Source organism: Lactuca sativa, chromosome 6, assembly GCF_002870075.4.
Source record: "Lactuca sativa cultivar Salinas chromosome 6, Lsat_Salinas_v11, whole genome shotgun sequence".
In the NCBI taxonomy this organism is placed as follows: Eukaryota; Viridiplantae; Streptophyta; class Magnoliopsida; order Asterales; family Asteraceae; genus Lactuca; species Lactuca sativa.
In genome coordinates, this window is record NC_056628.2 from 63,903,370 (window position 1) to 63,975,458 (window position 72,089).

At 34.7% G+C, this 72,089-nt stretch overlaps 4 protein-coding genes and 1 long non-coding RNA gene across 9 annotated transcripts in view; 3 read left to right on the plus strand and 2 right to left on the minus strand.

Annotated features, from left to right (window-relative positions):
- The first annotated feature begins 20,160 nt into the window (after positions 1 to 20,160).
- Positions 20,161 to 20,676, plus strand: LOC111897702 (transcription factor PCF1). Its single transcript, XM_023893650.1, has one exon. The coding sequence runs from the start codon at positions 20,161 to 20,163 to the stop codon at positions 20,674 to 20,676; it is 516 nt and encodes a 171-aa protein (XP_023749418.1).
- An 8,802-nt stretch (positions 20,677 to 29,478) lies between these two features.
- On the minus strand, positions 29,479 to 37,404 carry LOC111897803 (ABC transporter G family member 28). Of its 2 annotated transcripts, XM_023893747.2 has the most exons (14): positions 37,172 to 37,404; positions 36,729 to 36,805; positions 36,287 to 36,571; positions 36,113 to 36,176; positions 35,888 to 36,034; positions 35,448 to 35,482; positions 35,273 to 35,346; positions 34,360 to 35,195; positions 33,176 to 33,472; positions 32,629 to 33,090; positions 31,729 to 31,877; positions 31,112 to 31,401; positions 30,889 to 31,025; positions 29,479 to 30,033 (listed from the first exon to the last, which is right to left on the minus strand). In XM_023893747.2, exons 1-14 carry the CDS (start codon positions 37,402 to 37,404, stop codon positions 29,877 to 29,879), a joined length of 3,243 nt encoding a protein of 1,080 aa, XP_023749515.1. In that variant the 3' UTR covers positions 29,479 to 29,876. The 2 variants fall into 2 exon arrangements, with proteins under 2 accessions (XP_023749515.1, XP_042751701.1); XM_042895767.2 differs by lacking the exon at positions 29,479 to 30,033 and having other exon boundaries at positions 30,076 to 31,025.
- LOC122194707 (uncharacterized) lies at positions 36,297 to 37,798 on the plus strand. Its single transcript, XR_006184256.1, has 2 exons — positions 36,297 to 36,421; positions 37,187 to 37,798. It is a non-coding gene; the product is annotated as an uncharacterized LOC122194707 (long non-coding RNA).
- A 17,574-nt stretch (positions 37,799 to 55,372) lies between these two features.
- LOC111897749 (lysM domain receptor-like kinase 3) overlaps positions 55,373 to 72,089 on the minus strand; it is a 17,753-nt gene continuing 1,036 nt past the window's right edge. Inside the window, exons 1-2 of one of the 4 annotated variants that reach the window (XM_042895769.2) lie at positions 71,623 to 72,089; positions 55,373 to 55,835 (exon numbers count right to left, since the gene is read on the minus strand). The exon at positions 71,623 to 72,089 is cut by the window's right edge and continues 1,036 nt beyond it. In XM_042895769.2, coding sequence (XP_042751703.1) covers positions 71,627 to 72,089 — 463 coding nt within the window. In that variant the 3' untranslated portion in view covers positions 55,373 to 55,835; positions 71,623 to 71,626. Of the gene's footprint in view, positions 55,836 to 61,689; positions 66,826 to 69,280; positions 69,417 to 71,622 lie in introns of those variants that run through there. The other 3 variants (XM_042895770.2, XM_023893699.3, XM_042895768.2) reach the window with 3 other exon arrangements.
- Positions 69,324 to 71,420, plus strand: LOC111897750 (uncharacterized). Its single transcript, XM_023893700.3, has 5 exons — positions 69,324 to 69,461; positions 69,546 to 69,693; positions 69,790 to 70,277; positions 70,355 to 70,411; positions 71,187 to 71,420. Exons 1-5 carry the CDS (start codon positions 69,324 to 69,326, stop codon positions 71,304 to 71,306), a joined length of 951 nt encoding a protein of 316 aa, XP_023749468.1. The 3' UTR covers positions 71,307 to 71,420.

Genomic DNA, 72,089 nt, shown 5'->3' on the forward strand with positions numbered 1-72,089 from the left:
GTCTTACTCGGTTTGGTATTGCTCAAAATGGGCAATTCACCTTTCTTGGAATTCTCCATGCCGAAACATTTCAACACCTTGTCCAAGTAGGTACTTTGACTAAGTCCTATTAGTCTTTTACTCCTATTTCTTAATATCCTTATCCTTAGAATGTAAGCAGCTTCTCCGAGGTCCTTCATAGCGAAACACTTTCCAAGCCAAGACTTAACCTCCTGCAAGGATGGAATTTCATTTCCTATGAGAAGTATGTCATCTACATACAACACCAAAAAGCTAACTACACTCCCACTAGCCTTGACATACACACATGACTCATCCTCGCTTCTCAAAAATCCAAACTCTTTGACTTTCTCATTGAAACAAAGATTCCATCTGCGAGATGCTTGTTTCAATCAATAAATGGATTTCTCAAGCTTACACACTCTATTAGGGTACTTCGCATCAACAAAACCCTTTGGCTGACTCATGTAAACATCTTCAGCCAACTTTCCATTTAGGAAAGTGGTTTTGACATCCATTTGCCATTTTTCATAATCATGAAATGCAACTATGGCTAGCATAACCCTTATAGATTTAATCTTTGCTACAAGTGAGAAGGTCTCATCATAGTCAACTCCATGAGTTTGAGTAAAGCCCTTCGCAACCAATTGCGCCTTATATGTGTGTACTTTCCCATCCATGTCGGTCTTCTTCTTGAAGATCCATTTGCACCCAACCGTCTTACGAACTGGTACATTGTCAACCAAGCTCCAAATTTAATTGTCATACATGGACTGAATCTTGTTGTCAATCGCCTCTTTCCATTTTCCAGACTCGAGGCCTACCATGGCTTCCTTGTAGTTGTTAGGTTCAACCAAATTTATCAGTGTACTATCACTGATAAATGTATCACCATCTGTAGTAATATGGAAACCATAAAACTCAGGTGCCATTCTAACTCTACTGGAATGTATCAGAGGTAAGGACTCGTCAACTGGTTCAACAGGAGTTTCATCCTCGAGTTGAGCGCTAGTGTTGGAGGTTCCTTCATCACTTAACTCTTGAAGCTCTTCAAGCTCAATTTGCATCTCACTGTCCTCTTGGCATATGAGTTCTCTCTCTTGCAAAACCCCTCTCATCGCAACGAATACAACATTGTCACTCGGTCTATAGAAGAGATATCCAAAGGATTTTTATGGATAGCCGATGAAAATACAATGCTCACTACGAGGTTCAAGCTTGTCGTGAGTCTCTTGTCTTACAAAAGTCTCGCAACCCCAAACCTTGATGTGTGCAAACGAGGGAACCTTCCCTATCCACATTTCGCGAGGTGTTTTGGTAACCTTCTTAGTTAGGACTAGATTATGGATATGGGCGTTAATCTTTAAGCCATACCCCCAAAATGAGATAGGTAACGAAGCTCGACTCATCATGGAACGAACCATGTCCAACAAGGTTCGATTGCGCCTCTCAGCCACTCCATTAAGTTGTGGTGTTCTAGGTGGCGTCAATTGTGAAACAATTCCACATTCCTTAAGATAGTCGTGGAACTCGATACTAAGATACTCTCCACCTCGAATGGATCAGAGCATCTTTATCTTCCTGCCCAGCTGATTCTCCAATTCTTGTTTAAACTCTTTGAACCTTTCAAAGGTTTCTAATTTATGCTTGATTAAGTAGATATACCCATATCTGCTGTAATCATCGATAAAAGTCACATAGAAGCAGTTAGCATCCCTTGTGGCGGATCTGAAGGTTCCACACACATCGGTGTGTATGAGATCCAACAAACCCTCACCTCTTTCACAAGTACCAGTTAAGGGTGACTTGGTCATCTTTCCAAGCAGACAAGATTTGCATGTGTCATCTGACTTTAATTCAAATGACTCCAACACTCTATCCTTTTGGAGTTGGGCTATGCGCTTCTTGTTGACATGTCCAAGACAACAATGCCACAAGCATGCCTTGTCCAAACCTTTAGACGAATCAATATGCAATACATTATTTCCTAAGTTGTCTACAACCATCACAGTTTCATATACACCATTACAAGGAAATTCTTCAAAACAAAATTTACCATTATAAAAAGCATTAATAGAACAAATTTCATTATTAAATGAAAATCTAAAACCTTGTTTATACAAACCATGAAAGCAAATAATGTTTCTCGCCATATTGGATGAGTAGCAAAAATTATTCAAATCTAATTCTAACCCACTACTAAGCAATAAAGAATAAATTCCAATCTTGGCGACACGCGATACTTTCCTATTCGCCATGATCAAGTTCATCTTCCTATGCTCCACATCCATACTTCTTTTTAGTCCCTGCAAATCATAACAAATGTGAAAACCACATCCTGTATCAAGGACCCAAGAATTAGCATGTGATGAGTTATTAGATAGAATAGTGTAAATATCTACATGGGTGGGCTTTATCTTCCCATCCTTGATGTCCTGCACGTATTTGGGGCAGCTTCGCTTCCAGTGCCCTTTTTCATGACAGTAGAAGCACTCTGCTACTTTTGGGTTGGAAGAGGGAGTAGCAAAACCACCTTTGGTCCCACTAGAAGAGGATAAATCATGGGAATTTACCTTGTGGCTCTTAGAATGAGCCTTCCTCTTATTCCCTTTCCCATCTCCAATCGCCAGGAATAGGGCAGTAGCAGTAGGAGTAGGAACAACACATTTGCCTTTCAAACTACTTTTAGCAGTTCTGAATAGGCCTTGAAGCTTGGTTAGGGTGACCTCCTCCTTGTTCAAATGATAAGTCATTCTAAATTGATCATAACAAGGAAGTAAAGAGTGTAAGATAATGTCAATGGCCAATTCTTCATCGAAGTTGACATTCAAATTCAGCAAGCGGTCCACAAACCTTTGCATCTTTTGCAAGTGGACCGTGATGGACTCTCCATCCTTCATTTTTGTTGTTATCATGGAGGAAATGATTTCATACCTTTCCCGTCGAGCACTTTGATAGTACCTTTCCATCAGGTCTTGGTGCATCTCGAAAGGATAGAAGTCCTCTTAGGACTTTTGGAGTTCAGCTGTCACACTGGCAAGCATGATACACGACACCTTTATCGCATCCTTCTCATGAGCCCTATATTCAGCAACCTCCTCAGGAGTATCAGTTGCTTCATCCACCTCCTTAAGCTCTTTATCGAGGACATATTCCTTTTCCTCATAACGAGTGACCATCCGAATGTTCCGAATCCAGTCATTGAAATTCGATCCATCGAAAATGACCTTCCCACACAAGTTCATGTGGGAGAAACAGCCAGAAGGGTTTGAGCCAAAAGCGGTGTTGGAAGACATCTGAGAAGAAAGACAAAGTTTATATTCGAAAAGAATCCTTAACATAACGCCCAAATGAAATATTAAGGCTAGGACCCAACACAATATTTCACAATTCGGAAGAGGGATGCCATAATCTAATTGCAAAATATTTGAAGGTAGGTAAATGACGAGTCACCAATTTCATCCATGAAAAATGAAAAAGAGTATTAAGTTTTAAATGAATTGAAATTCCTAGATTATTTTGAGATTCATTGAACTTTTCAATGGCATGTTTAAATCTTGATTATGCCCTTCAAGTTTGCGACTGGTATACCGAGGATCACAAACAAGGTGTGAATAACCATGCAAATGTTGGTACTCTTGATGTCATTTATCACCTAATCAATGTGTCGGTTAACCACACACGCTCTACTAATCTATGACAAACATCAAGCTACCCTTTTCCACCCTTGCTAGTCCCAAATTAGTGTGTCAGTTAACCACATACGCTCCACTAACGACTTGGCAAGGTGCAAAGTGCAATTTCATGGAATCGTACCATTTTCAAAATTTTCCTAAGGTAACTAGAATTGGGTGTATTATAAAACATTTAGTTACTTTATAAGTATCATTATACTTTTTAATGAGAATTAATGTCTTATCCTACCCGTTCAGCTAATGACCCTGCACCAATCAAGGAAGCGGTGGGTGAGAGTGGATACCCATTCAACCACCATTTTATAGGCGGCGTCCTTATACCTCCCCTTATAGATTGGCTTCGTGAATGAGGCCTACTAACGGTAAGACTCATATATATATATATATATATATATATATATATATATATATATATATATATATATATATATATATATAAGTATTCAACTTTTAATATTATAATACTATAACGGTTGAATTTTAATCTTTTAAAATTCTAGGGTTTGGAATTTTAATGTTTCATAAATGAGACTTTTCAAATTCCAAAACTTAAGGGCAAGTTTTGAAACTCTTCAAAACCTCTTGAATTCCATAACTTAATGAGTTAATGTTTCATGAATGAGACTTTTCATATTCCATAACTTGAGGACAAGTTATGAAACTCTTCAAGAAACATTTAGATCAAATTTAACTAATAATATTATTATATAATTTATTATTTACCATATTGACCTAATTTAACTCATAAAACAAGATAATTTCAAATAAAAAAATTAAAAATGATTAGCTTTATCATATAAACTAACAATTATCTTAAAATTTTGACAATTATCTATTAAGTGGATGACGATAATCACTACCATATAAAAAAACAGATTTTTTGATACAAAACAGTTTGTAGTAATGATCCTAATCCAACTCAGGTCAAAAAACCCGAAAGCTGGCAACAAACTGTCCAACTTATCGAGTCAAGCAATGGACTTTTCGAGTTTAGTCTGGCAAAAACAGTTTTCGTTTTTGCTTCAACTTTGAATAATTAGCCATACATCAATATAACAGAAAACAGCCTAAGCTCTAATACCACCGATGGGTTATGAGAACTATAACTTCCCTATGGCGCACATACAACCCTAATGCTTTGGATTTAAGTTTTCTCTAGTTATACATGCAATATTCTTTTTCCAAAGCATGAAGCCTAACTAGCATACAAATTTGATATTTGAATCATAAAAGAAATTTAGATGATTACCTCTTGTTGTAGCTTGTAGAAGTTGACCTTTCAAGAGCTTAGCCCCTCAAGTGTGATGCCTCAAATGTTTCACAAAACACCACCAGCAATTGGATGAAAATGAGAGAGAGCTTGGAGCACCAAAAAAATTGGCTACATCCTCTTCGAATACTCTTATTACCGATTTTTAGGGCTTAGAGGTTACATATATAGTGTAGAATTCCAAGAGTCACTTGTAAACCCTAATTCTTACACTTAGGCTTATGATCCAACAATTGATTTGTAATATAACTTCATGGACTAACTTATAAGCTTAGTCCAACACAAATCAATCATGGATCATTAGCCCAAATCATATGTATCACTGAGTTACATAATCAGTCCCCGTTAATTTAATCAGTCTCTTTTCTTCCAAATTAATTCTTGATCAATACTAGTTAAATAATATGATTTCTCAATTAATATATTATACTTATAATATATTAATAAATCACAAATAACCTCTTTCTCAAATATCCATCCTATCAAATTGTTCTGGTGAAGGCAACCCAAAATGGACCATGCTACTATCAGGTCAAGCACATACCAATTATAGTTATGGGCATAGACACCTAATCCAACAATTCCATTGTTTATTTTCAGTATAATGATGAGGAGGCGAGTTAAGACTGGGTCTGAATCAGGATTAGGAGTCGGCAGTCAGGGTGGGTCAGCTGCATTGGATGACAGGATTAGGGACATTCTCCGTGAGGAAGTTGTGGCTATTTTCATGTATCAGATACCGGAGTTATTTTGGTTTATTAAGACCGCGATGATGGAGTTCTCTGATGAAAAATACACAGTCGTTGTTGAGACTACTATTGTTGCAGCCTCCACAGCCGTTACAGCTGTAAGTGTTGGACCGGATTGGGTTTTCAGTATCGGGACTTTGGCAATACGAAGCCCCCGGCCTTCGATGGAGTTCAGGACCCGATTGTAGCCATGAGGTGGCTATACGATGTCGATGGATGCTTTTTCATTTGCTCTTGCCCAGCTGACCAAAAGGTGAGGTGCGCTTTGAACCTCATGTGGTCCGGAGCGAAGGATTGGTGGTGTAACATCCCAAATTTCAAGCCCAAAAATTTCATTTTAATTATTTATTTCATAAAAGCATTCATTAGAAAATACTGTGCCAACACGTCATTTCATAAAACAAAGTATCCTATTCGAAACCCACGTCATAAACAAATATCTTATCGGAGTACAATCCCAGAAAACTTCGTGCGGAAAATCATATGTGTGTGTGCTGTCATGCTATGCCGCCGGCTCCTTCCCCTTAGACGAAGAGGTACCTGAAACCAAAAATTGAAACCGTAAGCACAAAGCTTAGTGAGTTCCCCCATCATACCACATACCATATAATACCATCGGTATCTTTCAACCGGTAATCATCATCAGTATCTTTCAACCGGCAGTTTTCATCAGTATCTTATAACCGGTAATCATCATCGGTATCTTTCAACTGGTAGTCATCATCAGTATCTTTCAACCAATAACTGGGGTCTATTCCACCTCCTACTACTAGCATACAACAAGGTATAAGCATACAATCAGGCATATCCAAGTACTAACCTACCCTTCGGTCCTAAGGACCACTGTCAGCGAAAACTATCACTATCATACACGTAACATATCATACAGATATATCTCATAACCAAACACGTATCCATACCAAGATAATTATCACGAAGACAATCATCTTCTAAAATACTCCTACTTGGTGGGCCAACATTGTGGCCTTAGACCCACCCCTACTAGAAGGTAACTCACCTCGAAAGGCTGGCTGCTGAAAAGCTGATCCGCAAATGTCTGAGAGCTGCTCCGGTGATCCCCCGACTATATTTCCATAAAACACGTAATCAGACATTGATACTATTCCCAGGGTAAAATGACTATTTTACCCTTGACCGATTCCAAACCAAAGTCAAGTCAAAGTCAAAGTCAGCTTCCAATTGACCCGACTCGCCGTGTTGGCTTGCCAACTCGTCGAGTCCATATCCAGTCGATTGTCCTTACTCCCGTCTCTACTCACCGAGTTAGGCATTGAATCGACGAGTTCACTTCCTAACTGATACTCAATGGTCCTTCATCCGACTCGTCGAGTTAATCTTCATCCGATGAAAACATTCAGTCCTCGACTCGCCGAGTTGTATGAACAACTCGTCGAGTTCTATGAAAATTGCCTTGGACTCGCCGAGCACCTTCATGCACTCACCAAGTCCCATGAACTTCCAGATCAATGTCTTAGTCCAGAACGTTGGGTCACTCCCCGGAGACCCCCCTTAAACCTTTCCACACTCAACTGGGTCCTTTCGACCCTCAACAGAATGGGACAGAACCCCCTAGACTCGCCGAGTCCAAGAATGGACTCGCCGAGTTGGTCACGTCCATTCCCTCAATCTTTTCTTTCTTATGTACATCCTTTGATAAAAAGATAGATCCAAGCTTCTACAATCGATCTAGGACGTAAAGTTACAAACTTTACGTGCTTTCATGGGACTTTGAGCTCAAAAGGACATAAAACAAGCTCATATGGCACACGAGACCTTTTATGGGTGCAAAAGCAACCCAAATCTGCCTGGTGACTCCTTTCATGATGTGATTCAGAAGCTTAAACCCCCAACCATGTTTGCAAACATGGTTGGCCACCAAAAAATGACTCATAAAAGCCCTAAACCTCCCCAAAGAGGGATCTAACAAATGAATGAGCAATATCACAGCTTTTTACCTTCAATGAGCTGAAGAAGGTGCACAAACTCAGGTTCCCTTGATCTCTACTTGCTTCCTCAAGTTTCTCTCCTTCCTTCCTTAAGATCACAACACCAAAATTCACCAACAAAGCTTAGATTGCTTCAAAACCGGCTAGGGTTTCAGTGAGGGGTGTTTGGAAGCATCAAGGAGTGATGGGGGCAACATAAGGTCGTTTAAATAGGGTGGAAACCCCTCGATTAGGGTTTTTGTCCAGACAGCGGCTACTCACCGAGTCCGGGACCCGACTCGCCGAGTCCGCAACTTAAACTCCGCGTCTCATCCCGCTTCTACTCGGTGAGTCGGTCCTTCGACTCGCCGAGTCCAACGCCAAAATTGTAAATCGTTAACAGAATTAAATACAATAATACGTACCAAGAACCAGGTGCTATAGGTGGAGACTTGTTACTGGATCATATTCCACTGAGTAGAGGGTTGCAGTATTTTGGGATCAGTTCATGGAGCTGTTTCGTACTCGATATGTTCTGCGGGTAGAGCGCGAGAGTTGTCGCTGAAGGAGATCACAAGGATGTTTACCAAGAGGGCCATGTTTTGTCCTGAGTTTGCTTCGGAGCAGGCTCAGATGACCCATTACTTGAGGATGCTCAATACGGATATCAGGTAGTTTGTTTCCACCCAACGATATGATTCTTTATTGGAGATGCAGGAGGCCACTAGGTGGCATGAGATTGAGATAGAGTTGCAATCGAGAGAGCAGAGCGGTCCCGACACAGTCACAGCCAGCGCTGACGCGGTTCAAAGCCGCTGATTCTAGATCTGGGGGTCAGCGAGGCCGCACTTTTGGGAAGTGCGGAAACGTTTATGACGAGGCTTGTTGATGAGGATGTGTATGTTGGGTTATGAGCATTCTAACACTCCTAAGTGTACATGCAACCCTAAATACCTTGGATCTATGTTTTTCTCTATTATACATGCAAATAAGAACTTCCAAGGTATTATCCTAATCTAGCATACAAAAACAATGAATGTAACAAGATAGAATACATACCTCTTGATGTAGAAAGTCTTCATGAAGCTTGAGTGCCTAGCCCCAATAGTGTGGAAGCCTCAAATGGAATCACAATCACCAAAACACTTAGAATAACTTGAGAGAATTCTACAACTCATGAAATCGGCTAGCCCTTTCACTTCACACACTAGTGGCCGATTTTGGTCAAGAATAAGATGCTTATATAGTTAGGGTTACACCATGTAAACCCTAATTGACATGGCCTTTCATTTCCATGATCCATGGGTGCAAATACACCATGGAGCATCCATGGACCATCCTATGGGTTTTAGCCCAACTTGATTATCCATGGAGCATTAGCCCACTATACAAGTATGGATGATTTACACAATCAACCCATATATTTAATTAGTCTTCTTTTGATCACTTAATTAATCCTAGATTAATTCTTGATCAATACTAATTAAATAATCTTATTATTCTTATTATTAATATACTAGAACTTATAATATATTAATAACCATAAGTGTCTTATTTCTCTCATTATAGTCTATCCAAGTGCATGATGGTATGCAACCCAAATGGACCATGCCGGGTCGGGTCAAGTCTTACCAATTATAATTATGTACTTAGACATTAATCCAACAGTGTATGAAACAAATGTAGCAGGGAGGGGCACTATGCGAGGGATTGCCGCTAGTTGGCCCCTGTAGAGAGTACCACGATCTGCTATCACTATGATCAAGTTGGCCATGTGAAGGTCAATTGTTCGTTGCTCGCCGCCAAGACAGCGCAAGCCCCCACGCCAGCTACTTTGAGGATCATATATGGGTGTCATGGGATGGAGGACCCCTAAGGGCTCAAGGTCGTCCTTCTCATCTCACTACCGAGGAGGCCCGAGTAGCTCCAGATGTTGTGGCTGGTATGTTTCTATCTGTTATCTTGTTGATTATGTATTGTATTATATATATATATATATATATATATATATACGCCTCTGTTAGGTACATTTCTAATGAACTCCTTGCCTGCTTTAGTGTTGTTTGACTCGGGTGCAAGTCGTTCCATTGTTTCTCGATTGTTTAGTAGGGGGTTTGATATGCCCATTGGGGAGTTGGAGTGTTCGTTGCGAGTTTCTATCGCCAATGAACACATGGTTTCTGCATCATTAGTGTATCGCGGTTGTATTATGGAGATCTTCGGGGTATCTTATCTGATCGATATGATCCCTATCCACATGGGGGATGTCTGCGTGATTGTAGGTATGGACTGGCTGAGCCGTTTTGGTGCACTAGTTGATTATGAGGGCCAGTGTGTGGTAGTTCGAACCCCAAGTGGGGGAGAACTGGTTATCTATGGAGAGGAACCAGGATGGTTTAGGGTTTTATTTTGCAGCCAGAGCTTGTTAGTATATTCAGCACGGGTTTGCGAGTTATTTGGCTTATGTGGTGGATACGCGTGTTGGAGATCAGATTTCAGCTTTAGAGGTCTCGGTTGTCAGGGAGTTTGTCGATGTATTTCCAGAGGAGTTACCCGTTATGCCTCCCGAGAGGCAGGTCGAGTTCAGGATAGACCGTGTGCTAGGTGCGGTCCTGATTGCCAAGGCATCGTACCGCTTGGCACCGCCTGAGATGCAGGAGTTGTCATGTCAGTTGTAGGAGCTAGTAGGCAAGCAGTTCATCAAGCCAAGCAGTTCTCCATGGGGAGCTCCGGTTTTGTTCATCAAGAAGAAGGATGGTTCGCACCGGATGTGCATTGATTATCAGGAGTTGAACAAGTTAACGGTGAAGAACTATTATCCCCTTCCGCGGATTGATGACCTCTTTGATCAATTGCAGGGTGCATCTTGGTTCTCCAAGATAGATCTGAGGTCCGGGTATCATCACGTCAGGGTGAGAGAGGAGGATAAGGAGAAGACTGTATTCCGGACTCGTTATGGGCATTACGAGTTCATGGTGGTGCCATTTGGGCTCACCAAAGCACTTGTAGTATTTTGAATTTGATGAGTTGAGTATGCAGGCTGATGATCGATCGTTCGGTTATTGTAGTCATTGATGATATCTTGGTATATTCCAAGACCAGAGAGCACCATGATGAGCATCTTCGCAAGCTTCTGGGGGTTTTGAGGCGAGAACAGCTTTATGCTAAGTTCTTGAAGTGCGAGTTTTGGTTACAAGAGGTGCAGTTTCTTGGACATCTTGTTAACCAGGATGGCATTTTGGTCGATCCAACCAAGATCGAGGCTATGATGCAGTGGGAGGTTCCGAAATCTCCTTCGGATATCAAGAGTTTCTTGGTTTGGCAGGGTACTATCGAAGATTCATTTAGGATTTCTCCAAGATTGTAGTACCCCTCACTCGTCTGATGAGGAAGGGGGTGGATTTCCCATGGGACCCTGAGCAGCAGACAACATTTGAGACCCTTCGCAGAGACTATGTGAGGCTCCGGTTTTAACCATTCCAGAGTGAATTGAGGATTTTATGGTTTTCTGTGATGCATCTATCACTGGTTTGGGGGCATTCCTCGTGTAGAGAGGACGGGTGATAGCTTATGCTTCGTGACAGCTGAAGTCGCACGAGACAAGATATCCCACGCATGATCTGGAGTTGGGGGTTATGGTTTTTGCCATCAAGATTTGGAGGCATTATCTTTATGGGGTCCACTGTACTTTCTACATGGATCACAAGAGTTTGAGACATATTAAGGATCAGTTGAACTTGAACATGAGGCAATATAGGTGGCTAGACGTAGTCAATGATTACAACTGCGAGATCGTTTACCATCTGGGTAAAGCGAATATGGTGGAGGATGCTTTGAGCCGCAAGTCGGTTGGGTCTTCAGATGGGGTATCGTGTATGAGGATATTTGTGGATTCTCCACTTTTCTGAATGATTAGGGAGGTTCAGGCCGAGGGTGTTCGGGAAGAGAACTTGAAGATAGAGAGGATCAGGGTGAGATCGCCAGATTTGTTCCAGATAGTCATGGATTGTTGACCCGTTGTGGTCGGGTATGGGTTCTGGTGGGGTCAGACAGATTGTGTTGGAGGGGGCTCATAAGTCTCACTTTTCTATCTATCCGGCGGCCACCAAGATGTATCGAGATATGAGATTGAGCTATTGGTGGTCACGTATGAAGAGGGAGATAGCCTGGTATGGAGAGGTGCATGACCTACAAGATGGTCAAGATTGAGCATCAGAGGCCGCATGGCAAGCTACAACTTATGGAGGTTCCCATGTGGAAATGGGAGCAGATTTCGATGGATTTCATTACCAAGTTGTCGAACACAACAAAGAGTTTCGATGCTATCTGGGTCATCGTGGATCGATTGACCAAGAGTGCGCACTTCCTGGCGATTCGGGAGAGTTATTCGGCCGAGAAGTTAGCCGATGTGTATATTCGCAAGGTCATTGCTCGCTATGGGGTTCCGGTCTCCATTGTTTCAGACGTGATGTTCGATTCACCTCCCGTTTTTGGCAGAAGTTCCATGAGGAACTGGGCACAAGGTTTCACTTCAGCATAACTTATCATCCGCAGACCGACGACCAGGGTGAGCGGATGATACAAACCCTTGAGGATATGTTACGGGCCCATGACCTCGATTTTGGTGGGAGCTGGGACTCCTACCTACCTCTTGCGGATTTCTCCTACGACAAAAGTTTTCACTCTATCATTATTGCTCCGCCTTTTGAGCTCTTGTATGAGCGAAGATGTCGTACCCCGGTTTGCTAGGGCGAGGTTGGCCACAAGGTTATGGGGTGGACCGAGGTGGTCCTTTAGACTACAGAGATGATTCAGCAGATCAGACAGAGATTGCAGACTGCTTAGAGTCGGCAGAAGAGGTCTGCAGACCGGCACCGATCCGAGTTGGAATTTCAGGTCGGCGACATGGTGTTACTGAAAGTCTCATCTTGGAAAGGTGTAATTCGCATCAGGAAGAGGAGGAAATTGGATCCCCATTATATTGGGCCATTTCAAGTTATTGATAGGGTTGGCAAGGTTGCTTACAGATTGGATCTTCATGAGGAGTTTAATTAGATTCACATCACTTTCTATGTTTCGCAGCTGCGGAAGTGCATATTGGATGAGGATGCAGTGGTTTCGTTGGATGATATTTAGGTTGATGAGCGTCTGATCAGTAGCTATTTTGGAAAGGAAGGTAAAGGTTTTACGTAGCAAGGAAGTACCTTTGGTAAAGGTACGATGGCAGCACCAGAGGGGCTCCGAGTAGACCTGGGAGCCGGAGGCTGAGATGCGGGAGTATTATCCATATGTGTTCTTTGCGTTAGACTTTGAAGACGAAGTCTAGTTCAAGTGGGGAGAGTTGTAACACCCCGGTTTTCAGGTATTTTCAAATTCATTCCTCGGTTTTAAATTATAAGTCAATTTGATCCCTAAGTCCAAGAATTATGCCTTGAAGCCCTAGTGACATTTTTGTAATATGAGTTGGAGGAGTACGCTAAGCGTACATGTGTGTACGTTGAGCATACTAAGGCACACCCTAGTACGTTGGGCATACACTCACGTACGCTGGGCGTACTCATGTCATGAGGAAACCCAAAATTTTAGGTTTTGAAGGGTATTTAAGCATCATATTGGCTCATTTCCTTTCCACCTTTCAACCTCCACTCCCTTGGGACGTTTTTGCAAACCCTAATATTTGAGTGTGCATTTTGGAGCTCAGCTGTATGCTTTTTGGTGTGTTCTTGGTGTGTTAGAGGAAGAAGAAGATTCTTGGAGAAGCCTTGGTGAGGGAGCAACTTATGGATATCGGATTCTTACCTTCTTGAGAAGCTCCAGAAGGTATAAAGCTTCAATATTGCCTTGTTTTCTTTTAGTTCTTAACATGAGGAACTTATGATTTCTTAATCCCTTTTCTTGGTGTTTATGAGTATATGCTACTCTAAGACCAAAGGATTCGTCCTTTCTGAAGAAATAAGGTGCAATAAGTTATAAAAATGTTATCTTTGCAATTTTGGTGCATGCATGAGGTCTTTAGTGGTTAAGAAAAGCTAGAATCTTGGTGTTAGTCCTTATTAATGCATTACCATAAAGTTGGAAACTTTATGGTTTGGAAAACCTCTTTAGACCTAGATCTGAAAATTACAAATTAGACTGAATGGGATAAGCTTTTAATCGAAGTCTTGCATCGCCACTGCGTACGTTGGGCGTACCAAGGCGTACACTAGGCATAGGTGGTCAATGACGTGATTCCATGTCAATGGAGTGTACGTTGGGCGTACAGCTGGGTACGCCTCGCGTACTCAGCCTGTTGGGTTTTCGAGTTTGGGCTTCAAGCTTTGGGCCACCTTTTGGACTTGGATGCTTAGCCTCTTATTGGTCCATCTGATTATTGGTGTTTTGGGCTAAGTAAAGTGTTGGACCTTGGATTAAGGCCCAAATAGGAGTTGGTCCTAATTTGGAAATTTTGGCCAATTATGGGCCTTGAGTGATTATTTATTTTTTAGGCCTTTTGGGATCAAGATTTGGGCCTGGATATTAGCCCATCTAGGGAAAGGATAAAGTGGCCATTTACCCTAAGTATGGATTATTAGCCAAGGATTATAATCCAATTATTAATTGGATGATTATTTTGTTGTGTTAGTGCATGGATTTTAGTGAGCTAGCAGCCAGAGGCTTTCAGTGTGATTCAGCAGTGTGAGGTGAGTCTCCCTCACTATACTTATGGGTCGAAGGCACCAAGGCCGACTCTTTGGATTGTTATCATGATTATCATATGATTGAGTAATGTAGTGATTTCTTATATATGTATCCTGGTAGATAGGATGATGTTATGCTTAGTGATTTATAAGATTTGTCTGCTTGTTATTGGCTGGTTAATTTTATGATGATGTATTATATGTGTGTCAACACAGTATATGTGTGGTTGGGTTGAGGCGATATTGCTTTGTGCTGAAGGCCAATAGACCCAGGGCGTCCTAGATAGACAGAAGGCCAATGAGGCGTACTAGTCAGGCCGAAGGCCCAGAGAATGGTCCAGATGTACTGAAGGCCCGGTGTGGCATACCAGTCATGTTGAAGGTTCTGTGAGTGTACCATGTAGACTGTAGGCCGGTTGGGCCTTCCAGTCAGACTGAAGGCTCTGTATGCATGTTGTTTTGTATTGAGTTGGTACTTTGGGGGAAACTCACTAAGATTTGGGCTTACAGTTTTGGGTTATGTTTCAGGTACCTCAAATGATCGTGGGAAGGCGAAGGCTTGATCATGAGCCTCCTCATGTTTTGTTTATGATTTTGGGAAAACTCTGATAATAGACATGTTTTGTAAAATAATTTTTGTAAACAAGTGATAGTTTGGATTGTTTAAAAAGTTTAAATTTCCGTGAAATTTTTGGATGTTACATTCAAGGTAGTTGTCATGTTTTCTAGTAGGATAGGTTCACCTGACCACTGGTTGTATACTAATACTATAAGTTTTTGAAGATTATAAACCAAACCTTATAGTCTATTATATGATGTTTTAAAGAACTCTTTCCTTTATAAAATTTTGGAGTTATGCTCACTTCAACAAATGTATATATATATATATATATATATATATATATATATGTGTGTATGTGTGTGTGTGTGTTTGTGTGTGTATATATATATATATATATATATATATATATATATCCAACCAAACAAGTAGATTAAATACCTTCCTAAGACTAATGATGAAATGGTTTATCCTTATCTAAAAGGTATAAAGTTATAGAGCATATGTAAGACAAGAAGCTTAACTCACCCTAACATCTACTAACAACATTTATCTAGAACTAGGTGTAAGACTCATGCATTACATGAGTTAATTAAAAAAAATTAAATATGATGGTCTAAATATTTAAGAACTTTGGATTTATAAGAAAATAAGAAAAATAATGAATTATTAAAATTGATTTTTTTTATCTTTTAAATTTAAATAAATAAACAAAATAAACTAATAGGCTTTAATTTGGGAATTTTGAAATAAGAAGGTAAGTAATGAAATTGAAATTCATTTATTACTATATTTATTGAAATTATTACATTAAAGTATTATGTGAAATATTAAAATAGGAAAACCCATAAATGACATGTGGAAAAGAAATTAATTCAAAATAACCACAAAAGACATTATGCAAATTGAATGAGAGTACGACATGTGACAAAAAAACCTTCATTTATTAGAGTAGATATCCTAAATGATTGTTTAGGATAAAGTTTATATGATCCCATTGATTGTCATTCCAAAAGACATATACTTAGAAAGTTTATTTTCTAAGTGGGAGCAATATGGAACTTTAAAGGCTAAAGAACCATAAACTAAATGCATCATAGTTTGGAACTAGCAAGTCAAAAGAAGTTTGTTGAACCTATTCTAATAGTTGATCAAAAATTAATAGAACACACAGAGATGCATTCATGTATGATAATCAAGTATGGGCTTGATTAATCTTCCTCAATATAGTATAAATGTAAAGAATAAATGATTTTTCAAAGGAGAAAACATACATGGATGAAAATATTTTTTAGATTTAACCCAACATCTAATACGTAAGAATCTTGTTTCGTATAAGAAAATCGCATAGTGTGATTTTTTTATAAATCAATATAAATTGTGTTTTCTAGAAAGCTAGTGGGAGTACGGTAACATTACTATCTTGTATGTGATTGACATACTAACAAAGATCTATAAATAGATTAAGGCAACTTAAAAGATTAAGTATAATTGAAATAACTATCAAGAGCTTGAAAGGTTGTTCACGATATAGGACTCTAAGAGAGTTTATCTTATCAATACCATATGACATGATTTTGAACATTCTTCAGAATTCTAGTATAATTGTTGAGCTATATAATAGGAGTGTATTCCATATGTTGATGCAATTGGATTCATCATATATGTCATGTTATGCATAAATTCCATATATGTCGTATGCTTAGGCATGACCAATAGATACCGGTATAATTCGAGAATAAGTCATAGGATGATTGATAGGAACGCTCTAAAGTACTTATGAAGAACTATAGAAGGATTCATGATCTGTGGAGTATTTGAAAGAAAGCTATGTGTAAACTGTTAGACATGTACTAAACTTCCAAATAGATTAAGATGATCCTCAATCACAATTAGGTGTATCATCATTATGGATGAAGGAAAATTTACATGGATAGGAGTTCCATGTAGACTTTAATTGCAGTTACACTACATAGTTAGAATACATTGTTGTTTCGAAAACCACATATGAAGATTCTTAAATAATTAGTTTATTTATGATTATGAGTGGTCCCAATAACGTGCACATATGAAGATTCTTAGATGATTAGTTTATTTATGCCTATGAGTAATCCCACTAACGTGAGTATTGGTATCCAAGTCATATTTAAGCATCTAAAACATTCTCAAAGGTTATTATATAAGAAACAGAAAATGATATATGTATAAGAAACAGAAAATGATAGTATTCTCAAAGTTTATACAAATCAAGTTTGTCAAATCTATTTAAAGTTCCTTCATTAGCTAAAGCAAGAAAGTCGCTCTGGTACTATAAGACCTTATTATTCTAAGTGAATAGATTTAAATGAAATCTAGATTGGAACAATTTAAGAAACATATATTGTCTTGATATATTGGATATAGTTTGTTCATTAAATAATCGTTGTGTTCTATATAAGCATGTTTAATCCTTGAATAACATGGTTATTATAAATATCCATAATCATTCATAGTTGTGGGAGCACCTATGAGATAAGACTAATATAAATGGATTGGTTGATTTTAATGGAGATGAAAATAGCAAAGGGTTGCGACCAAATTCATAGGCACTTAATTGTAGAATAAGTATTGGACATGACCCACATCAAGATCACTTCATGGATCGTAGTCATGAGTGATGTTTAATAAAGCTAAATATATTTATGTCCTTCAAAATGAGATACATACGTAGGACTTAAGTATAGGGAAATCTTGTGCTTTTATATGGTTCAACATTGTTCGTAACCGTATAGCTATAAAGGTCATCATTGGGTATAATACGAAGTTACGAACTATACAATTGGCGTATGTAGTTAAGAAGGGATTTTTTTTTCCTCTTATGTGTTGAGATTTAGACAACTAAGACACCTTAGATAAAGCGGGATAATAAATGAGAATGATTCGATCCATGTCTCAGTATCCAACATGATGTCTATAAAAAGGAAATAATGATAAACTTACCTAAAGCATCAATTGTATGGGACACAAATTCAGGTTTCAACATGATGTCAATGGCCCTAAACACCACTTCTAGATGGATTTTTTCTCCTGTTCGAAGAGTTTCAATCTCAACATTCGAGAAATAACAAGTCTCACTCTTGTCATAGGCATATATACCTATATTGATAAAGTTACCAAGAATCGGGCCCTCTACTTGAGATTATGAAATGGTAAGTTTCTTACCCATAGCAAAAGAAGGAGAAGAAGAAAGAAGAAAAGGAATAGTTTTCACCTAAAGAGATGAGCGACTTCTTATTACAAGTGATTAAAATCAGTACTCAAGGGCTAATTTATAAATAATACTAAACGTAAATCTAGACCCTTCAAAATTCAAATTCCTAAGGCAACTGAATGGCTAAGATCAGAACGGATAATTGTGTTGCGTCCCATCATATCCCTAATGGTAAGTTTGATCCTGAAAGATAACTTCATCTTCTAAGATATTGATATGCAGTTTTCTGGAGGCAATTCTTAATAACTAACATATGTTATGTTTTTTCTTAGATCTTGGTCACTATCTTGCGTCTTGGCAATTATCTTGCATTTTTATGTATTTAATATTTTGACTTCTTTGTATTTATTGTTGAACACGACAAGAAATAAGTTATAAGCTAAAGACCAAGTCAACAACACGTGGTCAAATGATTTTGATGATTATTCTCCTTCATTTTGACGGTGAAAATGGGGATAAGATGAAGATCCCGAATTTATAGAATAACTAGTTATTTGTTATATGTATAAATATAAGAGTTCATAACACTTCACATACAATTTACAAAAAAGACTATATCTACACTTTCTTTCTCGAAGCTTTGTAATTATTTGTAATGATTTTATTCTAATAAAAACTCAAAAATAGTGTGACTTTACTCATCTCCCAAGATTTTATGTCGGAGATTTTGAGCGATCAAGAGATTTCATCGCAAATCATATGTTGCATCTTCGACTTTTACATTAAAACATATTATACATCACTCTAAAATCACACCCTATTTACAAATTTGGTTTATTTATCTTTATTCACTTTTTGACCAAAACACCGGTCATTTACTTAAACTCTAGATAAAAATGAAGACGCATGGCTACTTTTATAGTAGAGATGTTAATTGGTCCGGAACTGAAAGAACTAAAAACTGAAATAGAACAAACGTAGGAACTGAAAACCGGACCAATTATACAAATGTGGGACCGGTTCTGGTTCGGGTATTAACCGGGAAGAACCAAATAACATGTACAGTTTACATTGGAACCGAATAGAACCAGTTTAGGTTCGAGAACCGGAAAAACTGGGTTGTTTTGCTAAAAGAATTTGGATTTAGCGACTGTTTGGTATTCTTTCTAAAGTCAGGGGCTGTTTGGTATTTCTTTTAAACTGAAGGGGCTTTTTGCATTATTACTTATACTTGAAAAGGTTGTTTAGTTGTTGTTACTGTTTTGTTTGATTTCGAGTTGAAAGGTTTTTGAAATTAGAACTTTAGAAAGTTTGTCTACCGTACAATTTCTTCTACATCATAATTCAGAAGTCATGAATCTCAAATATGTAATTGTTTCTCCCATCATAAGTTTTAATATATAATCTGAAATATGTAACTGTTTCTCCCATCATAAGTTTTAATATATCCTAAAATAGCTAAGTAATTTGGTTTAATTAGTTGAACAAAAACACACATTAGGGAACAAAAAATTAGCATTTTTTTGTATTTTGCTCCATTAATGTTATCCAAGTTAACAATAACATCATTCCTTTAACCTCATAATTAAAAAATGGTAGCATACAAGGAAAAAAAAACTCTTCATCATTTGGTTCTGATTTTTAGAACCGAATAAGGTCATATTTTTTTGGAACCAAACTGAAAAACACAAAAATTGATTATGTCCAAATCTCAAAACTAGAAACCAACCAGAATTATTTATTCAGTTCTACTGGTTTTGGTTCCGATTTTGTTTTTTAGTCCAAAAAGCTCATCCTATTTTATAGTCATGTTATGATGTTACTGAACATCTCGTTTTATTTCTATATTTCACATATTTGATAAGTAGTTTATAGTTAAACATGGTTAATTCAAATCTGATTTTCCAAAGGCCCAAAACCAAACCAATATCCTTTGGAATTCGAAATCCCTGTCACAAAACACAAACATATTACATTGAAGACATAAATTCAAACTCAAATCTTCTCTCTCCTCTACCCAAGAAAAGAGAGGCTAACCTTACCCTTTTCCACTAAAAACCCTAGAAGAAACTCCATGGACCCAGTCCCAGATAAAATCTTCAAAGAAAGATTTGATCAAACCCCACAACAACCGCCGCCGCCGCCGCCGCCTCCTCCTCCTTCCTCCACAGACAAGCATCAACTATTCGTTCCAGTTCAACTGGATCCTTCCAATAATCTGGTTTCAATCCAACCCCACCAAAACGTTCCGCCAAAAAAGAAAAAGGACCGCCATTCGAAGGTGAATGGGAGAGGGCGGCGAGTCAGGGTCCCGGCGCTGTGTGCTGCTCGCATATTCCAGCTCACCCGAGAGCTCGGCCACCGCACCGACGGACAGACAATCGACTGGCTACTTCACAATGTCGACCCATCGCTGTTTCCCCCGTCTTTCGCCGGAGGTAGTCCTCAGACGGTGGTTCCGGAGAACCATCAAGGGGTGTCGGAGCTGGACCTGTTTCCGAACATGTCATTCACGTCTCTGTTGATGCAAGTGGAAGAAGATGATGTGAAGACTAAATATGAGAAAAATGAAGATGCTTGGAAGATTTAGGCGGCGTATAGAGAAATCTATGTTAGATGTCGACTTTTTAAAGTGGGAAGTTGACTTTGAGGTTAAATGGACCCATTTCGGGAGTAAATTTTTGTAGGGCCACCAATGGTGTGTACTTGTATGTGAATTGTACTTCTGTAGCTTAAGATATGGGTGATCGATCATTCATAAATTTTCCCTTTTTTTCCCTGAATCCATCATCCCACTTAGATTTTGTGGGATTTTGCTTATGATTCTTTATGCTATAGCAAATGCGATGATATGGTCTTTAGAAAAGATCACTCTAATCATACAAACCGGGAAAAGCATGTTTAGATGTTTTAGAGCCGTAGCTTGTTTGTATAGCTCTAACAGATTTTTATAGGTCAAATATAAAGCAAATTACAAGAAAGTTCTTGAGTTTTTACCTCACCATTATTTTTATAATGTTTAAACCCTTTAAGACCATCACCCACACTTTATCTCTTTTACATCTTTATAATATAACATAGTGTTTTACCTTCAACACTATATAATTTTTGCACCTTTTTTTCCAACAAAAATATATTGCATGATATGATAATATATTCGTTTTTTAGTCTAATATAACATAACATCCTTTTAACGTATTAGTTTTTTATATATTTATTTATATCTTTTTTGTTGTAAATCTTTATAATATATATTATAACAAAATTATAAGTAAATAAATTATTACATTTAGAATACCCACTCATATTTAATATATTAGAAATGAATTGTTTAATAATTATTACATTTAAAATATAACTACTCATATTAAATAACTAGAAATTAATAAATATAAAATTTGAGGAACTAAAAGTAACACATGAAACTTTGACATCGTTTGTTGTAAAGAAATAAACACCAAGTTTTGGTGTTATACTATTTTTTACCCCCAAACTAATACAAGAAATGATGGAAGGTATGTGTTGTATGTGTAGTTGTGATTCCTTAGCTTTCGATTCAAGTAAGTTTTTTTTACTATAGTACTTAAGACATAGTTGATATGACATGATTGTATGTTTAGCTAGACTAGTAGACTCTTACGTGTTGCTTGTATGTTTACATGTTTTGTTTGGTTGAAACAAGTCGTTACTATTATGTATAGTTTTCTATGATGTATGTGATATTTTGGTAAACTTATTAAATTTTGCCTGTGTGGATTAAATGGTTTTCACGTACTCTATTAGATCGTGAGAAAACGAAGACGTGACTGTATAAACACATCAACAACTTTCGTGTTTTGAGACTTCAGTAATTATTTTATTATACTCTAATTTTGGGATTATGACTTTCTGAACAAATTATTTTATTTCGATCATGATATATGAAAGTGGGTTTTTATCTTATTTAAAATTTAAAATTTTATTTTTGAAAATAAGGACCGTGTGGAAGGAAAAATCGGGTGAAATATACCAACATCAAGAGTTACAAGGTCCATTTTATTTTGATGAAAAACTCTCAAATGGGTCACAACTCCTCACAAATGGCAAACGAGGTTTTGCTCCATATGCAAGAGTGCATGTTGCTATTTTGATAGTAGCATTCGGTTTTGAATTTCCTTCCATTTGAATTATTTTCTGAAGTAAATAATTTCGTTTCAATTCTGAAAGGGAAGTGATTTGTAAACAATAATTTTTTGCCATACACAACAATTTATGCATTATAGAATTATACAATACAACACTTTAAAGCACAAATTGTTGTGTACCGAGAAAAAATGTTGTGTACAAATCAGTTCCCATTCTAAACTCATGAGATTGCCATGATTTGCAGAATTCACACGTGATTGATTAGGCATTTAATTTGATCGATTTTTTTTTTAACTTTAATATTATGAAATTTGGCGATGTTTGCCAAATTTAGATCTATTTTATATAAGACTACACGGAGCGGCAACGCCTAATAACGTTTTTCTAACGTGGAACAAAAAAGCGGTGTTATGACGCCCTCTACATTGCCTCCTATTGTGTTTTTGGGTGTTATGGCAAGGCGTGTTACGCTGGTAACGGAAGAAAACGGGGCTTTTTTGACTGGAACAGTCATATTTTCGACTGTCTGCAAACCGACATAAATAAAGAAAAAAAATTCCGTATTATTATAAATACACAAAAAAATTATCTTCATTTTACCTATAAAACTCAACAAACTCTTTCAACATTCCCTATTTCTTTCAATTTCATTTTGTTTTCTAATACTCTATATAATTAAAAAATGGAACTTTTTGATCCGTTCCATCCATATATTCATGATATCGACGATGATGATATGTTCGTGGGTATGATGTATCGATATGTTACCAACATGATACCGCCAGAGCTAACTCCACTACTAACTAGATGTGCAGCATTGAACAGAGATCGTGAAGAAGGACATAGACGTCTAGTACACGATCATTTTGCTGATAATTGTGTCTACCAACCTAGCGGTTTTAAAAGAAGGTTTCATTTGCGAAAAATGTATTTCAACGGATAATCAGTGCAATGGAAAGTAGGTACCGTAATTACAGTTGTTTCAAAAATTAAATATGTTCTTTAGATTATTAAATAATTTTTTTAAAAATTAAATATATGTTCTTTAGATTATTATATAATTGTTTTAAAAATTAAATATATGTTCTTTAGATTATCAAACAATTATTTTAAAAATTAAATATATGTTTAGGTATGAATATTTCCAAATGAGGTATGATGCGAGAAGTAAACAAGGTTTTACAAGGTTATAAAAATGTGTTACTGCAATCAAGCTTATGGTTTTGGGGGAATCACCTGATTCTATTGATGACTATATGAGAATGTCAGAGCGAACTACACGAGAAAGTTTGTATAGATTGGCGAGAGGTGTTATCGAAACCTTCGGTGACAAATACTTGCGCAAACCTTCATTGAATGACATGCAACAACTATATGCGACACATTAAGAACGACATGCTTTTTCGGGAATGCTTGGAAGCATTGATTACACATAGTGGATATGGAGAAATTGTCATGTGGCGTGGAAAGGTCAATACACAAGTGGTCATCTCGGATCGCCTTCATTAGTATTAGAGGTTGTTGCGTCACAAGACTTATGGATTTGACATGCTTTTTTTGGAGTTGCGGGTTCTAACAACGACGTAAATGTTCTTGATCAGTTACCAATATTTCAGGACCTTTTGACAGGAAAGACATCGGATGCTCCTTTCAAAGTACATGGTCATGAGTATAAGTTCGGGTATTACCTCACAAATGGAATATATCCACCATATTCCACGTTTGTGAAGGCGTTTCGACACTCGATAGATCCAAAAGATAATTTTTTCAAGAGAAGACAAGAAGGAACACGTAAGGACGTGGAACGTGTTTTTCGGAGTTCTAAAAGAAAAATGACACATAGTTGAACATGCGACACAAACATATGAGTTGGACACTCTATGAGATATTATGTATGCATGTATCACTATGCATAACATGGTGATTGAAAATAAAGACCAAAACATTGCGAAGTATTCGCCTATGGAACCTAGACATATTCAATTTCAACCAGGGACAACAAAATACTTACATAGAGTTGTTGATATTCAAGACCAACGAAAACACAAACAACTTCGATATGATTTGGCAGATCATATCTATGATGACACTAAAGATGAATAATTTAGATTGAAAATGTAATTTGTTTCGTCTTTTTTTTTTTTTTTTTTGATTTTAGGTTTTTAAATGTGTTTTTATCCTTAGTTGTAATTTTTTTATGTTGTTTTTAATTTAGGATTTAAATTTTTATTTTTACATTTTAAATGTTATTTTTAATTTATGATTTAATTTATATGATAATAAAAAAAGAAATTGGAAATATAGAAACTAAAAACATCAAAAAAAAAATTAAAAATAAAATAGAAAATAAGAAGTGTTATTACATGTTACTTGTGTTATTCTTTTCCGTCTTAGATGTTATAACACCCCATATATTACTAGGATGATATGTGACACCTTTTAGGTATGATAATATGTAATAACACATTGACCACACCCAACGGTAGGGGTGAACGCGGTGCGGTTCGGTGCGGTTATTAGCTAAAACCTCACTACTAACCGCAAATGCGGTTAATCCATTTTCAAAACCGCATGGTGCGGTTATTTTTACGGTGCGGTTAGGCGTTATTTTTGCGGTGCGGTTTTGTTTTTTCTGTGTTGCGGTTATTAACCGCATGGATTTGGTGCAGTTATTTTGTGTGATTTTTAACCATAGTTTAGAGCGCAAACGGTTTTAAGAGTTCAAACATATTACTTGTAATAATAAAAAAAACCTTAAAATATAAGACAATTAACTTAAATCATAAATAATTAATATCTTAAAATTGTCTAATTTCACCATTTTTCAAAATTAAAGATAACAAAACACCAATACTTTGGTCTTCTAGTATTTTATCCATCTTTCATCAATGAAACTTGTGTTATTTTTAATATTTAATATATTAATAATTAATTACAAAAAAATTGTATATAATATATGCGGTGCGGTGCGGTTTTTGAAAACTAATAACCGCACCGCACCGCAAATTTGCGTTTTTTGAAAAACAGAAAACCTCACAATCGGTTTTAATTGCGGTTGCGGTTTTTGCGGTTAATTTTAGTTGCGGTGCGGTTTTTGCTCACCCCTACCCAACGGGCGTAAATAATAAAATGTATTGTTATAAGCTACGATCATCTTGAAAATTAACAAGCACTCTCTTTGTCAAAACCCTAAACAGTTTTATGTTATTACTTCTATGACGTGTCATAATACCACCTTAACCATGTTGTCTCATTGTCATAAAAAACGCCGCTTGTCCATTGCATCTCGATAGTCCCAACCGTTTATACTATGATGACTCAGGCTATCCCGTATACCTGCAACGAACATGCTCGTTGTTGACGTGGCCACAGACCACGACCGTGCACACTATCCCGTCGGTCCGTGGTGGCTCGTGGTCGTGGTGATTTGTGGTGGCGAGCACGGAAGCGGACGACCAATCCGTTTCTTCTTCACCCTCAGCGTCTTTCTTCTCTTCCGGTCGTTATACCCACTCCGAAGTGGGTTTGTGGCTTTTGGTGGATAATTGGGATTCTCTCCACGACCGTTGTCGTGGAGAGTATACCTGATAGTCTCACCATCATGTTTATTGTCTTCCATCATCTTTTTCATATTCTTGGTCTCCACACACTAATAGAAGAGAACATCACAATTTATCACAATTCTATGATTCTTTAAATTTTGAAACATTTTTTTTAGTATTTTAGGATATTAGATTTTGCCAAGGAGTATTTCATGTATATCATACAGTTATTTATAGAAGAATTAATTTTAGATTTCCTCTCATTCTATTTTATTTTATTAAATTAAGATTACTATAATTTAATAAATAAAATTAATAAAAAATGGTTAATAAACACAAAATTAATAAAAATAAAAGTATTTCATTACTTGACTAACATATAACTCGTGGTCAACCACGAGTTATATGTTAGTCATGTGAATATGTTCTACAAAATCAACACGAAGGACGTGACGGATGTCGTGATCATGTATTTCGCTTTTGTTTGCCTTATACTGAAGCATACTTAACGTCTGCTTGTCAAAAATTTGTGAGAGAAAATATAAAATCTGCTGTGAGACTAAAGATTACAAATGGTTGGTATGTATAATTGTAAAAAAGACAGAGAGTGCAACAACTCGGACTCCCTTGACCCTTCCCCTCATTTTCACCACCTTGATAAATGTCCACCTCACTCCACACCGTACGGTGGGTCTTTCTTGTGGCCTTAAAAGAAAGTTTATTGGTCATATTGTAAACAAATATCATTTATCAAAGAAAATAACACTTTTGGTCCTTCACTTTAACCCTTTTTTTTTCAATTTTAATACCAATAGAAATTTGTTTGCAATTTTTATCTTTATTTTGATGTTTCATAACAATTTTGGTCCATAAAGCGTTAAATCTAATTAGTTGTATGCCATTTTTTTTAGGGAAATTGACTTATTAGGGTAATTGTCTTTCGTTTTACTCATATTTAGGTAACTTTTTTTTGTACACATCTAGGTAAGGAACTTATTTGAAGTGTTTACATATGACCATTATGGCCGCTTGTAGCAAATTATAGCTTACGTGGCAACAATAATTACCCAGGAGGGTAATGAACTATTGGTTTTGTTCACATCTAGATAATTTTTTTATTCACATTCAACCATCTAACTTGTTAAGGTTGTTCACATAATATCATTGTTTTAGAAATTTAAATCGATAGATGAAGTCGTTCGTCCAACTTATTGAAATTGTTCACATAATATCACTATTTATGAAATCGAGACATTTAGTTTGATCTGACACATAATACCATTATTTAAGTTGACATATTTTGTATATTTATTATTAATATGATTATTAATAAATAATATAAGTTCTTGTATTTTAATTAGGGATTAATTATTGTTTTATGAAAATAATAATTATAAGAGAGTATAACTAATTATTATTTCATATGGGATGAATTAATAAGTCATATACTGCCTTTTGGACTAGTTGAATTCTTTTGTATTTTACCTAAAGAAAGTTTATATTTTATAAACTTTGAGTTTATAAACAGTAAAGAACTCTTCTCTTTTCAAGAGGTATGACCGAAAATATTAAAACAAATAATGAGGTTGCTTTTCAACCTCCATACTTTGTCTCACCATGCTTTTAAAGACTAATATTACTTTAGAGTATTTTAATGTAAAACCTTTACCTTTACATGGGTATATAAGAGAGTGTTTACATGAGTTTTTGACTAGTTTTTCTAGTGAAATCTCCTCTTTCTCTTTATGGTTGAAACTCTCTTCCTCTACCTCTTCTTGTTGTCTTTTGAAGATTGTTTCAAGATTAAAAGCCCTCTTGAATTGTCTCATTTAGTGCTTATTTGAGTTAAGCACTTAAATGCTTAAGACATTCAAGAATACAAGAAGAAACTAGCATTCCAAGTGTCTTACTCTTAATGGTGGATACACATAGAGATAATCATGCTCTTTGATTTTTTGTTATCTTCATCAACACCCCAAAACCAAGTGGGTTCAAAGGCTTCAAAGGTTGTCACTCTAAAAACTATTTGGTTGTTTTTATTTCATTCTAACATCTATAAATGGATCATTGGTGGTTTGATTTTGTTATAAACTAAAAATAAACTTTTTATTTTTTTAAGTCTTCTGCTGTGATTTTTATGAAAAACAAACTTATATTTTGTATCAAAACCCATCACGAATGTGAATAAAAAAAGAAATTGCCTAGATGTGAACAAAACGATGCCTAGATATGAACAAAACCAATATATCATTACCCTCGTGGATATTTATCTTTGTCACATATATGACACGTATACATCACATAAGTTGTAACTTGCTATAGCTCGTAATAATGGTCATATGTAAACACTTCTAACAAGTTTGTTGCATACATAAATACAAAAAAATTACCTAAATATTAATATTACATGATAAGTTAATTTCCTTTTATTTTTAATTTTTAATTTTTCCTTTGAACCAAAAACCGAACAAAAAATAGTACATAAACTGAATTTGTACTTTTGATTTGATTTAATATCTAGTACTTATAGACAGTGGCAGATCCTTTAAAGGGCCAGGGGAGGCCATGCCCCCCCCCCCCCCCCCCCCCCCCCCCCCCGTTTTTTGGCTTTCTAATTACCAATCATAGAAGATAAATTCTATAAAATCAATAAGAAAAAGTGAAAAAACAGAGCAAAAACTAAACAGCCGTTGCTGCTCCGTTGTTGCTGTAGATCTCAAGCAAAGCTTCACATCTCCGACGTTGCTTCTTATCTCCAGCGTCGCTTTGCCACTCCCCTCTGATTTACCCAATTGGTCAATAGGAAAAAGCCCAATTCAAAATATAGAGTATCAGCGTTTTTTCCTTTACATACGAACTCTTCTAGGTTTAAAAAGAAAACAAAGAAAAACATTCTACCCAATAAACAATAGCCAATAGGTACTCGATTTTTACTTTATTACAATAATCTCTTACTTTCTGTTCTACTACTCGTGTTCACTTTATTCATGTTATTGTTGAATTTATAATCATTTTATATAGGAATACATATTGCACTAACGACTTATGCATATTTTTGCTAAAATAATTTATAAACAAATAGTTGATGATGGTACTATTATTCTAAAATAATAGCGATTTGTTTTGTATATGAAGTATGTATATTTTTCAATACATATAGTTTATAAAAATATATCTTTGAAAATATTTAGGAATTTTATTATATATAAAATGGTTTTCAATTTAATAAATGTTTTTTTTTTAAACTTAAAACAGGTTGTCCTATAAACTTTTGTCAAATTTGTCAACAATCCCAAGTCCCGCAACATCTTTGTAAAATTTGTCAATAACCCAAATATCTTTAAAAAAAAAAAATTCATTAGTAACATTCTTTACAAAACTAATATAAAGTAAGCATGACATTCGTTAATATTAAAAATTCAAATTATTTGGTTGAATGAATTAAGTTTTTCATTTAACTCGTATCAGTCAAATCCATGATGTGTAATTCCAATTTATTTAATAGATTCTATTATTTTAAAAATAATTAGAAAACGCACATAAATATCAACCTCATTTAAAAAATAATTAATATAATCTTTATAAAAAACAAAAGACGAACCTAATTATAACATTTTAATTAACCCGATCTTGATTTCGGCCCCTTCGGTTATAATGGCCGTGTTCCACCCCTGCTTATAGAACTAAAATGTTACATAACACCCATAGTTCTTATACACCAAAACTATAAGAACGCCCTGATAAAATTATTTACATGTAACTCACAAATTACAACTCATTTACACGATATGAGTTTTGCAATAAATACAACACAAATGACTTCTATATGTATATAATATATAAGTAATATACTCCTTACCATATTTTTTTCACATTATATACACAATCTATTCATGAATCCATCTTTGTACAAACAGTCTATTCACATTAAAATTTACAGATAGATACAATAATCACTTGTTGATCTTATCCATCCATCACTGCTTCATCGTATCACATGACTCTTGAGAAACTTGAAAAATATCGAGCTGGCAAAGATCATTGTTCCAAGATTCTTGCATTTAAGGTTATCGTATTCTTATGATTTCATGTTTTTTATTATTTTTGGTAGCCTGGATTTTACTTACTTCTTCTGGAAGGCTACTAATAAAAATAAAGCTAAAATACGAAAAGCTAAACCAGCCACCATTAATCGTATTAAGCAAAATTTCCAGTCCCTCAAATCATAACCTCTTTTGGCAATTGCTGCACATCTTGTTAGCAACCACACTGCCCGATACCTACATTTATCATTCACAAAGAAAATTATTTAATAAAATTTGTTTCTTTTTTGACTTAATGAGTTAAGCACTTACTGTGGACAACTATATATGGGTTTCTTTTTTAACTTAATCTAGATAGAATGACTTGATGGGTTAAGCAAAAAAATATAGCTTAGTGTGTCTAGACACCAACCCTTTTAACTATTTTACTTTTTTGAAAATGGTTTTTTAGAATGTGAGGGTAAAATAGTCATTTAGTCTCATTAAGATTGTGAAAATAGTTTGTTGGAATGTAAGGGTAAAATAGTTTGTTAGAATGAAAATTGTTTGTTGGAATGTAAGGGTAAAATAGTCATTTAGTCTCATTAAGATTATGAAAATAGTTTGTTGGAATGTAAGGGTAAAATAGTTTGTTAAAATGAAAATGGTTTGTTGGAATGTAAGGGTAAAATAGTCATTTAGTCTTATTAAGATTATGAAAATGGTTTGTTGGAATGTAAGGGTAAAATAATCATTTAGTCTTATTAAGATTGTGAAAATAGTTTGTTGGAATGTAAGGGTAAAATAGTTTGTTAGAATGAAAATGGTTTGTTAGAATGTAAGGGTAAAATAGTCATTTAGTCTCGTTAAGATTGTTTAAGACTTAACGAAAAAAAAGGAGAGTTCTAATTCGAATGTGGTCGTTTGGCTCTTATGTCAACCAGCTATTATATACCTGATGATGCTAGCGGGCCAGCTAAAAGGTTGCTCGAAGTATAACTATTTTTACAGAGTTGTAGTGGGTGGTGTGATTTTATTTTTAAAACTAAAAAAAATAAAAATAAAAATAAAATAAAAAGAATCAAAAGGTGTAAAAATAAAATGATGTCAAACCTTTCGGCATTAGCTACCAAGAATGCTTCCAAAGCCCATGAAGGGTAACAAAACTTTTTTATAAAAGGTATAATCGATCCCTTCTCATTATCTTGAGTTGCAATAAGTGTCAACACAACAGGAAGCAACACCGACCACTATAAACCCAAAAAAAAATGTTAAATCAATTTTAGTGGTATTTTGTGACAATCGGTAAAAGGGCAAATAGGTAATTTTGACTCACTAATTGGGCAGAACCAGCTTCGAGGTAGATGGCAAGGGCATAAGCGAACCCAGACACACAGTACAACAAGCAAAGTAAGATGATGTAATTATCGACGATGGAGGATCTTGGAGGGTTAAAATAGTAAAATGTGCAAAGGTAAACTGCGGGTTTTATTACTGTGTTGAATTGGTCGATTGTATCTTTTGAAAAAAAGTACGCAAAGCAACTCATTCCAGAAGAACGTTCTCTCCAAAATTGTAATTTATCTAATGTAAATGATCTCATAGCCGCAATCTTGCTGAGTAAAGCTGAAAGTGAGCAAAAAAATATATACAAAATTAGAATTTTTTTTTTTATTAAAATACTATTACAAAACCTATCTATTTTTCCTTCGGCAGTTTCCAAAAAAAAAAAAATTCAAAATCAATGCCATTAATATTTTCTTATGATCCGTGAAAATTTATTTTTGTGATGATTACTAAAGACAAAGAGGTAATATGGGATTTCATTTAAAGAAGAAAATGTTTTGCATTTATTTCGTGAAGCTGGGAATTTAATTTTATTGATAGCTACCTAACATTGATTATTTTTATAATTGTAATAAGCTAAAATAAACATTGAGTTTTTAAACTTACAAAAAGCAATGATGGTGTAAGTATATCCAACTGCCCCAAAGTTTTCATCACTCACTTTAGCGAGTGTTCCTAAAGAAATTCCAGCTATCAACAAAAGCAAATAATCCACAGCTTGTAGCCTAGCTTCACGTATTCTTTGCTTCGCCACCCTGGAAAAAAAATTTAATTAAATTAACCAAAAAAATGTAAAATAAAAATACCCTAATGCAAATTCAACAAACTTAAATGCTAAAACTTTATCACATGCTCATAAAAATTCCAGATTCTTTGTTCGCATATGAAAACACCAGCATCTCCAACCAAATATTAAATCCTATTATTTACACCAATAGAAAATTTTGTCAAATGTAGTGGCTTTAGTCAAAATTTGAACACTAAATATTCCACCAAAGCCCCTAAACTTTAACAAAATTTTCTATTGCAACCATTTTAACCTACTATAACAGTTCAAGGTGGTTGACATAAATTTTTTTCATCAAACTTGGGTGACTTTCATTGAGCATACTGAAAGACAGTGGTTAAGCCACAAAAGTTAACAAAATATAGTGACTTTTCTGTATTTTGCCCTAAATTAAATTGACATTAGTTTATGATATATATCTTAAATTTAATTTTTACGTTTCAAACTTATTCAAAAAAAAAAACAATACTTTTAAATATCTTAAAACACAATACATATTTAAATAAAACACACGGAATTAATTCGAAATAAACCATACACAAATTAATTATTTTGGTTATAACTGTACAATAATATAACTTATAGAGTTATTGTAATAAAAAGATACGATGCAAAAGGTGTTTTTAAAAATATATATAACTTCAAGACAAATGAATAAGTATACTTGGTATCAAAAAATTGTTGTAATGGCTTAAAAAGATGAAATATTTATAAATTACCTCCCTAGAAAATATCGATATTGTCGAAGTACACCCGGGGTAACACGATTAGACAAATCTTTCCTCCTTTTAAAATAACTTAAAAAATCATCATTTTTCATTTGAACAAAAAGCTTAAACTCCTGCCATAATTCCACTGCATAAGATTGGTGGGCAGCTGAGGTGGATGAACCTCCAACAGAATCCTGACCAGATTCAGATGAATCTGAATCTCTCATGTCTTGGGGTATAGGGTAACTATTATGATGCATCCATTTGACCGGAAGCTCTTTATAGTTGACCGAACATTTGACCATTCCTTCCAATATATCAATATAATGATCCGGTGGATTTACACGTTCTGGAACATCGATCCCAATTCCTGAAAAATATTCTTCCACTTTTTTTACAGGTCCAAGGTATGCAACAAGTCCACCTTTTGCTAGAAGGATCAAGTCATCAAACATTCTGAATAAGCTATAACTGAAATACATAATGTTCACATGTTAATTTGAGGGGTATTTTGGAAACTTATTCCTATTTTTATAATAATAATAATAAAGGGTACCTTGGTTGGTGTACAACCATGCACACATTAACAGCTTCAAGGGCTTCACGTCGAAGGGCTTTAAGAAGTAATTGAGAAGAAGAACTGTCTAAACCGGAAGTGGGTTCATCAAGAATTAAAAGAGAAGGTTCCATAACCATTTCTAAACCCACATTTACTCGCTTTCTTTGTCCCCCTGATATCCCTCGTTTTTCTACTGTTCCAACTAAAGAGTTTCTTATGTGTTGAAGGCCTAAAGACTCGATCACTCTTTCTACAACAAGAACTTTATCAGCTCGAGAAAGATTCGCTGGAAGTCTGGAGAAAAAATGTAATAAAGTTAAGTCTCCTTCAAGATTCAAGTTTAATTGTGCTTATGGTTACATATATTTGATTCATGAGAAGTTTGTATGTGGATGATACCTCAGGTTTATTTTTTGTCTTGAGAAAAACTTTGTAGCTAATCTAAAAAAAGACTTTATATTTTGTGATTTTTCCGGATTAAACCTCAAGTTTATTTTTTTGCTTAAAAAAGACTTTATGTTTTTCCATTTTTTCCGAATATCCCTCGACTTCGTATTTTTTTTTTCTGAAAAAACCACTCAACCTTCTAAATGTTTCCAAATAAACCCTCTACTTTTTTTAGTTTTTCTCGAAAAAACTCACATTTAACATTTTTTTTTGGAAAAAGTGATGATCGGAAAAAATGAAAAAAATACATGGTCTTTTTCAAGTAAAAAATAAATTTAAGATTTAATCCGAAAAAAAAAAACCATAAAATATAAGGTCTTTTATAAAATTAAGCCTTTTTCCGATCTGGTCCTTCTAGTCATTTTTTTCCAAAACAGATGTTAGGATTTTTTTAAGAAAAACTTAAAAAAGTTGAGCGTTTATTTGAAGCATTTAGAAGGCTGAAAGTTTTTTCGAGAAAAAAAAAGACAATTTGAGGGTTTGTTTGGAAAAAACGAAAAAATACAAGGTTTTTTTCCTCCAAAAAATAAAGTTGAAGTTTAATCTAGAAAAAACACAGTATATAAGATGTTTTATGAGATTAACCTAAAAAAAAATTGTTAATGCGTGTTTGTCACAGAAGTGCTCCTAAGTGGAAAATTATTAGTGTTTCCTAATTAAGTGAATTATATAATTATATCGACGATTCAACTTTTTATATAATAATTAAGAATTACACACTAATATCAACATACCTACACTTAGCACTGAACCAAAGATTCTCCTCAACAGTCAAATCACCATGAACAATATCATCTTGAGGAACAAACCCAATAATTTTCTTATAAGAATTCATGGATTCATCCCTCCCATTTATAAGAATCGATCCATTCACAGTGCATCCACTTGCTTTTCCAGTTAAAGCAGATAAAAACGTTGTTTTTCCAGCTCCTGAAGGACCCATAACAGCTGACACGTGTCCAGGATAAATACTTCCACTCACACATCTCAACAAATGTTTCTTTTTCCCCTTCAAAGTCAAAGTCAAATCCTTAAAAGAAACCTCCATTCTAGGTCTAATCCTCATAGTCGTATCAGTAGCCATAGAAATAACCCCCGAAAATGTCAAATCCCCATTTTGTTGTTCCATTGCTTTTTCCTTTTCAATTTCCCCATACGCATATTGGAATATTTGACTACGTGTATGTAGTTTTTTAGGTTTCGAACCCTTTAAATGTTTATCTCCAATTTCAACACTGAATCCATCGTGGCTTTCAGGGTCATCTTCAAGATCATGAATCATCATTGTGAGATTGTTTTGATCTTCGTTTTCATCTCTAGACGAAGGAATTGGATCTTTTGAGGTGTCTGAAATTGCGGGTTTTCTTCGTGAAAATGTTCTTGATAAAGATGTTTGTATTCCAACTGCTTTTCTTTTTGCATTTTCTTTTGCAGCTTTCCATCTTTCTTGTGCTAATTCTTTTGCACTTTGTGCAGCTGCTTCTCTTGATTTTTCTTTTCGTTTTTCTCTTGTGGATATTACTTGACCCGTGCAGTTGTAAAATATCAAAAGCACAAGTGTCAATCCTCCCTGGCATCCATAAATGAGTATGGGTAAAATGGTAATTTAATTACTACAACCCTTTATCGAGTAAGATACGCACTTACACAAGTTATTAATCCGTATGCAGTAATATTCTGATTTGAAGCCTCTTTGTTGCATGTAGCCAATTGTAAACACTCTGCATATATTTAAGTAATCTAGATTTTTAATAAGGGATAATGATATAAAAACTATTTGCCCTTTTAACAAATGTGGCAAAAACTAAAGGAGAAAATTTACTTGTTTGAGATGTTGATCCAAGTCTGCAGTAATGTCTGACATAAGATAAACAACCATCAAGTAAATAATCATGCAACTATTTTATAATAATAATAATAAGAGAAAATGACAAAAATAGCCATTTACACTAATTGCATTACAAAAATAGCCAAAAAAAATCGAAATTACAAAAATGGCCACCCATTTCGCAGATGAGAAGGTCCCATCTGCGAAATGGGCTTCTCATCTGCGAAAATACAAGTATCTAAAGCACAGTTGTGCTTTAGGTACTTGTACTTTCGCAGATGAGAAGCCCATTTCGCAGATGGGACCTTCTCATCTGCGAAATGGGTGGCCATTTTTGTAATTTCGATTTTTTTTGGCTATTTTTGTAATGCAATTAATGTAAATGGCTATTTTTGTCATTTTCTCTAATAATAATAATAATAATAATAATATACCCAGATTGGCAAGAATATTTCTCAACAGAACTCGGGCAGAAGAAGCCAGCTGGACAAAAAACCTCACGGCTATTTACAACAGCTGCCCAAACATCTGCCCCACCACAACTATGGTTAGTGGCCCCTGGTGGTGGTTGGTATCGATATCTACATTTTGTAAAGTATTTTTTTAGGAATGTAAATTGTTTAAGTTTAACAAAGGGTAAAAACGGAAATTCAACTTACGGATCACACATATTAGTCTTGGGATTAAGCCGGGCAAGAGGACAATATGATCCAGAAGGACAAGCTTCAATTACAAAAACAGAAGATATGTCAATCTTTTATTATGTAAAAGCAAAAGGCTCCAAAAAAGATTTTTGTTTAAAATAATAATAAAAAGATGATGATGAAACTTACGTATCATACAGGTGAGGCCAGTGGGGCAGAAGAAACCTTCACAACAAGGTTGACAATCAGAAGTTCTAAAAGGGATTTCATCTTTGTTTTTTAGATCAACTTCAGTGTCTTTTTCAACAGAACAAGCCCAACCAGGTTCACATCCAGAAACCCAAGATTTAAGATTACAGTTCTTGTTACCTTTTATGTAATTGGTTATCTTAAATCCTTGTTTCTCAGCTTCTGAGAGAACAGTTACATAGAATTTTATATCTGCTGCAGTGCATAGTCGCTGAAGGATATTGCCTATAAATTCATATATGAATTATTCAACATCAACTACAGAGTAGTAGTAGTAGTAGTAGTACTGCAACAAAGGATGATCAAAATAACCTATCCAAATTGAACCTATGAAAAGAGTCATCTAGAAAAATAGATAAAAGTAATTGTTTTTAGTTTTTACCGTTTGTCTTTTGGATGCAATTAGACAAGAATTTTGTATCACCCGAGAAATCAAAAGCTTCGTTCCACTCAGCAGTTCTGGAAATTGATGATGAAATGATAAGAACTATTAAACTGGAGTGCTTTTAGTAAAATTGATAATACAAAGGCTAAATCCATTAAGATTTAACCTATGTAATGCGTTTACATGCTGTAAAAGTTCAAATTATGTTTAAAATCTTAAGATAAACACAACTGGATTGTTATTTGTTATGTAGGTTTTAGTTTAGATTTGCATTAGGAAAGAAAATTAATAGCATAGTATCGACTTAAAAGGTAAGTTTAAGAGAGAATTAGACGAATTAAGCAATGATTATTTACGAATGTTTACTTGAAATTGAACTTAGATTAATGGCAAAATAAAGAATTTAAGAAAACGAATGGAGAAAAAACCCTACGACTTACATGTTTTTCATGCAGAAGCCAAGATCATCCATGGCATCCTCATGGAAAAGTGAGGATATAGAATTGAATCGACTATAGATTAATTTGGTGGCTTCGTCTAATTTTGCGGGATTTCTCTTTATGGTTTCGGGATCAGGGTACTGTTGGGCGGTGGCCAGGTGAGTTAAAGGCGCCGGTGATTTTATCCCAAATATTATCGCAATGAAGATGGTGAAAATCAGAATGTTGGTCATCCTCTTCCTTTGATCCTTTGAATCACCACCTGGAAATGCGATTTCTTGTCAGGATCTGATTGTTGTTCATTGGAGCGTGAATCGGACCTTGCGCATGATTCAAATGAAAAAAATCTGTTAGGATTTTGATTTTCCATTTTTGTTTCTTGTGTTTGGTGGATTTCTTCGGAGAAAGAAATGGAGGGGAGAGGATGTAGGAAGAGGAAGGAGGAAGGGAAAGTGATACTGGTAGCTTGTAAGCCTGCAACGACAGCTTTTACTGAGTCACGGTCTTCGTGGCTTCTTTTGGCTCGTCAAATTCATATGTTATGAAACGGTTAATATGTAAGGAATTTATATGAATATACACTTCAATAAAATAGTCATGTCAAATAAGATAATCTTTTAAATTTCATTATTAAGTTTTTGTTTTATATGGTTTTGTGAACGCAAATTATTCTTCTCAAACTTACTTTATGTCCTATGGTTACATAATTACTACGTACATATTACATAAGCTCGCTAAATACTCGCAAGATCCGCTTAATTTTATACATGTAGCGGAAGAGTTCCGCTTAATTTTGTACATGTAGCGGAAGTTAAGGACGAAGGAAAAAAAAACCACTACAATACACCATATATTGCCAAATTTTGCAAAAGATATATGTTGAAGAAGACAATGCAGACAAAGATGGTGATGTATCATATATCATCGATTATATCCAAATAACTGATAAATGATTTTTGGTTTTACATATGTTAAATCTCTTATGTTTCGCAGAATTATTGTAATCTTAGCTATTTTATATTGTTTTAGTTTAAATATAGAAATACAAACAAACAGCTTAAAAAAACCACAATTTATGCTTAAAAATGCCTTAACTTGAAGGCAGTCCATGGTCATTTTAATGAATATGAATTCTTGCTATTGCATGAAAAAGGAAAACATGCAACTTACAAGAATTAAGGTACATGTAAGTGTGCAGAGGATCTTTAATGACCATGCATTTGATGCTCCGTATGGGATCACATTAGCATTATGAAAAATGCTTATTTTTTTTTTCATATTTTGTTGGTGTTTAGTATAGAATAATTAAGGCACCGTATATAGTACACTAGAATTATTAAAAGCTATGTAACAATTATCTCTAATAGGTGGTGAAGAGGCTTGTGTATTTAGTGACTCTCAAGTATTTCCACCTCCTATTAGTTTGTGTTTCTATAACTTATTTGTTTGGTTTGTTCGATTTTCTATATTTGTAATTTAACAAATCGTTCTTTAAAAGATTGAAATCTTTATCGGATTTTTTGATTATATGTTTATTTGTTCTTTACTAGAACAATAATTATTTATGAAAGATAATAATATTTCTAATAATCAAACAAAGCCATCACATGTATTTTCATATAAGGAAATCTTCAGAAAAGTCTCAATATTTATGGAAAAGTTACACTTTAGTCCCCAAAAAAAAATTTGAACGAAAAAATCCTGAAAACCGGCAAAAATTTGCAGTTTGACCCGTTGAAATCTGTACCAAATTAATTTAGGACTATTTCGTAAACTAATCCAAAATATTGAGATTTTTCTGTAAACAAAAAATATTATGACTTTTCTACAAACAAAACCCTTATTATTATTATTATTATTATTATTATTATAATTATTATTATTATTATTATTAAAAATATAAATAAGAATACTATTTTTTGAACTTGTTATTATTAATATTGTTACTAATAAATATAAATGCATTTAAATGAAAAAAATAATATTAATGACATTGTTTAAGGGTGGATGTGGAGAAGATGGTGATGCTTTTAGCATTGAAATCATGAATGTTTGCTTGTATATTTTTACTTTGTATATGATCATTTTCATATTTGTTATATATTGTTGAGTCCAAGAGATTGCATCATTGGGCTTAGTATTTGTTAGAACAAAGTTCTATTAGGATCGATAGATTCTAAGCAAGCTAATAATTAAGAACGTAATAAAGAACACCAGTATGGCTTTGAATATGTCGTATGATTAATGCTTCAACACCTCAGAAGAGCTCGATTAAGAACTTCAGCTGTAAAGGTGTTCTAGGGTTACAAAACAATAAACGTGATAATCAACTCTATATAATGCATACATGCATGCATATATATATATATATATATATATATATATATATATATATATATATATATATATATATATATATATATATATATATATATATATATATATAACAACCCTACTAACTAATCTAGAAAATCACGGATGGACAGGCCCAATCCGGATGCAAAACATAAGGCCCAAGACGCAACACAAACGGACTCAACAATCTCCCCCTTTGCGTCTTTGGACTTATGTTTTGCATCCGGATTAGGCCTTTCCATCCGTGATTTTCTAGATTAGTTAGTAGGGTTGTTATATATATATATATATATATATATATATATATATATATATATATATATATATATATATATATATATATATATGCATGCATGTATGCATTATATAGAGTTGATTATCACCTTCATTGTTTTGTAACCCTAGAACGCCTCTACAGCTGAAGTTCTTAATCGAGCTCTTCTGAGGTGTTGAAGCATTAATCATACGACATATTCAAAGCCATACTTGTGTTCTTTATTACGTTTTTAATTATTAGCTTGCTTAGAATCTATCGATCTTGATAGAACTTTGTTCCAACAATTGGTATCAGAGCAGAAGACTGTGTGATCAATACACATTCCTTCTGTATTCAGAATTCCTTAGGGTTTCCGCTTTTATCGTATAAATAAGAAGTCGTCTTCCTTGTTTCGACGGCAACTCAGTTTTAGTTAAAACCCTAATGTCAAGTTTACAGGTCTGATTCTAGCAGCTCACCATGTCTCACGATGATTCAAAAACAAACCCAATCAACATCTCAAACATCATTGGATCTACAACCAGGATACCCATTCTCTACACTCAAGACTACGAAGTATGGTCACATCACTTCGAAGACTACGTGGTTGGATCTGAAGATAATGGCTATCTTATCTGGGAAGCTATCACACTTGGGTCGTTGGTTCACTCAGGAACGAACACTACTGTCAAATCCCAAAAGGAATATAACAAGCTGGTAGCGGATGTAGACAAGATGACGCAGGACGAGAAATACAAATTGTTGTGTAATGTGAAGGCCATGAGGATGATCAGATTCACCTTACAATCTGACACCTTTCAGTTGGTTGGTTCATGCACGACGGCTAAAGAAATCTGGGATAGGTTGAAAGAACTCTATTCGATCGATGAAGATCTAGAACACTCCATTCAAACCTTGCTACTGTCAGAATTTGGAGTATTTGAACAGAAACCTGACGAAAAGCTCATACAAACTTTCGATCGGTTCAATCATCTCCTAAGTAAGATGATTAAGCATGGAATAGAGAGGAAATTGATTGAGCAGAAAGTAAATTTCATGAACGGGCTAAGACAAGAATGGATGGCTGTTGATTCTACTGTAAAAGCGCATGAATAGTTTAAGTCTTACTCACTAGCAAAACTTGTAGGAATACTTAAGTCCCATGAAAGTATAGTAACCAAAGAAGTGAAAGTGGTTTCTGGTGTACGATTGTTGGCTCTTGTCTCTAAAGGAAAAAGTATTGCGGAAGAACAAGAAGAAGCTGATATGTCGGAGTGTGACCTCACAAGCGAGGAGTATGCTATGATGGTCACCAATCCAAAGAAGTTTGCAAGGAGAAAATTTCCTGTCAACAAGAACCGAAACTGGCAGGGAAGTTACAACTCTGAGAAGGTGAATGATGAAGCAAAGATCACCTCTCAAAAGGATGAAGAAAAGAAGGAGAGCAAGCTTGCAAGAGACTCAGGATATGACTGCAATTACTGTCACGGCAAGAACCACTTTGCCAAAGATTGCATGCTAAGGAAAATGACTGAGAAAAGAGACGAAGAAGATGATGAGGCATACTATATGCGCAAGTTGGAAGAGATCAAGAAAAAGAAAGAAACTAACAATTATATGAACGCTTTGATTGTACAGGAGAATGCAGATGAAGACGAGTTCGGTGGCGTCGAAGTTTGGTCAACCGACTCTGAAGACGAAGAGGTGAGAAAGCCCACTCATGGAAAGGCTTGTATGGCAAAGGAAGTAGGTTCGGTTGGAAAGTGCTTGATTGTCACAGCTAGTTCATCAACTGCAAGTGCAAGTGAGGAACTGAACCAAACTGAAAACAAATGTTTTGCAGCAAAGCCAGTTAATGAGCAGATCAACGACTGCGATCGTTTGATCAAAAAGGTACAATCTATCCTAGGTTCTCATAATGTTCCAATAACAGAATATGAAGAAGAATTAAATGAATTAAAACTTAAATTTTCTAATCTAAGTGGTAGTCTCATGCAAACTCGGTTAACAAATTTTAACCTAACTGACCAAATCAGCAGGGTGACAACGAAGAGTGAGGAGAGAAGAATGTGGATAGAGCTGAAGGAGCAGGAGTTAGTTAGGGTTAGGGATGAAAGTATTTATTTACAAAGAAAAAATCTAAAGTTTTTAAAACAAAGGAATATTTTTTTTTAATTGCTAAGAGTTTATATACTAATATAGCTCAATTGCATTTAAGTTTTGAGATAGGAAAGAAAATTCATAAGATGACTTTGCCATTACTTGAATTTAAGGAAGACGAAGTCATAGCAGAATGTGAATCAGAAGTATCATCTGAAGAGACATCCATGTCCTATAAAATTGTACTGGGCAAAATAGAAACCTTCATTGATTCAAAGGAACACAAATGCATGCTAAAAGATATTCTAGATGAAAATGATAGGTTGAAAATTAAGTCAGACACTATTCACTCATTTGATCAATCCAATGCCAAACTGGCTTCTGATAATAAAATAGACTTAGAAAATACGTCTGAATTTGACGAGGAAAGTGAGATGAGTGAGATATATGTAGAAGACGTAATTGATTGCTCTAAGTTTATGAAGAGCGAAACTGAGAATGAGAAACCACTAATCTCAGAAAATTCAGTTGAATTTGCTCGACTGGCAAAAGATAAGGAAAAGAAACGCAAAGAACAGGCTATGGTTTATCAAAAGGTTCAGACTGTGCCAAATCAGGTTTATACAGTTACAGGGGTCACTCCTAAGCAGACGTCAGAATTAAGAATCATGGTCGAAAGTGATAATGCTAAAGGATGTAATGACTACTTCTGGTCAGCTCCTATTGACAATGCAGACGAAACTGTAGGCTTGTCTGAGCAGACTTCTTGGAGGGTTAAAGGAAGATACGTTGCTGAACCCATAAATAAACCTTCGAGTTTTGACAAACCAAGCACAAGTGGAACTAAAGAAATCCCTGAAGAACCAAAGGAAGAACAGAAAGTTCCGGTCAAAACAACCGAAACTCATAAGGAGACGCCAAAGGTCAGCTTCAACATCCACAAATCACAAAAGGAGCTAGCTGAACAGAAACGCCTAAGAAATCAAAGATATGCAAAGAATCTGAATGAGCGAAAAAGTTACCGGCAATCTCAAAATCCAAATCATGATCCCTCTAAGAGAGCATCATCGGATAAAGGAAAGGAAAATTTCAGTCCAAGTTCCTACTATTCCAAGTCTCGGAACCGAAAGTCAACATTCGGTCCATCGCCCAGTTTCGGTCCTAAACCCAGTTTCGGTCCCAAACCTAGTTTCGGTCCATCCAAGTCCCAAAACAAGGCAAATTGTTTGAAGGACATCAAAGGAAAGGGAAAGCTAACTTCAGATTCTAAGTTCCACAATCAGGAATCATCAGCTAACCCTAGATCTCAAAAGAAAAATCAAATGCCAATACCATCTAACAAACCAACCAATGCACTTAAGTTTAAACAAGATAAAACTAAAATCAAAGTGTATACAATTAAAAGAAAAGATCAAACTACTCTAGTAAAAAGAACATATTTGGTTGATATTTCCACTACAATTCTGTTTTCTGTGAAAAACTCACAAGGACCCAAGCGACTTTGGGTTCCTAAATCTGCTTGAATTTGCAGGTAATCAGTGACGAGCAGTTCGATGAAGAATGGTATATAGACAGTGGCTGCTTACATCACATGACTGGAAGGAAGGAAGAGCTAAGGGAGTTTCGGTCCCTAAAAGATGGTGGGTGTGTGAAATATGGAAATAACTACTACGGAATAATCAAGGGATACAGTATGATAACAAATGGAGATAATTCGATACGAAAAGTGGCATATGTGGAAGGATTGCAGCATAACGTCATTAGTGTGTCACAATTAGTTGTGGGCACAGGTCTAAAAGTATCATTTGACGATGAGGGCTCTGAGATAATTGAGAAACAATCCAAGAAGGTACTATTGAAATTTGAACATAAGGGAGAGATGTATCCTCTAAATCTCAACCCTACATGAGGAAAACCGGCAATATGGTTGCTTTCAAGGGCAAATACAGATGAAAGGTGGTTGTGGCATCGACGACTATCGCACTTGAACTTCAAAGACATTAATAAGTTGGTGCTTGGTGATCACGTTCGAGGACTTCCTCTTCTCAAGTTCGACAAGGAACATCTATGTGCAGCATGTGAAATGGGCAAACAAAGCAGAAAGAGCCACCCTACAAGAATCAATACAAAGATAATTGAAGCTCTTGAACTCTTACACATCGACTTATGTGGACTTTCTGCTATTGAAAGCTTCGGTGGAAGTAAGTACATTCTTGTAATTGTAGATGACTTTTCACGCTTCACCTGGGTTTTCTTTCTTAAACAGAAATCAGATGCGACTCCCAAGTTGAAGACATTCATCAAGCAAGTGGAAGTGCAGCTGAGGAAAACGGTAAGGAATATCAGAAGTGACAATGGTCTGGAATTCAAGAATAATGATTTTGAGAGCTTTCTGGCTGACAAGGGGATAAATCATAGTTTTTCAGCCCATTATACACCACAACAGAATGGGATTGTTGAAAGACGAAACCGTTCTTTATGTGAGGCAGCCAAAACGATGCTCAGTTTCGCTTCACTTCCGTTATACTTTTGGGCTGATGCTGTTGCAAAAGCATGCGATAATCAAAATCGGTCCTTACTAAATAAGAGATTATCAATTACTCCATATGAGATCTTAAACAACCGAAAGCCAAATGTTAAATTTTTCCACATATTCGGTTTGTTGAAAGACGAAACTGTTCTTTATGTGAGGCAGCCAGAACGATGCTCAGTTTCGCTTCACTTCTGTTATACTTTTGGGTTGATGCTATTGCAAAAGCATGCGATAATCAAAATCGGTCCTTACTAAATAAGAGATTATCAATTACTCCATATGAGATCTTAAACAACCGAAAGCCAAATGTTAAATTTTTCCACATATTCGGTTCGAGGTGTTTTATTTTCAATTCTAAAGCGAACCGTAATAAGTTTGATGTCAAAGCAGATGAATGAATTTTTCTGGGTTATTCACTAACGTAGAAAGCATACAGAGTGTTGAATAAACGCTCAAAACAAATTGAAGAAACCTATTATGTCACCTTCGACGATAACTACATGAAGAAAGTTCAGAGGATTGAAAGTAACCTAGGAGAATTTTTTCCAGAATCTGGAGAAGTCTCGGTTCCAATAGCCAACATGTTTGAAGAATACATGCGCTTGTTTGATGAACCAGAGAAAGCAGCACACTCAGAAGCGAAGGCTCCAGACAACAAAATTGATAGTCTCAAGAAAATTATAGATGAAGCTGCCAAAGAGATGGAAAGTGAACCTCCTACCGCTAAGAGTAATCCACCATTTCAAGGGGAAAGTTCAACCGCATCGAAATCAAACAAAGCTTCTTTCGAGGGGGACGATCCCATTCCGTCCCCATCTAATAAAGGCTCAGGTAAAGGGGAAAGTACTAATCCAAAACCAACAAGTAATAGTTCGATCGAGGGGGAGAATACACCTCCCACAAAGGGTGCAAACTCTGATGCTGCCACAGATTACACTTCGCCAGTCGAGGGGGAGAAAGAGAGTGAAAGTACAACTGACAAAGGCGAGGGTGATCTATCAGAAGTTGAAGTAGAAGTGAATGCTGAATTGGATCCAACATATGACCCAAGTTATCCTCCATTAGTGAAATGGACCAAAGACCATTCCAAAGCACTGATTATTGGTGAAACTTCAGAAAAAGTTCTTACTCGTTCTCAATTAAAATCGAAACAAACTGCATTATTCTCTAAAGTTGAATTTTGTATGTTTAATTCGTTTGTTTCCAAGATTGAACCAAAAATTGTAAATGTTGCACTTGATCATTCAGATTGGATCCAAGCAATGCAAGATGAGCTTCATGAGTTTGAACGTAACCGAGTTTGGAGGTTGATACCTACACCAAAGGATGCGTTTGTAGTTGGCTTGAAGTGGGTCTTCAGAAACAAGTTAGACAAAGAGGGGAATGGCATCCGCAACAAGGCTCGGTTGGTGGTGAAAGGATATTGTCAAGAGGAAGGGATAGATTATGAGGAAACCTTCGCTCCAGTAGCTAGGTTGGAATCAGTTAGAATCTTCTTGGGGTACGCTGCTCATAAAAACTTCAAATTTTTCCAAATTGACGTCAAATGTGCCTTTTTGAATGGAGAATTAGAAGAAACTGTCTATGTCGAGCAACCACCAGGGTTTGTGAACGAGAAATTCCCTGACCATTGCTATGTATTGGACAAAGCAGTTTATGGATTAAAGCAGGCACCGAGAGCCTGGTATGAAACTTTAACTCGTTTCTTAAAAATGTAAAAATTTAAACAAGGTTCGGTTGACCTAACCTTCTTCCGAAAGAAAGAAGGCGAACATCTTATGATTGTTCAAATTTATGTTGATGATATCATCTTTGGCTCTACGAATCCTAGCTTAACAGCTGAATTCAGAAAGTTGATGGAGGCTAAATTTGAAATGAGCGCAATGGGTCCAATTAACTTTTTCCTTGGTTTAAACATTAGACAGGGAACAGAAGGTATATTCATCAACCAGGAGGCTTATACAAAGACCTTACTGACGAAATCCGGTATGACGGGCGGCTCAAAAGTGAAGGTTCCAATGGCATTTGGCACTAAGTTAACACCATCTCTGGAAAAACCTGTTGTCGACATAACACTATATCGTCAAATGATAGGGTCTCTTATGTATCTAACAACTAGTAGACCGGATATTATGTTTTATGTTTGTTATTGTGCTAGGTTTCAAGCTAATCCACGAGAACCTCACATGGTGGCAGTGAATAATATATTCTGTTGTCTGAAGCGAACCACATCTCTTGGTCTCTGGTATCCTGCAAGATCTGGATTCTTCATTCAATCTTTTTATGATGTTGATTTAGGAGGATGTGGACTGGACAGAAAAAGCACTACCGGTGGATGCCAATTTCTTGACGGAAAACTTGTTAGCTGGCAGTCCAAGAAGCAAACTTGCGTATCATTATCCACAGCCGAAGCTGAATATATAGCTGTAGCGTCTTGCACTTCACAAGTAATATGGATTCAAAGTCAACTGAGAGATTACGGGCTAAGTATGAAGAAGATTCCTCTCTATTGTGACTTAGAAAGTGCAATAAGGATTTGTCACAATCCAGTGCAACACTCAAAAACTAAGCACATTGCACTTAGATATCATTTCATCAACGATCATGTAGAAGATAGGAACGTGGAAGTACATTTTGTTCGATCTACTGATCAACTGGCCGACATATTCACTAAGGCATTACCTGAAGCACTCTTTAACAAAATCTTACAAGGCTTGGGTATGATGGAAGCAGATTCGGTACCGAACCCTCAAATCTCTCACTAAAATTAGATAAGCGAAATGGAGCTTACGCTCGGTCTATTTTGACTCTGAAATTTTTGGGAACCGAAATGAACCGAACGCTCGGTCTATTTCGGCTCTGAAATTTTTGGGAACCGAAATGAACCGAACGCTCGGTCTATTTCGGCTCTGAAATTTTAAAAACTGAAATGAACCGAACGTTCGGTCTATTTCGCTCCACTCAATTGACATAAGGTTTCGGTTGTATACTGTGTAAATTTCTTCTCTTCTCTTTAATATGGTTTATGCTTATTTAATTTATCTGCTTTCTATTCTTATTCTTTTTAAATTCAAAAATCCAAAAATATTTTCTATTTCTGTTTTTTTTTTCAGAAAACTTCAAAAATCCAAAAATATTTTCTCTTTCTGTTTTTATTATTTTTCAGAAAACTCAATCTTTCAAAATATATTTCGTTTTGTTTTTTCTATATGTGTGGTGTGTTTGTTTGTTCTTACTTCAATTAAGTCACAAGGGTACAAGTACAACATAATTTGGAGTTAAGACATGTACAATTATTTCTATAAGAACTAGTTAAGGGTCCCTAGAAGCATGTTGTTGCATGTTGACCAAAGTCTCTATGATTTCGAGCAGGCCTTAATGATTCGATCTATACCTATCGTTTCTTCCCAATTAGGTTGTTTACCTCAACTCGGTCTAGAGCTAACTTACTCTTCTCATATGAGTTAAGAGTTTGTCTGCTTGGTCATAGTTTTACAGCAGAAGGTACTTTCGGTTGTTTAGCCACCTTCTTATATTCTCCATCTACTTTCACTTCACCAATGTAACCCTTGATACTCTCGGTTCTTACCACTGAGGTTTATGGTTGCACAAAGTCTGTGTTTGTGATCTTGGACACGTATACCACGTGCTGAGTGAAACCCATAATCCAACTCCTATAATGAATTGATGGTGAATTATCAAATTCAAGAACTTATTGGTTACCCAATAAAATCTCGTTTTATGTTATTTTTGCGTGGTCTTTATGAAATTGTCTAATACCAAGGCATTTCTTCCCAAAAAGATCCAGTTTATTTTTTTTTTGTTTTGAGATTTCTATTACTTCAATTGTCACTCCAACTTATATCTCACCTACTTGTTCAACAGACTACATCGATCTCACAAGTACTTCTACCAACGTTCAGTCTTATGTTAAGACTCAAAGTTCGGTTGAAGATAAACTTCCCAAAGTATAACAATTAAAAGAAGCATTTCATTGTTTCTCAACAAACACTTGATCGTATTTTTCGGGAAACCACACAAGCACTTCAAATCTCTCTTGACTCTAAAGGAAGCGATTCTTGCCCGAGATCATCTGCTTTCGGTATTATAATGAGACATCACTCACATCCCACACACACTTGCTTTATTTCTTTATCGATTGTCACTCTATTGCACAAAAATTATATTTTCACAACTCTAGTTGCTGTTAGTTCAAGTTTTGTTTAAACAGGGGCTCTTATGTTTCTTGAAGTTGCACTGAATTTCAAACGATGATTGAGGATAAGAATTTGGGCGCATGAATTTGAAAGGTCTCTATACCCATGTGTGCTGACGTTTACCTGGGAATACCCAGCTTGTAACATCGTGCTTTTCCAGGCGACGGTTTAGTGATCACGTCATTATCATCGTCAACATTCTCTCTCCTAGCAACGGTATATAAAGAGTTTTTCCTTTATTTGTCTTTTACCACCAACAAATTCTCTCAAGATTATGACGCAAGTTTCAACTGTTTATCTTCCTTATTCGATCAACAATGGCGACTTCTTCCTCAGTTCAAGAACAACATCTACATTGCTTACGATAAAGCCTAATCAGAATATGATCATCGAACTTAAGTCGTTCTTGTATGATTCGTATATGCTTCAAGTTATTGAGTGCTTGAAGTATTCCCCACTGGTTGTCGCCCTAACTCAAGTTGAAGCTGTTCCAATGTCACTCTTATCGCAGGTCTACTCCACGGCCTCATATGACAAGAACAAAGAACGCATTTTCTTTCAAATCCATAACAAGAAGGCTTCGATTTCAAAAGGGAGATTTTGCTCATTGATGAATCTTGTTGTTGATTCCTCAGTAATTTCACCAGACTTCATCACGACTACACAGCTGTTCTCCATGCTTTACGAGATGGGATATACAGATGTGCTCACCACAGTCACAAAAGTTAAGAAGTCTTGCTTACCTTCTTAGTGGAATGGCTTGTTAACTCTTCTCATCAAGAGTTTGGCAGAAAGGAGTGGTGGATCAGATCCCACAAAGTTTCATCACAAGGGATCCATTCCTGAATCCATGTTTCGTTGTGTCTCAGTTGAAAGTAAAGTTATGGCGGAATATAGAACTCTTCCTCCCAAGGGACCGAGAGTCCTTACTCCAGAACAGTAGGCTGCCCTGGATGCAGTAAACAAGCCTGGCAACCGAGGGAAACGTACTACTACAAAGAAGGAGTCCACATAAGAGGATAAGACTAAAGCCTCTAAGTCTCGAAAATGTAAATCTCATAAAGGAGAGTCTTCCAAGCCCAAGAAGCTTAAGAAAATGGCGAGAAGGTCCAAGAGTCCCACTCCTTCTGGTTCAGATAATGATAAAGAAGATGAAGACGAGGAGAGTCATCATGAATCACCCAGAGGCAATACACCTCCCAAATCCCCAACTCCAACTGAACCCATCAATAACAAGTTTCCAACCCCACTTCCATCACCGAAACAAACAATTGCAGTTTCGGTTCCCATCGATCCTCCACCCACTACTTCACAACCAACGATTCCTTTACCACAATCTCCACCAGTTACTACCATTCCAATTTCCACTTCACCATTACCACCTCTTATAATTTCACAATCAACCACCACTACTATTCTTGACCCAACAGTGGAAGTCAACGTATCTGATACGGGGGCAACTACTGCAACCGAAACTCCAGTCTTCACTAAACCTCTTTCACCTACCAAATCAACCGATTTTGGTGCCACTCTCGATGGAGAGAATGATGAGTATAACTCTACATACTTTAGTCCATATCGGCTTCCTTCTGATGAAGACAATGATGCTCCTGTCAGCAGTCAACATTTACAGGGCATTCATGACAAGCTGGATCATTTGCTTGAAGACAGCAAGGCTTATAATGGTGTGGTTCTTAAGGCTTTCCTAGAGACTGCTATTAAACAATACACCTCATCAATTGAAAAATACACTACCGCTATTGATGAGTCTACTTCTTCTTGTAAAAACACACTTACTGATGTTACTGAGGTTGTTCATACAACTCAGATTTTTCTAGACTCTTTGAAAAATCATGCTGATACAAGTGCAGCGAAAATACAAGCCTCTGTGGATTTATTTTCTAAGTCCCTTCAGGAAGAAAGCACCAAGTTTGAAGCTGTGAGATCATCTATTCAAACCGAGAACACTTCCTTTTTAAGCTCAGTGAATTCTCGATTTGCCTCCTTTCAAGCTGTCCTGGCAACTAAAAGTGCTCTGAAGGCAGATCTTGCTAAAAAAGCTTCTACCATAGAAGTCCAGAAGGTGCAGTTAGCCCAAGCAGAGAAAGAAATTTCTTTGTTGAAGACAAAACGGGCTGTATTTCAAAGTTGTGTAGGCGATGTCAAGGACATGTTGACCAATCTCCTTGGTGCTCATGATCCCATTCTCACTCTCACCATCAGAAATCATCTTACCACCAAACTGATTCCTGCCCTTGCCATGCTCCATGAAATGAAGTGTGTTTCTGAGAGGTTCGTACCTCCGAAACAAGGGGGAGAAGGTGTTCGTGTTGATCAGCCGAAAGTGGTTATCAAGACAGAAAGCGATCAACCGACAGTGACTGTGAAAATTGAAACAGAGACTATTCACCCAACCGAACTGAAGGATAATGTAGCTTCAGGTTCTGGTCTACATGAAAAGGAAAAGCAGACTGCTGATGACAGTGATAGTGATCTTGGTGAAACTATTGCTGAAGCTCTCCAAAGAAAGAAGAGGGAACGAGAGATAAAAGAAGCAGAGGAGAGGGAAAGGAGAAACAAGGAAGAAGAAGACACCTTGAATTGTAAAACGGCCTTGTTTCCCTTGTGGACGAAGGAAGTACTTGTCAATCAAGCTATAGAGTTTCCATCTATCTATTGGTTGGTACCTGTTGCTTCGTTTGACTGTGGTAATTCAAAGGACTCGCAGTTTGATATGCCAATTACAAGGAAGGCGTTCACTTTCCATTGTTTTGATTCAACTGTTGAGGTTCCTTTTCCTCATCCGAAGGTTGACCGAGAGTTGATTGATTTCTATCTCAAGTTTGGCCAACCGCAGTACCTGACTTGGAGTGCACAGAAGATCATTACAGTCAAGGTTCTCAAACCCTCACCTGCTGGGACATTTAAATATGTCAATTTCAAGATCACCCGTGGTACAGCAAACACAGTGTCGACTATCTCTCTTGCAGATCTTCCTAATCTCAATCCCCATGATTGGATTTTGCTATACAACATTCTGCTCACTAATTCGACTAAATATGAGCCGATTCTTGAACACTTAAAGCGAATGTTGGCCTCCTACATCTATGAAGTTGCGACTAGGGATCAGGAGATAGCAAAGGTTATGAACAAAAAGCCAACAGTCAAGCCTACACCAAAGCCAGGGGATGTGAACAGAATGAAGATGGGTCAAATTGATTCAACACATCTCACTATGATGTTTACTAAAGGTGAAGGTCACAAATTTTTGTTTGCTCTGGTAGATAAGCACTTATTCTCTACTGATTGCTTGGAGCACATCATCAACATAATACATCGGTGCAGCTGAATTCAGAGGCTGACAAGAAGAATTTTACAGACATGCTTCGGTGGTACATTACTTTTCGGTATCATCTTTTGGCCATCATACCGAGGGTGTTTAAGACTGTGAAGAAGTCTTCTGTTGCTAAACAGAATTGAGGTTTCGGCTCCAAAGACGCAAAGGGGGAGATTGTTGAGTCCGTTTGTGTTGCGTCTTGGGCCTTATGTTTTGCATCCGGATTGGGCCTGTCCATCCGTGATTTTTTAGATAAGTTAGTAGGGTTTATATATATATATATATATATATATATATATATATATATATATATATATATATATATATATATATATATATATATATATATATATATGCATGTATGCATTATATAGAGTTGATTATCACGTTCATTGTTTTGTAACCCTAGAACACCCCCTACAGTTGAAGTTCTTAATCGAGCTCTTCTGAGGTGTTGAAGCATTAATCATACGACATATTCAAAGCCATACTTGTGTTCTTTATTATGTTCTTAATTATTAGCTTGCTTAGAATCTATCGATCCTATTCTTATTTAGTTATTTCAGTCCATTTGTATTCTCCGTATGGGCCTGTCCAGCCGTGTTTTGTTTTAGGGTTTAGTATATATATAGTGCATGCATGCATTATATTGGGCACGCTTCTTGATTATTATTTTGATAAGATCTTGTATTGTAACTCTAGCACACCTCTACAGTAGCAATTCACGTTGAATTCTTCTGGGGTGGAACATATTAATCATTCGACACTCGTTTGATTCATCTTGGTGTTTATCATTATCTATTACTTATTGTCGTTTCATTGATATTTGATTGAATCTATAGATCTTAGAGAATATTATTCTCATCATATACAAAATGAGAAACCTTTCTACCTTAAACTATTTATAAACAATTTTACAAATATACAACTTCTTTTAAATTGTTAAGTATTAATATTCTGAATTGAAAACGATGATAACAAATATGAACTGACCATATACAAAGTAAAAATATACAAGCAGACATTCACGATTTCAGTGCTAAAAGCATCACCGTCTCCTCCACCTCCACCCTTAAACAATGTCATTAATATTATTTTTTTCATTTAAATGCATTTATATGTATTAGTAACAATATTAATAATAACAAGTTCAAAAAATAGTATTCTTATTTATATTTTTAATAATAATAATAATAATAATAATAATAATAATAAGGGTTTTGTTTGTAGAAAAGTCCTAATATTTTTGTTTACAGAAAAATCATAATATTTTTGTTTACAGAAAATTCATAATATTTTTTGTTTACAGAAAAGTCTGAATATTTTGGGTTAGTTTATTAAATAGTCCCAAATTAATTTGGTACCGGTTTCAACCGGTCAAAAATGGTCAAACTGTAAATTTTTGCCGGTTTTCAGGACTTTTTTTTTTCAAAAAAATAATCTTGGGACTAAAGTGTAACTTTTCCGTAAATGTTGGGACTTTTTTGAAGATTTCCCTTTCACAAAATAAAAAACAAAACAAAAATTACAATGTACATGGTGAAAACCACTACTGTCGTTAACATTTGCAAACTGTTGTTTCATATTCCAAACTAATGTTTTTGTTTTACTTCTTCAACTCCAACAACATTTCCTTGAGTTCCTTCAATTTCAATATTTGATCATCTAATTTCAAAACTAATTTTTTGTGTTCTTCTTTATTTACTGTAACCAAGCTTCCTTCTGTTCGAAGTTGTGTATCTTTCAACTTGTCGTGCATTTTAAGCATCAAATATTTGTAGCCTTGTAAAGTTAGTTCCACATCTATTCATCTGAAATGTTTAGAGTCTTTCGTCTTATCATATAAAAAGACAACACAAAATATGAGTCTGTTACACTTGCTATCAAGATATTTGTTATGCGCCCCTTTAAATGTGCAAATTATATATATATATATATATATATATATATATATATATATATATATATATATATATATATATATATATATAGTTCAAGGGAGTCCAAGAGGTAAATAATAGAGCTTCAACGTCACATTGACACCTTGAGATTTCACAATTACATATCAACCTCATCCTCCTTTGGTAGCTTGATGCAAGTGATACCGAACCCATTCGTAAGATAAAGAAAGTGAATGGTCTAACATGAATTTGCTCATTTAGAATATAGTGAAAAAGTCTACCTCATGAACTTCTCACGGTACCACCTCAAAACGGTCACTAACTTCGTAATAATTTAAATTGTAGTATGCTCTCGCTAATTATAACTTGTGGTCTTCACGAGGATTATTTATAGACACATCGTTTCCTATGCAACTATTAACACAAACCGGAGATCATCCACTTCCTTTGCAAGGGTTATTTATCATGGCGTTCGTTTCTCATGTAAGAGGTCGTATTGTATCTTATAGTCAATGAGAACCACAATCCATTCACAGGAGGTTTTGCAATGTCCAGTGTGTTTGTGTATATATAGTATCAATTAGAGCTTATAGATTAAACAAATTTATGTGTAATTTTTTTATCAAGACACAATCGTACGTACGATCAAAAGCGTAGAATAACTAGAAGTTGAGGAATATATCAACAAACTACCATATGTTTACCTTCTCCTATTTTTATTTCCACTAGTTCTTATTCATCGGGAAAATATACTCTTTCGAACCTAATTGCTGATTCTAATGAAGATTCAGCGACTCTAACATACACTTATTTCAATCTTGATGCTAAGAGACTTGTGAAAGCATGTTGGAAGCATTTAATATGTTTAAGTTTTAGATGTTGATATGGTTGTATTGATCAACGTTGCCAAACTGTTTTCATAAAACCCCTTGCGACTCATCATCAAATGTCAAAAACAAAATTAATAACCCTAAATTTTTCACACTAATTAAATAGTGTATAGTGGTAAAGGGGTCGAATCCACGGAGACTGGTTCAATTTTATAACTCTATGAAAAATCTCTTGTAAAAATACTTGTAAAGAAAAAAACAATAAAAATAAAAATGGGGGGTTTGGTGTTTTGAAATACTTGAAACAAACTAGAATTAAACTAAGATTTAAATAAACAATTTCAACAAAAACAAGAGTTTGATGTAAAATCAATAAGATAAAGATGGTTGACTTGAGGTTTCCTCACTTTAACTTTTTGATGAACATATCATTAGAATCCAATGGTGCACTACTTGTTTTAAATCCTTAATTTGGTTATAGTAATCCAAGGAGCTTGAGATTACCTAGACTTTTCTTAGTTGTTGAAATGGTTAGAGAAGCTCATAACAATTTCCTTAGTCAAAGTCACTAATTCCAATAAGCATGTAATATTGTAATTAGTGAAAGTCAACTACCATTAAGAATTAAAAAGTCACCAAATCCAAGGGGAGTCAAAAGCTTCCACTATCATGTTGGAGAAAATGTTTTTATGATTGTGTGAAGTAAAACTAACACAAAAATCACTTGTTGCTTGCTAATTTGAAGATCTTTTACTTAATCAAGAAATTAGCCAACTAATCACCACAAACACATTTAAACTCATGAATAAAAACATACAAGTAATGATAAGCCCACTCCGCGTGAGTGTGACAGATTTTGGGCTTCCTCTAGCCCATTTTCTTCAAGATTTTATCAATTTGAGCCCAAATTGCCTCTCCAAATCACTCAAAGCTTCCGTAAACTCCCGATCATTGATCTCCGCACACTTAAAAATTCTCTCGCACCTTGCAAATTTAAAATTCAAATCTTCCAAGCCTTCAAGCAATTGACAAGCCCACTCCATGAATCACCTCCATAGCCATCAAGCTTGAAATTCACATTGCCCTTCAAGTCCAATTGCCTCCCCAAAATCCTATTCTGCTAGTCTCCAAAAAACTGCAATAATGCTCAAGAAACTAGAAAGTACTCGAAATGGTCATCAAATAACAAGAAGGAAGATATGCATGGAAATTAACTAAAATGCGAATTAAATATGCTAAAATAAACTATAAAAAGAAGTAAATAAAATGAAGCTATCAACCAAGGCCATTCCAAAACACATGAAAATAGTACCCCTATCACATGTTCCAAGTAACTATGGCAAATGAAAAAGAGCTACCAAGAAAATATCAAAAATTGATATCAATGTTTTTCTTTTTGTAATGTTTATGAACCTCTTAATTAATAAGGTATATACTGAGTCACTGCGGTATATACCTCTGGATCATAAATACCAAAGCGTCGAGGTATATGCTTCTGAACCACAAATATTGAGCCTATCGCCCAATAAGTTAGGCTGGAAGGAGGATTCATAGTCGGGTATGCAATGTCAGATGAAAGAAAAAGCGATAAATTCAAGTAACAGGACGAACAACTAATGGTCCTGACAAAGTGCAAATCGTACAATACTTAAGTCTCCTAACAGTTCATCGATAACGAACTGATATGACTAATGACCTCTCTTTAGTACCGTTTTTATACCTTCGATAACAAGAGCATTAATGAGGATTAGACCTTCCTATGCATTGTGCGCCCCAGATCGCCGATTCCCGAGGAAAGCCAGTATATAAAGAGAGCCATGATGGGTCGGAAAAGGGAAGAGAACATCATACCAAATTACACTTTTAAAGATAACTTTCTCTAACTTTATGAGTTTACCATCAGAGTGTTCTCCTGGGAACTTTCCCGGTGGACGACTCACTTGTGTGTTGTTATTCAGGACTCAGGACCCCACACTCTTACATCTCTTTAGCATCGTCAAGGGCCAAAACTTGATAGGCATCACATGGCGCCATCCTGTGGGACCATGCAAAAAATGGTCACTAACGAATACCCTATCAACAACGTAAACACCAGTCCGGTCACGAGTATGCAATCGGTAGAAGCTCATGGTGAAACGCCTCAGATAGCCACAATAGTAAGAGAATCAAACGCTCCCCCTCATGAAGTCGGTTTGAAGGAACGAATGCAGGACGAGTAAGAGATGAGGGAATTTAAAGCTTTCCAAAAGTTCAAAGCCATGAAAGGGATACAAATATATAGAGAAAAAACTAAAGCACGCGAAAGATATAACGACAGTCGGGTATCAATACATATATGGCGTTCGAGCACAACAGTAGGAAAAGAAACAAAGGAAGAACATAAACAACAAAGAACCCAGGAGGACCAGAGGCCGAGGGACTCACATGAGGTTGTTAACCGGAAGGAATATGATGTGGCCCTAGGGGAACTAAATTTCAGGAACCTGTTCACTAATGACATAAATAACATGCCCATCCCCGTAGGTTTGAAAGGGCCTAGGGTGAAACCTTATGATGGCATGAGAGATCCATATGATCAATGTGTCCAACTTCCAGTGAGCAATCAAGATGATTCCTTTATATACAGAGTTGTAGTGCCTATAATTTGTAAGAACCCTCGATGAGTCATCTCGCTACTAGTTCGCAAGTCTCCCTACAAGAAGTATAGGCAACTTCGAGGAGATATGCCAAACGTTCTGCAATAGCTTCATACAACACGGAGGTTTCAGCAACAAACCCATGTTATATTTTCCTGTAAGCAAATAGAAAGAGAATCGAAAAAAAGCCTATTTCAAATGTTTTAATGAGATAAGCAGGAAGATGCCCAAGAGGGATGATCCGATGATCATCGCGACCTTCCTGTATGGACTATTAGAAGGAGAACTTTTCTGTAAGCTAGTGGGCGAGATTGGAACAATGCGGGGGAATTATTAAGAAAAGTTAACAGGTTCCTAAGGCAAGAAAAGGAGAGCACAGAAAAAATACTCATGGAAAAAGGAAGAGCAATTATGACAGAGCGTAAAGAGAAAGTCATGTTTGTTGCACAAAAGTCTGGTTCATGACAACTCCAGCTGGTCTGAAAGGCATTCGAGGTCCACATGAAGAGATCGAGGGAGACATCACAACCAGACAAATTGTTATAAGAATGAAGCATACGACGTGCGATCCCAGAAGGAGGCAATAAGAGATAATGGTGGAAAAACTCAAGAAAAAGGTATCCTCGAGATCCGAATTAGTATTGTGACTTTCATAAAAAGTTGGGGCATGCAAATGCTTATTACGAAGGACTAAAAAGAGAAAAAGAAAGAAACAAATCAGATCCAACTAAAGAAGTCTCGTAGGCCCAGAAAGAAGAGGTGATGTATGACGTAGAAGTTATGATGTTACGGTTCGGAGATAGCAAGTTTCCGACAAAGAAAAGAAAATGGGCAGGATTGGATTTCACTCCGAATGATCCTATCCTACCTGACCATCAGGGAACCGAACCATTTGTGATCAAAGGCTCGGTCGGTAAAACCCTCATTCATATCATATATGTGGACAACGGAAGTTCAGTAAACATTATATATTCACATTGTTCATCTAAGTTGAGAGTTGACGATTTGTTAGGTTAAACTAGTATTTATATTTGATGCTCTTATAAGTTGAGAGTTGATGATTTGTATTGTATTTTGTGTGATAGAGAGTTTCTGTGGAGAGATCTGAGAGTTCTTTGTGAGTTATTGGAGAGGATTCAAAGTATTTGTTATTTTTGAATTATTGTGCTTAAATGAAAAATCCAAAAAATAAAATTGGTTTTTACTGGTCGAATATTTGTGTTGTTATTCCGCGTTTATATTCAGATTCATACACGAGTGTTTATATTTCGGTACCAATAAGAGTCTCGTGTGAATTATATTGCTCTATACATAAATGGTAGCCCAGTTCAAGGACATCGTGTGTCTACGGGCAACTAGGAGACTAAGTATAGTTCTCAAGGGAGGGTTCAAAGGGTAAGACCTACCTATCCTATGCGGGATTCATCTGTTGGAAATTTTTTATTGAAACTTTATGTGCAAAGATCGATCTCCATTCATGTGGGGGATTGTTGGGAAATTTAATAAAAATATATATTGTCATTAAAACTTTGGACACATTTAAATATAAATATATATTATATATATTTCTAATCCTCAGTGGGTTATGTTCTCATATGTGAAAGCTTTGAAACGATATATGTTGTGTTCAAAACGGAGAATGTGTAAATTATATATTGATACTCAAAGATGAGTATTTAAAAAATAAAGTAAGCAAATAAAGTGGTTGTTGGAATGTGTCCCACATAGGAAACGGAACAAACTCTTAGTAAGTTTAAAAGCATAAATGTGTAATGGGTTTACAAGCTTCTATGTATGGTTTACTTCAACACCTATGCCCCACAGGGGGTTGAAAGCTACTCCATGTAGCTTTTGATTTTAGAGCGTTTTGTTTAGGCTAAAAGCTAAACGCTCCTGTCGTCGAACGAGGCTTTTTCTTTTTAACTCGCTTTTTCTTAAAAGCTAGAAGCTCCCAAAAGTTGCGTGTTGAACATGCCCATAAAGAGACACTTGATTCTCATACTATATGTACCAGATTGAATATGTTTTGTCTCATTTTCTCTGCATACTATCCCGATGATTTTTTTCAAGCAAGTGGTCAAATTCGGCAGTACATACTACTTTGGTTGTTGCATCATGGGAACAACCGATAAATATGTTTCAACAAATCGTGTCAAACATGAGCCTCAGTCAGTCAGTGCTATTATTTATTTTGCAGATTTATTATCGAAAACTAAAATTATCACTACTAACGACAAGGGAAAGAAGATAATTACATATATTTATTCAAACAAAATAAGTACTATCTATTAATGTATCAATCTAAGACCAAGGAAATAGTGAAATAAACCTAAATTACTCATCTTAAAATTGGAAGAAAACAATTTTTTAGATTTGGAATGCCTTATAATCATTATGATTATAATAATGACTCTTTCGTCATGTTTAGAGGGTTTATGATTTTCATTTATGTTCAGCATAATTATAAAAAACTAAGCGAAAACCCGCATTTTGTGCAGAATACAACAATATATTTGAAATCTTTACAGATATATGGTTTTTAAATATATCAATGACGTTGTTGTTAGCTTTTATATAATAAATCTTATAATAAGTTGGTATAAACATTGTTTGTTTTGAGTTATATGATAATAGTGACATCTTTTAAAATCCTATAATCTCAATTATCTCAATGACCTCTACCTGTGGGTTACTAATGAATAATATTAGATATAATATATGGTTTAATGATATTTATAGTTGTTAAAATTAATTAATTTAAAAAGTTTACTTGCTTACGATTTTAATTTTTATCATTGTAATTATTTAAACATCAAACATTATTTTTGTGTTTAAAGATAACAATATAATTTTTATATATAATGTTACTTTTAACTATTGTTGTTGTAAATTATTTAAAATAACATATATGGAAACTCTTAATTATTTTAATTTGGTTTCAGAAATTTAATTTTTTTAAAATTTATTTGATAAGTATTGTGAGTTTCCTTGATTGTAATTATTTAAAACAATTAACGTTGTTTTTTGTTTTTAAAGATAAGATTATAATTTTTTATACACTATTACTTTTAACTATTTTTATTGTATGTTATTTTTAAGTTACTTATTTGAAAATTATGAATGATAATAAAAAATAGTTTAATGTTTTTTTATTAATTTAGGATAACAATTTAGGTTTAACACTATAATTTATAACTTTTAACTGTTTATAAAATAGTCTCTCGATTTTTTCAAGTTTAACTGAAATTTTGATTTAAGCTTACCATTTAACATTATATTGAAATTAATAATTTAAATATTTTTCAAAAAATCATAAATTATACAAAATTTGAGACTTTTAATGACAATTTTCCACGTACGACAATATATCTAAACTAATAAGTTAACTATGATACGTTAAAAGGTAAAAGTCATAATTTTATGAATAGAAGTAAAATATAATATTTTAATATTGTAGTTTAGTTAATTTATAATTAAAATATAGTTTTTGAATTAATTTAATATTATTAACCAATTTATAATAATTATTAGAAAGAAATTGAAAGGTCATGGAGGTTTTAAATACAAGTGATGCAAGTAAAAATGTATCCGGTATATATATATATATATATATATATATATATATATATATATATATATATATATTGTGGGCATCAAGATTATATATAAGTTAAAAAAACAAAATAAAATATATTATATATACATCTCGAGAACAAACAACAATAATACTATTGATCATGAGTTCTAGGTTGTTAAATATAAAAGTGTTTGTCTTTTAACTTATAAATCTTTTAAGGGAAGATGGAGTCGTATGCGATTTGGGCGATGGGATAGGATGGCACCGGTGATACCACCAGGCGGTGGTACCGTCACCGACGGGTTGAATGAATTTGTGCTCTGTAATTGGTTGATGCACCTACTTCAACCCTTTACTCTTAATGCATTGAGGACTTTTACATCTAGCTTTAAGATTTGTACCAAAATAATTTTGTATGTTTTTAAATTAGTTTGTATATTTTTAATATTTTGTAAAGTAGTTTTGTATAATTTTTATTAGTTGTGTTTGTTTTAGAATTTAAAAGTAGGTGGGTTGAGAAAAATATAAAGTTTTCATGTGTTGTGGTTTGAGAAAGTTGGAAAAGAGATGAGAAAGAAAAACCGATGTGTCAGTGAAGAACTCCCTTCCAACACATTGTCACATTCGTTTTTATCTCTCATCTCTCTTCCATCTTTTTTCTCAACTCACAATATATAAAAACTTTATTTTCTGTAACCCATTTAATCATTTTGTGATATCACTATTTTTTATTTAATGAAATTAAAAAAATATAAAATAAAATAAAGCATAACATCTTTTTCTTTAAAAATAAACTTTTGCTAATTTAAGACAAAAAAATCTAAATTAATTTGACAAACAAATTGGTTGTTGTCAAACTAATTATTCGATAAAATAATCCATACAAAATTAATTACACAAAATTGATTATTTAACTATTTATCAAATTAATTATGTATTTTATAAACAATTGAGATAATCATTCACAAAAACACAAGTCCAACTAAATAAATTTATCTTAAAAAACAGTTGTAAATCTCCCCCAAAAGCATTGAGGACACTTTTCATCCAAAATTAAATCAAACACACATAGTGAAAAAACAAAATGATTATAGGATTTCAAAGACAGAGGCGTCTATCTTCTTCGACGCAACGAGCTAGGGTTTTTTTTTTCTTTCTTTACCTCCTTCAAATCATCAAAATCAAACCCTAAATTTCAATCGATCTTCACCCACCCATTTCTTTCATCTCCCTTGTATCTTTCTGTAAAGATTATCTTTAAAAGCAAAAGAAAGCAACAGTTCTTCATGCATTGAACAAGAGGTCACATATTAAATAACCCGTTGCAGAGCACTAAATTGTCTAACCTGCTGCTCTAACCGGTGACGGTACCACACCTTAGCGGTACCGCCGGTACCAACCTAACCCGATCTCCATCCTGTTCCCTACTCCATCCTCCATAAGGGGTATTTAAGGTTTTACAACCCAAAAGGTTATAAAAAGATCTTGAAAAGTTAGAAATCATAACTCATTAAAATCTCTTTTTTGAAAGTTTGATAAAAAATTATTTCAAAAGTATTTTTCACTTTGTCAAACACTTCTTTTAACTTATTGGTTTTTCAAAAAATCAAAAAATCAATAAGTTATTTTTAAACAAAATCTCAAACACCCACTATGACTAGATACTAGGCGATTCTCGTATCTTCTGTCTTGTTTGTCTCAGGTGTCCGATAGATGGGAGTGGGAATTAGGCCCGGATGATACTTATGTGGTTAATTCCATGCGATACAATATTGATAATATTTTGTTGAATGATGGTGGAGGTGTCACTCGTTGGTGTCGTTTAGTCCATTTAAAAGTAAATATCCTCTTATGGCGGGTGTTGTTGAATATGATTCTTACCTTGGTAAACTTGGTGGCGAGAAATGTTGATATTCCTTCAATTCTTTGTCCTTCATGTGACTTACATGTGGAGGATTCCCATCATGTGTTTGTTTACTGTGAAGTTGTCAAGAATGTTTGGAGAAGAGTGTTCAAGTGGCTTGATTTACCTTTTCCTTTGTTCAATAATGTTGATGAGCTTTGCAGTTGGGTGGATTCGAATACGTGTTGCAGTCAAAGAAGAAGGCGGTGGAGGTCATTGTTCTTACAACGATTTGGATGTTTCGAAATGTAGTTGTGTTCCAAGACATTAAGTTGAAGAGAAGCTCCATTTTTTATAACATTTTTTTACATTCGTAGTGGTTTTCTCATAGATGTAGTAGTAGTACCATATCTTGGACGTTGTGGTTACAAAACTCAATGTTTCATAACTCTTTGTAATTGTTTTTTCTAGCTCCTTGTTAGGTTGTTTTTGTTTTATTTTGTTTTATAATTTAGTCGTTCAAAAAAAAAAAAATACTAGGAGACACAACTTGTGTTTGGTTCAAATCCCACAAACTTTAGTTTTGGACTATCGTTCTAAAAAAACGAGATGGAACAACTTTTATGTTTAGAATATATCGACGTAAGTTTTGGGTTTCTTTTAAATTCACTCGTTCTTTGAAATTTGTTTCAGACTTTTATCTAATAGGAGACATGCATCCAATAACGAGGAAGAAATATTTTTTAAAGAAAATGTGTTACGGGTGCATTGGTCAGCATGAAATAGATACATCATATTCAGGTCTATAGTCTTAGGGGGTGTTTGGATAGGAAAAAAAAGAGGTACTTATTGCTTATTTCTACAATAAGCTAACATTGAGTGTTTGGATAAAATTCAACTTATTAAGCTAAATAAGCTAATTTTAATAAGTATCTCTCCCAATGTTTATTGCTTATTGCTTATTCCCACCATAAATAAGCTAATAAGCAATAAGTAATAAGCTAATCCAAACACCCCTTTAATATGTTACTCATGGTTTTTGCAATGAATCGATAATGTTTTTTCAAAAAAAAAAATTATAATTCAACGAATACATTATATTTTAGCATCAAGAGTTATGTTTTTTTTTAGTTATAGTTGGTAACAGACTATTTTGTTTTTATATAAACACCATTGTTCTAAAAAACCATAAATATGTAACAAACTATTTGTTTAATGTTTTCGTTCATAAAATACCATTAAAATAATTGTATTTTATGAACACAAAGTTTAAGTTTGCTTATCTTCTGATAGTATTTTTTTTTTTAAATAATGGTGTTTCGTGAAAAAAAAAAGTTTCTAAGTCTTACCCATTCATGAAATTAACCTTTTTTATAAAGATATTTTTTTTAACGATACCAATAATCAATTTTATTTTGGAAAAATGACTTGTAAGGGTAACGAAGTATTAGACTTGTACAAAAAATACCATTGAACTTTTTTTTGTATACATATCACCAATCAACTATAGCTTTTGTACACATATGACCATTAAGCTTCACCTTTGTTCAAAAAATATCATTATGTTACCGGTAATAATAGGTCACCAGCCACGTAACATGTCACGTGGCATGCCAAGTGGCTGATGCCATGTGGCTGCTGACGTGGATTTTATTGTATATTATGTACACATTATACCATTAAACTATTTTTTGTATATATTATACTATTAAACTTTTTTTTGTGTACATTTTACCATTAAACTTTTTGTACACATTTTACCATTAATCTTATATAATTTATTCAAAAAATATCATTTCAAAAAATACATATTTTACATAAAATGGTTTTTCCATCACCTATTGTGACTCCCTGATTTTGTAAGGTTTGAGGGAAACGGTTTGTTTTTTACAATGATACTAAGGACTTTCTTTTACAACTACATTGTGAATTTATGTTGGTCATACATCAATTGAAACCCACAAGGTTTGAACTTGAGACTTTTATCTGGAGCGGCGAAGAAATACTCAATTGTTCATTATTTTAGCTAATGTCTAGTAAACATATTCTTATAAGTCATCTTCTTAGGAAACTACGTTTGAGGCACATTTATAAAATCATGAAACATTTTGTACATGTTACCTTATTATAATCTCCCTCTTCTTGATTATGGTTGATGATTAAAAAAGTGCATTGAAATTCTGTCGTTGTTTACCGATAGGTAAATGACTTATAATGATAAGTTTACTAAAATTTAGAAAATCAGTAAAATCCACATCAGGTGATGGGAAACCTACTTTTATGTAATGATATCTATTTTTTTGAAATGATATTTTTTTTCAATAAATTATATAACATTAATGGTAAAATGTGTACAAAAAAAAGTTTAATGGTAAAATGTGTACAAAAAAAAGTTTAATGGTATAATGTGTACAAAAAATAGTTTAATGGTATAATGTGTACATAATAAACAGTAAAATCCACGTTAGCAGCCACGTGGCATGCTACGTGGCTAATGACTTATTATTATCGGTAATATAATGGTATTTTTTGAACAAAGGTGAAGTTTAATGGTCATATGTGTACAAAAGTTATAGTTGATTGGTGATATGTGTACAAAAAAAAGTTCAATGATATTTTTTTGTACAACTCTAATACTTTGTTACCCTTACAATTCATTTTCCCTTTTACTTTTAAAACTTTTTTCCGATATATTCAAAGAAGAAAAGAACATGACAAAAACCGAATAACTCAGATTTAGGTTTTATATGATTCGGGTTATTCATGAAATTAACCTTTTTTTATAAATATATATTTTCTTAATTTGAGTTATTTGTTTGGTTAAATGAATGAAAATGATTTGATTAATTTCTAAATATTTCTACTAAACCGAATAAATAGTTAGATTAATATTTTTATAGATATAAAATTTACTTTGAAATAGTCTAATTTGCAAGTTGTCAAATGTTAAAACATATAAGACGTGTTTGGCACAAAATGTTTGAAATTGTTTGAGAGCTTCTAGCTTTTACCGTTTGACAAAATGTTTCGTTTTGAACAGGAGACCTTGTTTGGCACTACAAGCTTCTAGTGTTTAGTTTAAATAAAATGCTCCAAATCCAAAACCTACTTCACATAATGCTTAACAAAACGACAAACTACAAGTTACCCCGTTACTAGCTACAAACTACTCGCTACCAGTTAGTTTTGCCGAACACGTCCAATACAAATGTGTTTCATATTAAAAAGCCGATGAATGATGTCCTTTACAACAATATTATATTCTATTTTTATTTATTTCCTTGGAAGCATATTCGATAGGTTGATTGGTTAAAAAATTTATATGTAATTTTAAATTATTTGTAATTTTTTCTAGCATCATGCATATTTCTCAATAAAATCTTGTCGTTGAAAAAAAATCAACAAAAAATTTATAATGTTAGAGATGTGTTTTTAATACTAAGTTAATGTTACAGTTGATGCATATCAAAGGAAAATTCTAAATTTCTAGAATTATAAATGAATTTAGTCTATCCATTAACCAAACAAACAAAATAACATGAAATCGAATAACCAAAAACCGATTTAAATGAGCATATTATGATTACTTTATAGATATAGCATCAATGTTCTAAAAGGCGTGCCATGGCGCGCGTCAAGGCGCGCCATGACATGAGGCGTGGCTTCGCCGTTACGAAAAGCTTGATAACATTGCTGTTAGGCGTGATATGGCGCGCCATGGCGCGTTATGACGTGTTATTGCGCGTGTTTTTTCGTTTGAGACACAGTTTTTTGCTATTTATTATGTCTTTTCAAATCGGAGATACAAGTATTGTGGTTTTTGTTAACTTTTTGTTATTAGTTATTGATCTAACACTTCTAAAAAGTAGTTATATTTAATATAAATTTATATTTATGTGGTAATATAATTTTAAATTAATACAAAATCGTCGCCTTACATCACGTCTTGAAAAACGCCATGGCTCGTTAAGTTTGAGGTTTGACCTTGCCGCCACGCCACGCCTCACACCATTTAGAACCTTGTATAGCATCCAATTAAATTGAACTTATAAAACCTAATTAAACTGCACTGCAGTGAATAGACATGGACACATTAAATGTGTAAGACCAAAAGATATGTATGGAAAAAATCTCACTTTTTAAATGTTACATCAACTTTTTCTCACCAAAAGATAAAAAATAGTTACCTTTCACTACCTTTTATTTTTTATTTTTTAAAGAAAATATATTTTATACAGATGTTATATTCATTTTGTTGAGAATTAAAAGCCATGAATTTTGTTATATTTTTATAATTTTTTAATAGATATATAATTCAATTAATATTAAAAAATTAAAAAAAAACAATCAATCACACGAGGAGAGAGAGTGAGGGATAGACTCCCCTCACTCTTTTCCCGCACACATCTTCCATCACACTCAGTATGGTGTTCCAAGAAGAGAGAGTGAGGGAAATGTTCATTTCCCTTCTTTCCCGCTCCATACCCTCTAGCCTAAGGGTGGTGGGAGTTCACCCCTCATAATCCATTCAACTCATCTCCCACATCATTTCCATATCAATTTTTTTCTTTTCTTTCTCTTTCATCTTTTTCAACCAACAACACATGAAAACATTATATTTTTCAACTAACTCAACTAGGGGTGTTCGTTTGGATGGATCGGTTTGATCTGATCCAAACAAGTAAATTCAAATTGATTTCGGTTTTCAAAACATGGATCCGAATTGTCCAAACTAAATTCAAATCCGATTCGATCCGATCCAATTACAATTCGGTTGGATTTGCCCCTCGGATCGAACTTATAATTCGGATCGAATTACTTTATAGATATAGCATCCAATTAAATTGAACTTATAATTCGGACTTTAGTGTTTAGGTCATCTCCACTACAAGTTAAAAAAACTGGGATTATTAGGCATTCACCTATTCTCTTTTACTATTTTTTTTTTAACAACTTTTGTGCATAATTATGGGCCAGAAATTAATAAAGAAGCTTCCATAAAGAATAGGATTAAGGAGGTTATATTCATATATAGACTTTTCAGTTATAACCTCAAATCCCAGTATAATATTGTTTCTAGGCCCACTCATTAAGATATTGGAAGCTTGATGTTGACATATATCAAGAAATATTATATATACTTTTAGTGTTATTATTATTTTTTTTTTCTAAATGTTGGTCTAATGTGATATTCAAGACCAAATGAAGCTGTATTTCTTTATGCAATTCTAGAATCACTACTATGAATTACATTGCACATAAGCTTAAAATGCAACCAACTTTATATTATACTTCTTCCGTCCCATAATTATTGTTTATTTTTTATTTTTAAAGTCTTTATGCATCAATTTTGATTATATTTTTATTTGTGTTATCTATTACTTGATAAAACTTATAATAAAAAAAAATTTAAAACATAATTCATTCATATATTTTACATTAAATATTATATATCCAAAATAAAAATATTTAAGGTTAAAACTAAAAAATAAAGATTTAAAGCACAATCATTAATATATTTTCCATTAACACAAATAATGTAGGCAACAAATAATCCCAAAAAAATCTATAAGTGGGCGTTTGTTTTGAAGAATTTGAAATTATCCAAATTTAAAATCTATCTAAATCTAAATTCATTAACACATTTGAAATACCATAAAATAATAATAATAATAATAATAATAATAATAATAATAATAATAATAATAATAATACAAACACCTTCTAAGAACATCATCAACAATATGAAAACTTTATCGTAAAGTTTCATCCTCACCAAAATAAAAAACTATACAAATACAAATTATACGGGAGTTTTTCATATTGTTTTTTTTATGGCTGGCCAATAACAATTATATGAGTATATGCAATAAATAAATGAAAAAAAATAATACAAATTTGTGAAAAAAAAAAAACTCTAACCGTGAAGCTTGTATGAAAAAGCTTTGTTTGATTTGAAAAAATCATTGAAAAAGCTTTCAAAAATATATTCATTTTGGAAAATTAAATTGATTTTTACTTTATTCTCCTACCACTTTATTTATTGCCAATTATTTCTTATGACACTTATCCTAATCCAATGAGTATGAAGAAAAACAAAAAAAAAGATGTATTGTTTCTTTAGGTTTTCATATTTATTTCAAAAGTCATATCTTTTGTTTTTCTTGTTATAGTCATCTTTGTTCTTTTTAGTTATTTTTATATTATGCTTTCTACAATACAAAAAATATTTATCTCAATTATAATATTTGTTACCACGTAAATTAATCCAAACAATTTTAAAAAAACTCATTTTTCAAATTTTTTTTAAACCCATATCCAAACACTCCCATAATTTGATATTTTCTTTTTTAAAATTTTATCGATCTTCACAAAGTAAAAGAACAAGACAATATGTATATGTTTTATGGAAATTCGCAAAGGCAGAGAGACTGAGAGAGGGAAGCAAGTTGGAAACAGAATTGTGCATGGTTAGGGGTGTGGTGGTGGGGCCACTTACACGTCAAACAACCGGACGCCAATTATACTATTTTAAAATTTAAAACAATCTCATGTCCGTCTACGTCTATGCCCCACAATCCACAATCCTCACACCCTTTTCTCCATCATCGTCTTCTTCTTCACATCCTGCAATTCCTTCGTGTTTATGCTACCGAACCTCTGATAACACCAACAATGGAGTACTCAGAATCCTCAAACGACTATGTAAGCATTCATCTTCTTCTTCCCTCCATATATCCATTAACAATCTTACACATTAATTAATCGTCGTATTACGATTATTTTCAGATTGAAGAATACGAATCGATTTTCACAGCGCTAGAAACCGAGTTACCGAAAGTAGATCGTTTGCCTAATTTCAGCGACGTGATTGACGGAGTTCTTAGCTCCGATGCTTTCAGTTTACACAAATGTGTTTATGATTCTTCTACTCATGGTAACTCAATCTTAACATTTTTCTTATTTGTATTTTTGTATTTGAATCGATGACTTAATCTGTTCTAGTTCTAATTAAACATTGTAATTTAATTAGCTGATGTGGTGGATAGTATTAGTCTTCCGGACGTATTCGAATTCGACGATTACCTTTTGGATTTTGTTAATAACGATGAAACAAGCATGCCGGAGAAGATGGAGTCGAAGACCAGTACTACCACCACCACCACCGGAGAAGTTAATCCGTTGGCTAGGATTTTTAGATTTAAAACGAAACCGAGAGGTAGGAATGTGAAGAGGGGGAAGCCTGCAACTTATGATTATTTGAAATCGTTTTGGTATGGATATGGAGATGATAAATCGTTGAAGTATAGAAGCTTTGTTGCTGTTTATGATGATGATTTGAATATTGGGAAAAAGAGTGAAAAGTGTAATGTCGGGAGAAGAAAGAGGCATAAGTCGTGGTCGGTGCCTGAGGTTTTGAAGCTGTGTGACGGAGTTTCTCAACTTGGTGTTGGGAAATGGACGGAGATTAAACGGTTGTTTTTCTCATCGATTCATCACCGATCATCGGTGGATTTGAAGGTAGCTTTTGGTTTTGTGAAAATATTTTCAAATTTGTTTCATGTTGTAATTTGTTTTTTTTTTTCTTTTTTTTTTAGGATAAATGGCGAAATCTTTTGAGAGCAAGCTGCAAATCACCATGTGTTAAACTAAAGGTATGCTGAAGGAAATTACTTTTAGCAATTTATGTTCAAGAGTTTTAATTCAAGTGTAGATTAGATTCATACATCTGTCGCCTAACACCTACAAGACTGTTGTGCATCTTATTACAATTGGCGAAAAAGTTTTAATTCCAATGTGTATATCATGTTATATGTGAAAATTTTAATTCCAGTGTGGAATGACTTGGGAACTTTATCTTTCTGTCACTACTCTGTTGTTTTTCTGTCACTGTCTATGTCTCTGTCGGTGTCGCGTCACTGTTGGGCAATCATGTATGTCAGTGTTGATCTAGTGTGAATGATTATGGACCGATGTATATGAAAGTTTTAATTTCAATGTGGATCGACTTGGAAATTTGGTCCTTGTGTCAACTATCATTGTCACTCATGTCTATCAGTGTCTGGCTAGTGGATGATTTCGACTGTCATTGTCATTCATGTCTATCAGTGTCCGTCTAGTGGATGATTTCGGATTGATGTGTATGAAAGTTCTAATTTCAATGTGGATTGACTTTGGAACTTGGTTCTTCTGTCACTCATGTCTGTCAGGGTCGATCTAGTGTGGATGATTTCAGACTAATGTAGACTGATGTGTATGAAAGTTTTAATTCCAATGTGGATTGACATGAAAGTTAATTCCAATGTAGATTGACTTGGGAGATGTCCTTTTTGTCTATGTATGTCTGACAGACTGTCTATCTGACTGAACTATGTCTGTCAGACTGATTGTTGTATATCTGATTTACATCAAATTTAACGATTTGTGTAGGGTGAATGGGTAAAAGGCAATGCTTCCGCGACGATACCAAATCATATCCTACGTCGAGTTAAGGAGCTTTCGGTGACACATCCATATCCAAGGAAACGACAATTGAAGATTAAACTATAGAAGTAGAATTATAGTACAAACCTAACTTTTTCTTTTTTGTTGAAGCCTTAGAAAATAGTATTAGATGTCTTATTAGTTATTAGAGTCCAAGATTACTACCTTTTTGACAGTGCAATGTGATGAAGGTTTTTTTTTTTTTTTTTTTTTAATAGTAAAGTTAGCTTTTGTTTGATATGATTATGAAATGGTATATTAATTTTCTCTCTATTACATTTCTTATAATGAATTCTAATAAATTAGAAGACTATAATCGAATTATTTCTAAAGTTAACAAACTTAAAATCAAATTGAATTTGAAAGAAGTTAAAGCTCTTACCGAATCACCTTGGGGCAAATGAAGATGTAAAATCGGTGGGAACCTGAATAGTATCCGCCCATTTTCTCGAATCCAAATACAATTTTGAGATTTTACCCGCCACGCGGCTCATGTTAGGCCGTTTATTCGGATCCTCATCCACACAATCCAACGCTATTCGGGTCAACTTCTCAACCACCGTCACCGGAAACGAATCCTTCAGCCGCCTATCAACCCACCGTCTGAGTCTCCATTCAACTTCCGACTCATCTCCGCCGTCGCCTTCCACCGCAAATTTTGCGGTATCCACAATCGAAGTCTTAACGTGGTTCCCTTTCTCCTTATCGAACTTATACTTCACCGGTTCTTCACCTGATAACAACTCCAAAATCACAACGCCGAATGCGTATATGTCGGATTTCTGTGTTGCGAGACCACGAAACTCCGGCGCCATGTATCCTTTAATTCCTTCAAATTGCAAAGCTCGA

Excerpts from the sequence above, each read along its gene's own strand:
- LOC111897702 (XM_023893650.1), top strand. The coding sequence starts at position 20,161 with ATGGACCCAGTCCCAGATAAAATCTTCAAAGAAAGATTTGATCAAACC.
- LOC111897803 (XM_042895767.2), bottom strand. The coding sequence starts at position 37,404 with ATGACCAACATTCTGATTTTCACCATCTTCATTGCGATAATATTTGGG. Across the intron at positions 36,035-36,112 it reads AAGACTAATATGTGTGATCC|ATATCGATACCAACCACCAC; the intron begins GTAAGTTGAATT and ends TACAAAATGTAG. Across the intron at positions 31,026-31,111 it reads AAGCTGGTTCTGCCCAATTA|TGGTCGGTGTTGCTTCCTGT; the intron begins GTGAGTCAAAAT and ends TTGGGTTTATAG.
- LOC111897750 (XM_023893700.3), top strand. The coding sequence starts at position 69,324 with ATGCCCCACAATCCACAATCCTCACACCCTTTTCTCCATCATCGTCTT. Across the intron at positions 69,462-69,545 it reads CAGAATCCTCAAACGACTAT|ATTGAAGAATACGAATCGAT; the intron begins GTAAGCATTCAT and ends GATTATTTTCAG. Across the intron at positions 69,694-69,789 it reads TTATGATTCTTCTACTCATG|CTGATGTGGTGGATAGTATT; the intron begins GTAACTCAATCT and ends TAATTTAATTAG.